General features: G+C 44.8%; 1 protein-coding gene across 2 annotated transcripts; it reads left to right on the plus strand.

The window, feature by feature from the left end:
- The first annotated feature begins 12,832 nt into the window (after positions 1-12,832).
- Positions 12,833-58,171, plus strand: zswim6 (zinc finger, SWIM-type containing 6). Of its 2 annotated transcripts, none has more exons than XM_014127243.2 (14): positions 12,833-13,699; positions 42,063-42,419; positions 42,856-43,004; positions 43,354-43,504; positions 48,542-48,712; positions 49,352-49,543; positions 49,620-49,832; positions 50,038-50,184; positions 52,124-52,384; positions 52,796-52,931; positions 53,551-53,708; positions 53,892-54,055; positions 54,146-54,227; positions 55,088-58,171. In XM_014127243.2, the coding sequence occupies exons 1-14, from the start codon at positions 13,273-13,275 to the stop codon at positions 55,948-55,950; spliced, it is 3,471 nt and encodes a 1,156-aa protein (XP_013982718.1). In that variant the 5' UTR covers positions 12,833-13,272; the 3' UTR covers positions 55,951-58,171. The 2 variants fall into 2 exon arrangements, with proteins under 2 accessions (XP_013982718.1, XP_013982725.1); XM_014127250.2 differs by having other exon boundaries at positions 12,834-13,699; positions 49,686-49,832.
- The last annotated feature ends 13,918 nt before the right edge of the window (positions 58,172-72,089 follow it).

Raw genomic sequence — 72,089 nt, forward strand, 5'->3', positions numbered from 1 at the left:
ATATATTATATAATACATTTCTAATGTCCCTCTCAGACCTGCCTCTCTCCCTACCATCTTATATTAGTTTGCCAGCTAGGGCCTCGCCTCGCCGCCTCAAACACTCTGACGTAAATATTTAACCAGCGGAAAAACTCATATCACGTCCCTTTTTTTGGGGGGGTGCAAACAGCATAATTCACACCGTGAAACTTAGGGACGAACAGGAGGAGGAGGAGGAAGGGGAGGAAATGAAATATTTAGAGATGCACAATCCTTTCAATTATGTTCCTGATGCTTTAATGAAAAAAAAAACAGAACAACAATGAAATGAGCAGCAGCATTTTGAAGTAGCGTAGCTGAGGAGTTTCTAACAGCAATACAATATAACGCTGTCAATTATTCACACTACACCCCAGTTTCCCCTAGTCAGATGCATTATACATTTATGTTTCAATATATTCTGGGAATTTAAATACAATCTTTTTGCATGTCATTTGTTTTCCCCTTGCAATTAAAGAGTTCAAAAAAGTTTACAGAAACATTTCAAAAGGAGGAAAAAAGTTAAATAGGATTGTGCAGATCAGTTATTGCCCATTTTGGAGCAGTGCCCAGTGCAAGAGGAGTTTTCACACACACATACACACACACACACACAAACGCAAACACACCAAGCCTCCAGTTACTGTACCCTGGCTGGTTCTTGGGTGGTGAAACAGTGATGCAGGTCTTTGTAGCTCCCCCTCACAAGTGCACATCGTCTGCTTCCCCAGTAGATTGGTTATCATCAATGTTTAACAGACACTTAAAAGATGTTTCCTTACTCATCTGTAATTTAAGCAGCTTTCTGAAGCGCTGTATCCTATCCCTGTATCAGCCACCAACACAATCACCTGTTGTTGCTGCCTTTCGTCATGCTCTATTATTTAGTGAGAGAGCAAATAGAGAGCCCTCTCTCTCTTCTTCTCTGTCTCTTTATGCTCTTATTCTGTTCTTCTTGTTCTCTTTTATCTCTGGCTCCTTGGGTCTGCCGGTGTAACCAACAAAAGGGCTCGGTTTCACCACGGTAAATCCACCACGTCAGGTGAGGTGGATGTCTCTAGCTCTCTCTCCCTTTCTCTCTCTCTCCATCTCTCTCGCTCTCTCCCTCCCTCTCTCTCTCTCTCTCTTTCTCTCTTTATCGCTCTCTTTTTTTGTCTTTCTCTCTCTTTCGCTATCTTCTCTGGTGTCCAGTTGTCCCCCATGCTGAAGTTGTATGGACAGTGTGTGGCAGTGAATTTTTTGGTTTGGTGTGTGTCCATGGTGGGACTGGTTTGCCACCTACCTGTTATCAATCTAAAGATGGGGCCAGCAGGCAGGCCAGGTCACCATAGCAACCAACTCCTCAATCACTTATCACAGAGGGAAAGTGGGAAGAGAGTGAAAGAAGAGAGATAGCATAAGCCGGAGACAGCAAGAGAGAAATGAGAGAAGTTAAGAGAAAGACAAGAGAGAATGTGTAGGCATGGCTGCATGTGTTCCTATTGTGTGTAGTGTCTATGTTTCTGTCTGTGGGAGTGCAGGGGGTAAGGGGCAGGGGTAGGGGCAGGGGGGGGACGGGGGTAGAGGGGGAGTCAGAGGCAGGGAGGGGTGAAGGGATGGAAGGAAGAGGGGCTAGAGAAAAATATGTTTAAAACATAAACTGCATGCAGAATTGATGACAACGTGTGGATGTTGTGACAATGGCTTATGAGGCCATAGCAGGTCCAAACACACACACACACACACACACACTAGGCCTGGGGCCTTGCTCTTGGGCCCCTTTGCTGGAAAGGACAAACCTGCCCTCTGATTTATGGAAATGCAGATGTGGCTTTTATTATGCCCCAACCCCTCCCTTCATACACACACACACGCACACACACACACACACGCAATCACACACACTTCGATGCATTGGCAGATCTGCAGTGAGGAGAGAGAAGGACAAAGGAGGGTCAAATACTGTATAAAATGTGTCGACTCTGCAGGGGAAATGGTAATTAAGTTATGAAATGTGTGTGTGTGTGTGTGTGTGTGTGTGTGTCTGGGTGTCGTGGCCGATTGCAGAGAGAGAAAAAAAGAGTTGGTAATGCCTCTGTCTTGACGGACACATGCTGGAATTGTATAATGAGGCGTTAGCAACATACACATCATGAAGACAATGGTAACAAAGGGATTCCTTGTGTGTGTGTGTGTGTACAATGAGTAAGTATGTTTTTATGCATTGCTGGCTGCACTGCATATTTTGGCACAAATCTCAAAATGCAAATGTGTGAACGCATCCAACAAGACCAGAGTGGAAAATGAAATGAAAGATTCAGCCAAGTGAGCTCCTCGACGCAGATAAGAGCGGTGTGCGCGTGTGTGTGTGGATGTGTGTGTGTGTGAGGTGTGAGAATGATGAAATGTGTTCAGTATTAATATATATTTACATATTATGGTAAATCCTCAAGGTAGGAAAACGAATTCTCCTCAGAAGTCACAGTGAAACAGCTCATATCTGAACTGAAGTAAATCCTCTTTGCCAAGAAGACCCCCTCCCCTCTGCTTGTAAGTACAGAACGCCCTTTCATGAAAAAGTGTTTTCACAACACTCAAACACCAATATTCAGATTGTTTATCACCAATATTTTTTTCACCAACACAAATATTCAGATTGTTTTTTTTCTGATTGATTTCACAACACTCAAGCACCAAGTCAGATTGAGGGACCATTTAGGACGTTTCAGAGTACTTCATAACACGGGAGTGGAACTGCGTTAGAGCTGTTTGTCACAGATTATATCGTGGTGTTGCAGGGAAGACCAAAATGCAGCAGAGTTGTGGATACTCATTCTTTTAATTCACAAAAACAAGAGTAAAGCATCCACAGAAAAAACCAAAACAATAAACGATACTCACGACACCAACAGTTTTGCATGCTATACTAACGCAGTGCAAAAACAATTCCCCACAAACACACAGACAAACACACCCAACTAATATAGGACTTCCAATCAAAGGCAACACCACACAGCTGCCTTCAATTGGAAGTCCACCCCAATTAACTCTACATAGAAACACCCAACCTAGACAGAACATAGAAAACAACTTCTTCTGCCTCGCCCTGACCAAAACTATACACCTACTCCACCTGCTGGTCAGGACGTGACACTGTTAAATCCACAAGCGGCTCCTCGCGTTAGCTTATCGCGGACACTGCCATTGGATTCAACGAAACCCCCAGACTCTACGCTGACAAAACCCATGCAGCATTACAAGTTCAAACAGTGCGTGATGTTCTGTTGTCTACACCAGACTTAGACTGATACAGGCTAGAAATGCCACCGTCCAAATGAACAGGAAGACACACGTTAGCCTCCACTTCTCAACTTCTGACACAGTAGGGATAATGAGGAAGGGAGTGGTTTATCACGCACAAGAGCAGCCACTCACAGATATGTCAGCTTATAGCGCGTTTACACCTACAACATGCCAACACGTCCTCTGTGCAGATGTCTGCCAACGCCGGATCAAAGCTCGATCTGATTGAATCAAGGCCTAACATTGGGCTTACGTTCAAACCCCCCTCCAAAATACCAGATCTCAGCTTTTCATGGTTTCATTAGGAAATGGTGGTGTTTCGAGTCTCTATTTTACCCGGGCGGGACGGGGAAAGATAGCTTGAGGGAGAGAGAGGAGGAGAGCATGATAGAAGCATCCTGAGAGATTCACATCGTGTTCAGTAATCGAGGAAAAGAGAGGAGGGGGAGAAGAGGAGAGAGTATGCTGTATAAGCTATGGTTGAATGGAGTCTTTCTCTCAACTCGGCTGACTGGTCTCTGCTTCGGAGGCGCAAACACACACACACACACACACACACACACACACACACACACACACACACACACACACACACACACACACACACACACACACACAGTCCGCTGTTCCTGTGGCGACCACGCTGTCAGCCCCTAAACACACTTTGCTGCTTAACTGTAACTCTCAGCTCCCTCCTTTAATCTTCCTCCCCTTCTCATCCTCCTTCTCCTCCTCCTCCATAGCACTGGCCTGTCATTATTCTTCTATTACTCTCTCTCTTACCAAACTTCTTCTCCCTCCCTCCCTTCTTTCCATCTTCCCTCCCATCTTCCCATCTTCTCTCCCTTCTTCCCATCTTCCCTCCCTTCTTCCCATCTTCCCTCCCTTCTTCCCATCTTCCCTCCCTTCTTTCCATCCTCCCTCCCCTCTTTCCATCCTCCCTCCCTTCTTTCCATCCTCCCTCCCTTCTTCCCATCTCCCCTCCCTTCTTTCCATCTCCCCCTCTTTCCCATCATCCCATCTTCTCTCCCTTCTTTCCATCCTCCCTCCCTTCTTTCCATCCTCCCTCCCTTCTTTCCATCTTCCCTCCCTCCTTTCCATCTTCCCTCCCTTCTTTCCATATCTCTTTTCCTCTCCTTCCCTCTCCTCTCCAGAGAGCGTTCTATCCCCTATCCTCAGCATCCTCCCTTGCCTCCATCCTTCTATCTCTTTACCTCTCTCCCGCCCTCTACTGCTCCTCTGTTATCCCCCTCCCTCCCTCTCTCTCTCTCTCGCCCTTCTTCCTTGAGAGTAGCGTTTAGTGATTAATGTGAGTTTTAATTGTCATGCTCACTTTTATGCTCATTAGAGTGTATTATGCAGCAGTTAGGGTATTAAAGTTCAGCCACGAGATTTCATGCATACTGATGAGGATGCAAATGAGCCCGGCATGAAAGGAAGGATCTCTGGATGTGTGTGTGTAAGAGAGAGAGAAAAGTGTGTGTGTGTGATCCCTTGGAGCCAGCAGCAGTGTCATCTCAGCCGCTGCGTAAGAAAGGTCTGGCTATAGAAATCATGTAATAGTTTTTTTCAATCGCTTTGGTGCAATTTTCACAACTCTTAGTACAAAACTCAAAACCAATCATCAAATAGGCAGTTGCAGCAAAACAACACACAACATCATACAGTCACTTCTTCATCTAGAAATACATATTTTACATTGCAATACATAGTAATATGAAGTCATTGCCTTTCACAATGCAATGCTCACATTACTTTTGATATGATTTTCTTGCCATTTGTTCAAAGTACATTTTACCATTACTTAATCTGACTCCTCTAAATTGATCATCACTAAACCATTTGGTAAACCTATAGATTTTAAAGCCTCCGCCTTTTTCCTCCAAACATAATGATGGTCATTAAAGCCAAACAGTTCTATTTTTGTTTCATCAGACCAGAGGACATTTCTCCAAAAAGTACGATCTTTGTCCCCATGTGCAGTTGCAAACCGTAGTCTGGCTTTTTTATGGCGGTTTTGGAGCAGTGGCTTCTTCCTTGCTGACTGGCCTTTCAGGTTATGTCGATATAGGACTTGTTTTACTGTGGATATAAATAGTTTTGTACCTATTTCCTCCAGCATCTTCAAAAGGTCCTTTGCTGTTGTTCTGGGATTGATTTGCACTTTCGCACCAAAGTACGTTCATCTCTAGGAGACAGAACGCGTCTCCTGCCTGAGAGGTATGACGGCTGTGTGGTCCCATGGTGTTTATACTTGTGTACTATTGTTTGTACAGATGAACTTGGTACCTTCAGGCATTTGGAAATTGCTCCCAAGGATGAGCCAGACTTGTGGAGCTATGCAAAAAAAATTCAGAGGTCTTGGCTGATTTCTTTTGATTTTCCCATAATGTCAAGCAAAGAGGCACTGAGTTTGAAGGTAGGCCTTGAAATATATCCACAGGTACACCTCCAATTGACTGAAATGATGTCAGTTAGCCTATCAGAAGCTTCTAAAGCCATGATGGAATTTTCTGGAATTTTCCAAGCTGTTTAAAGGCACAGTCAACTTAGTGTAAGTAAACTTCTGACCAACTGGAATTGTGATACAGTAAATTATAAGTGAAATAATCTGTCTGTAAACAATTGTTGGAAAAATTACTTGTGTCATGCACAAAGTAGATGTCCTAACCGACTTGCCAAAACTATAGTTTGTTAACAAGACATTTGTGGAGTGGTTGAAAAATGAGTTTTAATGACTCCAACCTAAGTGTATGTAAACTTCTGACTTCAACTGTATGTAAAATAGAAACATATAAAGCATGACATATACTGTAATATATTATTAGGATGATGATTATTAGGATGTTACTTTACAGTAAGTTTTAAAAAATCAGATACTGACACGGTGTGACAATGTATCCCCTGTACAGTAAACATGTATCCAAAATGAAGTTGCTGGGGTGGGGTTCACACTACTTTACTAAAATGTTATTGGCCAATACAGTACTGCATTGGCCAATACAGTAAAATACAGTACTGTAATATTGTAATATATGCCATTTATGTAGCAGACACTTTTTATCCAAAATGACAACAGTGAGTCCATACATTTTCATATGCGACCCCAGTGGGAATCGAACACACAACTCTGGCATTGCTACTGCCATACAAATTGAGTCACATATAGGACCACTACAATACATAAGTACAATACAATACATGATGATTACAATACAGGTGGAAGATTTACGATCGCCATCCCCATGAGCATACCACCCTCCTTCAGGCCATGGATGAGACATGCAATGACATCAGTCCAGACCTGCAGTATGTCAGACTTGGATGCGCCATGCACAAAGTTTATTCCCCAGGTGCATGAACGATGAGGACATTTACTGTGATGTTGATGAGAACCTATGGCCAAATGCTCAAGACAGGCTTGATGCAAACTACTGTCTGCTGAACATTGTTTCTTTCATTAATTTCATTTGATTACAGTGCACCTATGTTGTAATTATATCTGAACAATACATTTCTTTTTTGCATCAATGATTGTGAAAGAGGTCAATAATCAAACCTTTGATCACAATGCCATAGAAATGATGGACATTCGATGTTCAGTCAATTTGAATGGGTAGTGCAAGTGTATTGCCTAATGTCAAAACCGTATAATGTATTGTAATTTACAGTACCGTAGCATATTACAGTCAAAGGGCAATTTTCAATCATCGAGCGCCTGGGACTATAAGGTTCTGTCTGAAATAATATGATTCTGAAATAATTGGCTTTAAAATTCCGAACCCTTATTGATTTGAATGGTGTCAGAATCTTTTTTTCCTTGTGTTCTTTTGAACTTAACATGAATTTGGATAATTTGGAGTATGTAGAGAACGTTGAACAGAACAGGGTTATGTCAATAACACAAAATATGCTGATAGAACCTTAGAGTCCCAAACTCTCGACATGTATCTTGTATTTTTTTGCGATTGGGTTAACTGGTTGTTAAAATAACTAAATTGAAAATATTTGGTGATTAAATCAATGATCTCATGACATTTCACTCTAAACTTATATTTTTAATCAATGGTTGTGTGGTGAAAATGTCTTCAAACTAAAGAAATGCACAATAAAACGCTTTGAATATGAGACTTGCTGCATTGGGGTTTTTGAAATTCACCAGATATTTGAGAGAATAGCACCAAAGTGATTGAAAAAATCTCTAATGTAGCTTTGAAAGGATCCTTGATGACTGAATAAGCTTAAAATACTGATATGCTTTTTGGAAAATACTGTATATATATAAGGGGCAACAGTGTCAGGTAGGAATAGGAATCTACCTATAATGAAGTCAGTCGAAGTCATAGGACTAGAACTAGAGCCAGTCAAATATTTGGACACACCTACTTGTTCAAGGCTTTTTCTTTATTTTTACTATTTTCTACATTGTAGAATAAGAGTGAAGACATCAAAGCTATGAAATAACACATATGGAATCATCTAGTAACCAAAAAAGTGTAAACAAATCAAAATATATTTTAGATTCTTCAAAGTAGCCACCCTTCGCTTTGATGACAGCATTCTCTCAACCAGCTTCACCTGGAATGATTTTCCAACAGTCTTGAAGGAGATCCCACATATAATGAGCACTTGTTGGCTGCTTTTCCTCCACTCTGCGGTCCAACTCATCCCAAACCATCTCATCCCAAACCATCTCAATTGAGGTCGGGTGATTGTGGAGGCCAGGTCATCTGATGCAGCACTCCATCACTCTCCTTCTTGGTCAAATAGCCCTTCCAGAGCCTGGAGGTGTGTTGGGTCATTGTCCTGTTGAAAAACAAATGATAGTCCCACTAAGCACAAACCAGATGGGATGGTGTATCGCTGCAGAATGTTGTAGTAGCCATGCTGGTTAAGTGTGCCTTGAATTCTAAATAAATCATAGATAGTGTCACCAGCAAAGCACCCAAACACCCTCACACCTCCTCCTCCATGTTTCACGGTGGGAACCACACATGCAGAGATCATCCGTTCACCTACTCTGCGTCTCACAAAGACACAGCGGATCAGACCAAAAGACAGATTTCCCCTTGTCTAATGTCCATTGCTCGTGTTTGTTGGTCCAAGCAAGTCTCTTCTTCTTATTGGTTTCCTTTAGTTGTGGTTTCTTTGCAGCAATTCTACCATGATTCACGCAGTCTACCACCTGATTCACGCAGTCTCCTCTGAACAATTGATGTTGAGATGTGTCTGTTACTTGAACTCAGTGAAGCATTTATTTGGGCTACAATCTGAGGTGCAGTTAACTCTAATGAACTTATCCTCTGCAGCAGAGGTAACTCTGGGTCTTCCTTTCCTGTGGCGGTCCTCATGAGAGCCAGTTTCATCATAGGGCTTGATGGTTTTTGCGACTGCACTTGAAGAAACTTTCAAAGGTCTTGAAATGTTCTGGATTGACTGACCTTCATGTCTTCAAGTAATGATGGACTGTCATTTCTCTTTGCTTATTTGAGCTGTTCTTGCCATAATATGAACTTGGTATTTTACCAAATAGGGCTATCTTCTGTATACCGCCCCTACCTTGTCACAACACAACTGATTGGCTCAAACGCATTAAGAAGGAAAGAAATTCCATAAATGAACTTTTAACTTTTAACGTTAATTTAAAAGCATTCCAGGTTGACTACCTCATGAAGCTGGTTGAGAGAATGCCAAGAGTGTGCAAAGCTGTCATTAAGGTAAAGGATGGCTACTTTGAAGAATCTCAAATATAAAATATATTTTGATTTCTTTAACACTTTTTTGGTTACTACATAATTCCATATGTGTTATTTCATAGTTTTGATGTCTTCACTATTATTCTACAATGTAGAAAATAGTAAAAATAAAGAAAAAGCCTTGAATGAGTAGGTGTCTCCAAAGTTTAGACTAGAACTTAATATATATATATTTCGATTTTATGCAGTATTTCCATATTCATGTCAGCCATGTTCTCATTGCATGTGAGATTCTTGGAGGGAGAAAGAGAGGACAGGGCATGGTTTATTCAATGGGATTTCAGCCTGATGAAAAGATACAGGGTGGAAAAAAAGATTGTAAGGACCACATTTCCATAATTAGTTATTAAAATTTAAATTGAGAGACTGTACAATGACATGAAAATACAGAATCATATTTAAGACATGAACAGCTGTATTTCTGAGAAAAGATGCCCGTAATATGTGTATTTGTGCATTTATTATAAGGTGTGTGTGTGTTTGCATGTGTCTGTGCGCACATGCATTTATCTGTGTGTGTGGATCACTGTATATTTCTCCCCAGCACCCCCACTGCTCCAACCCATGCTGAGAGAATAGGCTCAGTCATCCCAGAGCCTGCCTGGCTGTGTCTGCCTGTCACTGCAGGGTGAGATGAGACAATGGGAAAATATTCAGACACCAGGCTCATATCACTCACCCAGCATGGAGAAACTGCTGTGTGCAAGCATTGGCAGATGGTAATGTAACTCTGTAAGTGGATGTTAAGATATATGAGAGGAAAATCATTAGATGGAACATAAGAATTTTGAAGGGTTTTATTGTAGCCGATGGTAGACTTATGAGAAAAAAACTAAGCTGATAGAGGAGAAACATACAGAGGTATACCAGAGGTATGCCAACACCAACACAGCACAAGGCTAGCTCTGTGGGCATTGATGATGATAATAACTACTGTATAAACATCACTATGCACCATTTTGTGCCAGGTATACAAAATTATTTGAAGTAAGTACCAGCAGAGCTGAAATAAAACTGTAAAGTCAAAACAGAGAATCAAAATGGCCGATGACACAGAAAAGCCGGAGTAGGGACTGTAAACAAACATAGTCTAGTTAATGGCTGCCTGTCTCACAATGAAGAAATCAAACACACTAAGCTGATCAGAGGCATAGTTACGGGAAGTAGGGGTGCTGAGGGGTGCTGCAGCCCTCCCTGAAAAATCGGAATAAAAACCAAAAATGTATTAAATAACACAAAAGTAGTGCACCTTTCATTCAGAACCTAAATTGAACCTAACTTCAACGTCTGGAAAATAAGTATTTTAGACTTATTTTTTAAAGTCATTTTGCTTACTGGGACTATTTGCAGGGGCAGAATTTCATGGTCTGGCCTATGGCAGAAAAACGCCAAGGACGGCCCTGCCTGTCCATTTCTCTGTTATTGTCATTCTAATGGAATCCAGAAAGAACAAAACCCTGTCCTCAAACATTTAAAGATGCAAAGTTATGGGCTTAGTGTTAAATTAAATATTTTTCTTGATGAAATAACATGGAAAACCACCACTTTTTGTGCAGTAGTAATTTACCCGTCCTTAAAACAACACTTAATGAAAATGTGCATTACTGTATTGTACATAGGCTGGTCATCTAGGTTTGTACCTTTGTAGACTTTCCATCACCCTGAAGAAAAACAATGACCAATAAAGTCATTGAGTACATTGAGATATCAAGTGGTTTGTGATGATATGATGTGACTCAGTTGGTAGAGCACGGCGCTTGCAATGCCAGGGTTGTGGGTTCAATTCCCACAGGGGACCAGTATGAAAATGTATGCACTCCCTACTGTAAGTAGCTCTGGATAAGAGCATCTACTAAAATGGAAGAAGAATAGACTTTTCAGTTTTCACATAGAAATAAGTTACATTTTCAAAGTATTTCAAGAAACTGGAAAACATATCAAGCAAGTATTTATGTATTGTCAGATTAACCTTTTTTGTACAGATAATTATCAGACTCAAGTTACAAATACTGGTAAACACTCAAATATATTTAGTTTACAATTTTTCACAAAAATAGTGCACTATAGCCATTACTAGTCCTGTATTAGAAGACCAATATAGACGTCTTCATTGCGGACATAATTATTCCTCATTTTTTTTGCAGCACCCCCACCCCCAAACTACTTCCCGCGGCTATGATCAGAGGTATGCCAACACATCAGTGGCCAGCTCGGAGGACGTTCTCTGTTGCTTCATTTAAATGCTTTCAGGACTTGTCAGATCAGATGAGCTTGTTTTGGCTGGAAATACTCAGATCCTTTGATCAATTACCCTGATTAGGGCAGCAGTAACCCGCATGGTGGTGTTTATGAGGCCCGAGTTGGACCCAAGCACACACATGCACACACACACTTTTTTAAATATCCAAAACCACACACACATGCACGCGCTGTCCCCCTTGTTAAAATGTTTTTGCTGTATGGCTTTCACTTGGCTGACCCGTGTCACCAACACACAAACAATTCAGTACAACACAACTTTATTTCTCCCCTGGGGACAAAACAGAAGGACACTTCTGGGTTCCCCCTGGCTCTCTCCACACTCTATTGAGCCGTGAATCACACTGGGAGATGCCTTGGCATTTCTGCAGGTTAACCATGAGAAATGACCTCTTTTGCACCGTCGATTCCTGCCTGCCTTCAGAGGAGTAGAGAGGCAGGACAGGGCTGTCTGTTAAGGCCCAGTGACAGCAGCTGGGGGACTTGGTCTGTCTTGTTCCTGTGTAATTACTCATCTCAGTAAGGGGAGAAATGGTAACATGGGGATCTGTCCTTGTGTAACATTGCTGTCGATTGGAATAATACTATTAAAATAACATAACATTTGAAAATAAACCATAGAGAATGAAATAAGATCTAAGATAGAGGGAGAAAGAGCTGAATTCTCCTGTCTTGATATGCACATTGGTCAATATTCATTGTGAAACATACAGTAAATAACCTACAGATAACCTTAAATAAACCTGAAAAATAGACTTGTCTGAATCTGATGCACCGAATGACATTGCATTGATTGTCCAAAGATTTCAACACTCCCTATTTCAGTTGCAATTAGTTACATCACATTTTCTAATCAATTAAGCCTGGCTCCTGGTTGCAGGGTTTTACTGAACACCACTGAGACTCACTCCCACACCAGATTAGATTAACCCCGCTCTGCATCTCTCTCTCACTCTACCCTTCCCTCTTTTCATGCTTCTTTCTCTCTCTCTCTACCTTTACATCTTTCCATGTCCCCTCCCTCTGCACACTCATTCTCCCTTTCCCTCTTTTTAATTTCTCTCACTTTCCCTCTCTCCCCCTCTTCACCTTTCCCTTTTCTTAATTTCCATACACTGATAACAGGCCAAAAACATGTTCCAGAATGAATGTGTGATATATTGTAGCCTAGGCAAAAGGCTAGGACTACTTTACAGGGTAATTATATAGGTGCCTCCACTAATAATTAGGCTGTTATAAATCTTGTCAAGAGGCCAAGATCCAGTCTTTTCCCCAGAAACATGCGTTATGGTTAAAGGAGAGAGAGACCCCATCAGCTGTGCCATGATCCAAATACACAGCTTTTGTTTCCCAACAAGGAACGTCTCCTTTCCAGCCTTCAGGCCTGATAACCACATTCCTTTGGAACTGTAGCCTACGTCACAGAGGGCGTCTCTTGTGCGTCTCTCAGCACGCCCGCCCCCTCTCCACGAGGCCTGGCCAACTGACAGTTACAATCACCGTCTTCACCCAACAGATTCACCCGCTTTAAACCCCCCCTCCCCTTCACCTCCGTTTTGTCGTGTTTTGCGGCCACGAATGCCTTCTCCTTCCGTCAATCAAGAGGGAAATATCCATGGACGCCAACCAATTTCACTACACCGCCTTTAAATCCTGAACGAAAAACCAACGTTTTCCCGGCCCCTCTTCGAGCCGTCCGCCTCACAAAGGATTTGCCGACGTTCGGGAATTCCGCGTTTCATTCCTTTTTTTAGAACAGGATAGGCCCGCCCCTTTCTACATTTGTCAACACAAAGAGGATTTGACAACACTGTTCAAGGACCGCCCATCATGCCCAAATAAGGTTCATTTGCCCATACACGGCAAACAATCGATTCGAGTGTAACATTTTCCCTTCCTTATCCCGTTTATATGGTAGGTTCACTTCCGCCGTTGATGTTAAAGCAGTGCTATCATGGCGGAGCGCGTTCAGCAGCCCCCAGCCAAACGGCTCTGCTGTAGACCGGGTTATAATACGAATTGTAGACAGGGACAACGGGCCGGGGGTACGTTATGTGGCGGTTCGGGTACGGCCCAAGGTGGGTCGAGCAAAACCCTGAGTCCGGAGTCTCTGTTGGATATCTCGGCCCGGAAAGTGGCCGAGAAGTGGCCGTTTCAACGGGTAGAGGAGCGCTTTGAACGGATCCCGGAGCCTGTACAGAGAAGGATCGTTTACTGGTCGTTCCCCAGGAGTGAACGGGAGATCTGCATGTATTCTTCGTTCAATACGGGGGGGGAGGAGAGTGGAACTAGCGGGGAAAATAGCGATGAGACGCGGCTGCCTTTCAGACGAGGTATCGCTCTGTTGGAGAGCGGCTGTGTGGACAACGTATTGCAAGTCGGTGAGTGGATGGACCCAAGCGTATGAAAAATAACGTTATTTTATTTATTGAGTTTATGGCAAACAACCAGAGTTTGAAATATTTTACAAAAGCACCAAGAAATGAAAAAGGAAGTGTGTTGAATTAGGTTTCAACAAAGGATTGAATGAGGCGACAAAGGGGGCTTTTACATCGCGGAGACGTTGGCGAGGCTCCTTTTTTTTACTAAAACCAAAATGTATTCCTCTAACAATAGAAATAGCTATTATTAGCTTATGCACAGTTGTCTATGTTCTATGCCGATACATTTATCCCAAATGTCTATGTAGCATAATACATGTGTTTGCTTATGCATGACGGGATTTTTTGTTGTTGTTGCTTGGGTGAAAAAGAACCATTACGGAAGTGAACGGTGGGATTTAATAAATGTGCCCATATACTTGGCTCGCATTCGAACATTTGGTTCATATATGCATTTAGCCAGCCTCAAATAGTATTTTTATATGTTTTCAACTGAAAGGGGCGATGCTTTTCTGGGCACTGTGTGTCGAGAAGACTTTCAGGGCTGAGCCTTGTCGACTTGTGTTTATTTTCCGAAGTGAAAGGCATGGGGGAGGTTTTCTGGCTCAGCCAGCTAGAACATAGAGCTCTCAGCTGAATTGACAGTTCTTTCTACATATATGCCAACCTATTTCCTAACTAGAAATATGTTTGGTAAAACAATAACACGGCAGTCTGTCGTGCATTCAAAGCATTTTCTATTTGAGTAGCTGCGAAATAGCGGTATTTCATGTCTTCGTAACACAGCCTTGACTGAGTGTCGTATTTACCCAGTGCGCATATCAAACAGCCGTGAGGCATTCCGAATGAAAGCCTTGGTACTTTGTTCCCATTTTCATGTTCATTTGTGTCTTTTCAGCTCCCTGTCACCCTCCAAAGGGAAGGCAAACAACAAAAGCGCCTTTTAATTTATTTTCATTGCTTGTTAAAAATAAAATATTTGGGAAAAGGGTGGGAGGAATGGCGATTTAAAGCCACATAGACTATTTTTAAATGGACTTTGATATGCACACATTTGCAGCTAATTGGGTCAAGTGTGTTTCTTTCTTTCACTGTTGTTTTACTAAATGTTCTGACGCCAGGAAATCACTGACACACGTAATTGTAATAATCACCAGCAGGCCCTACCTACCAAAACGTAGCCTATATACTCAAATGAACGAATGGTCATGTATTTTACTCCCTGCCTGACGGTGAGCTACCTGCTGGGCTCCCTCTGTATTCCAACTCATATGCCACCTTAGTTAGTTCATTAGGGCTCTCCGTCCCCGCCCTGGGAAAGCGTTCAGCATTCTAATCCCATTACTCTACGTGGTTAATCTGAATTGTAATGCAATCTGCAAACGTAATTTTCTGCATGGCCATCCATCCCTCCCTGTCCCCCCCTCCCTCTGAACGTGTCGCAGTGGCTTGGCTGGGCTTTGTGCCCTAGCCACAGTGCCAACAGGGCGCCAGGCTGCTGACTATATAACACATACTATAGGCCCAGGCAGGCCTGTGTCTTTGTCTAGTGTATATACGCTAAATAAAATACAAATGAATAAATAGGCAAAACACAACTACAGTATGTACTCTAGTCTCTCTACTCTCTATTGGGGAAGAAAGAATAAGGGGTATATATACACAATAGAATGCAGTATGTCATTTACTTTCATCCAAAACCACATTCAGGAATATGATTTTGACTGTCAATAATGTAATAATAATTTGGTGGTTAAGCAGGCAGTTAACCTAAACATATTCTGTGTGTGAGCGTGCACAATATGGCACACAGTGCTCAATCTGCATGCTAGCAATGGAGAATGACACCAGAAATTGTGCCAAGAAGTGATAAATAAAAGATGCAATCTTCCCTCGCGGGCTGCAGCTAGGGAAGGAGAGAAGCGAGGGAAGGAGAGAAGAAAATACTGGGTTGCTGTGATCAGACCTGGGAGAGAAGATCAGTTACACATCTGTTTGGCACACATCCATATGTACAGTATAATATACAGTACACAACCTCTCTACACAGGAAACACACACACACACACAGTATATGTGTAGGTTAACTGCCTGCTTAACAACCTTATTATTATTATTATTACATTATTGACAGACAGAATCATATTCCTTAACATGGTTTTGGATGAAAAAAGGACATACTGCATTCTATGGTATATATGACTCCGCTAAACACCCTGACGGTCGCTGTCAGGTGTCCCAGGCAGTATGGTTCATCCCAAGGCCATAGGAGAGGCTCTACCTATCTAGCCTGCTCAGGTCCTGCTGATTGGAAAGCTGCTTATCTGATAGCCAACCCATAGTAAACATGTCATGAACATGATTGCCTAGACGCGCGCACACACACACCCGACAGGATATGGCTGCCCAGCGCTTCTCTCTCTCTCAGAGATCTATCACTGCTGTTAGCAGTCTATGAACACCGACACGTTGCAGTCTGTGTGAATGAATACACGTGTGTCTGTGTGTTCGCTATGCAAGCACGTGCAGGCCAACCAGAGGCCATTTCCATATAGGCATGTGACACACAGTACAGTGATAAGACGGATCTAGAATAGAAAAGGAAAGTGGACGGAAAAGAATGAATATGAAGAGAGAACTATTAGCCTATTGATAACCGATGAATTCATACAGGCCTACAAGGTTATTATTATGCATTATCTTGTCATCCTCCAATAATGGGTTATAAATATTATAAACGTGTAATACACCAATGTCTTTCTATTCACAAATACATTATTAAACATTATTAATGTCTGTGGTGTATATCATTTATCATACATTTATAACCTCGTTATTAGACGTTAATATTCATTATCCCCTTTTTATAAATACATTATCCTGGCCTCCTCTCTCAGCGTATGTCTCGTCAACATTTATCCAGCTTGTAAAGCAGCTCTTACGCCCCTCCCGCAAGTTAAACCCCTCCCCCTCTCCTTTACCTCGATTACCCCGTCTTGCTCTCTGTCTCCCGCACTCTCTCTCTCTCTCTGTCTGTTTCCATCTGTTCTAGGAGGCCAGGGTTTGTCAACACTGATCCTATTAGCTGTGAGTGTCTGTCTTATTGATGGGAAATATGGCCTCTAGCTCCTCCCCCACTCCTTACTCATCTACTGCTGAGTCAGAACATTGGGGGATTTGAGTGAGATGTTATGGCGTGTGTTTGGGGGTTGTCGTCTTCTGGTTATGATTATCACATTCTAGAGAGGTTTTAGAGAGAAGTTTTACTCTACTTAGCAAAGTCGGTGTGAATTTGGGTTGACAGATTGTAGGCAAGCGGGAAGTGCGTGTACCTGTGTCTCGCTCTCAGTTCTTCATTGATCAGTATCTATAGTGTTGATGGGACAGTTTGGACATTTAACATGACCTGACATTACAGAGGAATATGTTGCTAGATAAAGACACAAGCACTACATGACGACGTGCGTGCGACAACGTTGCCTCTGACGATGTGACACTGCCAGGAAGGGGAACGTTGTGGTTGCAACTTCATCCAGAAATGATTGGCATTAAGACTGTCTGACATAAGATATGCCAGTGATGTAGACCCAGCCTATCAACAGACAGTGAGCTGGGCCTGTTTTTTTGGTTTTTTTGGTGTGTGTCTTTTTGTGTAAACTCCAGCAGCATTTACACTTTGCTCCGTCAGTGGGCTGAGCTCATTATAACCACGCAGGCCCTACGCACCGCTAGTCATGCATGGCAGCATAGCACACTGCCATTTTAAGACCCAGAGATGCCAGAATCCACATATCAGGGCCAAGGTCTACAGGCCTGAACTTAACTGCCTGGCTGTTTCTCTGTCCTCGGAAGTGACTTCATTTCTGTCTCCCGCCCTTCTTCTGTACTGATCTGAGAGAGATGAGCCGGTGAAAGGCATGATGGGCCCCCTCTGTGCTGCTTTGACCCGTCAACTCTTTTCAGGTCCGTACAGTTGGAGAGGACGCAAAGGGTGTGTGTGTGAGATAAATGAGTCAGCTGTGCCGCTCCTACTGTCCTTCCCTGCTTCACCAAGCTAAGAATAGTGCGTTTGCGTCTTGTGTGTTTCTGTTAGATACTTCTTTATTTAGAGCTTCTATTCTGTACATCTCATTTATTCAGGCCTACGGCTACTTTCTGTTCTGTTCACCCCAGGCTAACTTCATAAAAACATCACTGAGATTACTGAGGTTATCATCACTCATTCAATATTATATTACTGCGCTTCACTGTGAGGAAGACGTGGCTTCATTTAAAAGGAGTGTGTGTGTGTGTGTGTGCCGTCTCTACCCTGACTCTACCCCGACTAACCCAGTGCATTACCCCTCCAGAAGGCCCAGGATAGGCATGCGTGGACATTTCTGACATTTCGTACACAGAAGTGCAGAATTTAATACTTGGCACTTAAATCTGGCATGGGCCTGTTGCTGTAGATGCTGTAGGGGCACTGGGCTGAGGGGAGGAGAGGACAGGCAAGGTATGAAGGGCATACTTAGGGGGAACTCGGTATCAAAGCCGGAGCTGTTATAGCTGGTAGTCCTCTGACGTTTCGTAGACATGGGAAAGAGGAAGGCACACTGGTGCGGATATAGATAGACCTAGCCTTCCTCATTCTTCCTTCTCATCCTGACATGTGAGGCTTCAGTGCATCCTGTTGGTCAGTGGTTAGAGCTGGGAGCTGTGGTCTGGTCCTGGCGTGGGGATGGCAGAGTGTCACCCCACAGTCAAATCTCACCTCGCGTCTTCAGACCACAGACTCTCACACAGGGCATCGATGTCCCCCCGCTACATCTAACTACAACCAGACTACAGCGCGGTACACTCGTACTCATTTAGATTGGAGCTCCTACAGCTACCTTCCTTATTCCTCTCCAAAGTACCTCTGACGACTCCTTCTGGACCTAAGACTTGTAGCCTGCCCTAAAGGATGCCTTTTTTTGGAATGTGTGGTGATCTGATTTGTGCACAGATCAGCCTTTATCCCATGCATTTATTTAGAATGCCATTTTGCTACTGGCACACAGAACCCTATGTTCATTATAGTGTGCCAGAAGGCCAATGTTCAGTGTGCCAGAAGGCTAACGTTTTGATCCAGACAAGGATAGTAGCAAAGGAAGACCAGGATGGCAGAACAGGCTTGATATGATCTCTAGCTACCAGACCAGTGTTCAGAGTAATAATGCTATAACGGTAGAACAATGTCACATTGTTTAATAATGACACGTTCATGTCCTCCATTGTGTCTCAGTCAGACCAGTGTTGACCTTTCCCTTCCTATCATTATGGCTGCTCCTGTTCACACTCATTAGCAGCTAAGTACCTCAGTTAGAGGTCTGCACACACACACACGCTCCCTGACCCACAACCCAAGTGCTCCCTGACCCCCAACCCAAAGTGCTTTGAAGTGTGGCATGGCAAAGTGTCATATGGAATCTATATAACACACATCTGTACATATGGCAGAGTTCTATACAGCCGGTTATGGCTCACACACCAGACAATGCCTTATGGGGATATGTACGGTATGAGTGGGGGAGGCTGGCTAGGCTTTTGTAGTGTGTGTCTGATTGTTATGTGAGAGATGTGGCCCAGCCTGTTGGTGAATTCCACTGTGGTAGAGGGGGAGTTTGATTTTGAAATGATGGCGTTGAACACACAATAGAATACACTGAATAGAATGTACATAACAGAATGGAGACTAGAGAATAGTGTACACTGAATAGAATGGAGACTAGAGAATAGTGTACACTGAATAGAATGGAGACTAGAGAATAGTGTACACTGAATAGAATGGAGACTAGAGAATAGTGTACACTGAATAGAATGGAGACTAGAGAATAGTGTACACTGAATAGAATGGAGACTAGAGAATAGTGTACACTGAATAGAATGGAGACTAGAGAATAGTGTACACTGAATAGAATGGAGAATAGTGTACACTGAATAGAATGGAGATTAGAGAATAGTGTACACTGAATAGAATGGAGACTAGAGAATAGTGTACACTGAATAGAATGGAGATAGGATAATGCAGATCGTCTAGACAGACTTGTTTACTGAGGCTATTGTTTGTATTCGGTTTCAGAAGACCAGAATGGTAGTAGTGATATACACACATTTCCCCTCTCTCTCTCTCTCTCTCACACACACACACACCTACATTCACACACTGCAGTGCACGTGAACCCCGATGCCCTACCAGATACAGTATATGCACCGATTTAATGCTGGCTATAATTATCTGCCCAATCAATGTTCTGGAGCACATCCCGAACACACAGACACACACACACACACATAGACAGAGAGCAAATGGAGACTCTTTGTTTGTGCCTCATATGATCAATTTGTATTGAAGCTGCAGTAGGAATAGGCAGTGAACCGAGGCATAAATACACCACACATAAAGGGCATCACTCACATTATAGCAGAAAAGTATACATCTGGACAACCTACATAAATATGAAGCATTTTCGAGACCTCCAAGTTAGTCTGAAATACATTACCAACAGGCAGAGGTGGAGATGTAGACCTATTTAGGCTTCTCTTAGATAGGTAAATATTTCATAAGATTGTGGCAAAGAAAATACTACATGTGCTAGGATTGTAGTGGTTCTACAGTAGTGCTAGTTCAAGTGGGAGGATGAAAGAGAGAGAGAGAGGCCAATGAAAGGGAGGGATTACAGTAAAAGCGAGTGGGAAAAGAGGTATATAGAAAGGAGAGGGGGAGGAAGAGAGGTTGCCGTGATAGATTTTTATTTAGTCACATGCACAGAGCTGTAGTTGCAGTGTACAGTGAAATCTGAGCTCCAACAGTGTAGGTGTGAATTAAACATAAACAAAAAATGATAATAATAGTAGATACATGTTTACAACTGTGACAATGATACATGTAAATGTCCATTGGGGTATGGGCATGTGGTTTGACCATTTCAGCTCCTCAGAGACGCGTCTACCTGGCGGACCCGTTGATGAGGATGGTTACTAGCCTGGTACCTCCTGAACACCCCACAATCAACTCCTTTTGTTTTGCTGATGTTGAAAGGGAGGTCGTTTACCCGGCACCACACCGTCAGAGTGCCTACCTCCTCCCCGTTGGCCGTCTCGTCGTAGTTGGTAATCAGGCCTACTACTGTCTTGTCGTCAGCAAACTTGATGATGGAGTTGGAAGAGACCAAACAGTCAAGGGTATACAGGAAGTACAGGTGAGCGAATTGGAGAGGGTCGAGTGTGTTGAGGAGGAAGGAAGTGATGTGGTCTTTGACTGGCCTCTCGAAGCACTTCATGATGACAGAAGTGAGTGCTACGGGGCGGTAGTCATTCAGTTCAGTTACTTTCCCTTTCTTGGGCACTGGGATGATAGTGGAGCAGGTCGGGATAACGACCTGAGCTAGAGAGAGATTGAAAATGTCCAAAAACACAACAGCTACCCGGCCTGCACATGCTCAGAGGGCGCGGCCAGGGGTGCCGTCTGGGCCAGCTGCCTTGCGAGGCTTAACACGTTTGAATGACTTACATACGTCCTTCGTGGAGAACGTAAGCCTCGTTGTCTTCAGGGGCTTTCCTCGGCAGCTCAGTCGTTTTGCTTGAAGCGGGATTAAAAAGGTGTTTAGCTTGTTCGGTAGGGTGGCGTTGGTGTCCGGCGTGACTGGCTTTCTTTTTGTAATCTGTGATTGTTAGAAGCCCCTGCCACATATGCCTCGTATCCATCCCTCTGAATTGCTCGTCCCCTTTGTCCCTATACTTGTGTCTCGCCATCTTGATCGATCTGCGTAGGTCGTATTTGTACTGTTTAACCATACAATTGTCCCTGGTCAGCTTGCTGTGTTTATAAGCAGCATCTCTCTCCTTCAGTTTCCTGACAAGGTTGCCATCAATCCACGGTTTTTGATTCAGGTATCTTTTGAAAGACACTGTCGGTATCACGTCATCTATGCATTTTATTTAATGAATCCGGTAACTGGGTTGGTGTATTCATTGATGTTATCCCCAGAGGTGACCTGGAACATATTCTAGCCCACGTGATCAAAACAGGCTTGGAGCATGGATTCTAATTGGTCAGACCAGCGTTGTACAGACCTGACCACCGGAACTTCCCTCCTTGAGTCTTTTGTTTATCGTCGGGGAGGAGCAAAATTGAGTCATGGTCAGATTTGCTGAAAGGAGGACGGGAGATGGCGTTTATAACCGTGTCGAAAAGGCGTGTGGCAGTTGTACGGTGTAGAATCTCCACGAGTTGGACAGTCAATGCGTTGATGGTAATTCTGTGGCAAGGTTCTCAAATGACTTTTGTTAAAGTCCCCCGCGACAGTTTGTTCAGGGTCCAATGAAGATCTTGGAGCGGGATGTACACAGCCATGGAGATAATCCCTGAGAACTCTCTCGGAAGGCAAAAAGGGCGACATTTGATGACCAAGTATTCCAAGTCGGGAGAGCAGAAGCTTGCAGGTTCCTGAACGTTTCCACCGTCGCCCCACTTGTTATTGGTCATAAAGCAGAGCCCTCCGCCATTATTCTGGACAGAGAGAACCCTCTTCCTATCATCTCGATGAACTGTAAAACCCGCTAGTTGTATGTAATCCGTTTGGATGCCGGAGGAAAGCCACGTTTCAGAAAAACAGTGTGTTGCAGATTTCTATGTCCCTCTGGAAGTACGTCAAGTTTATTCACTGATGATTGAACATCTGCGAGTAGTGTGCTCGGTAATGGAGGACGGGTCGCCCGGCGTTTCAACCTCACTAAAACTCCCCCCCCGTCGCAGTCTTCGTTTCCTTATCCAGTAGGACCACCAGGCATCCCTGCGCCCCACCAAAGCAGCTAGACCATTGTTCCCGTCGTCTCTGGGAAGGTCGGGTAGACTGTAGCACCCAGTGACGCATATTCCAATAGTTCTACCTGGGTGTATGAAGTAATGCACAAAAACAAACTGAGTAAGAACATGTAGATCAACACTAGAAAAAGTAGAAACCTGCAATGTTTTGTAGGAGCCGGAGGTGAGGCGCCATCTTATTTTGTTGAATAGAGGTAGAGGTGAAATCTTTCCTCTGGTATTGTGTCCCGTGTCTAGTTTTCCTGTTGTTTCGTTCTGAGTTTTGGAGTTCTGCCTAGGTATTTTCCATCTCCGTGTCAGACTCTGCATGGAATGTGGCTGAAATTCCCAAACAACACAATTTACACCCTGCGTCCTGGATTCAGGAGGAAAAGTACAGATGAGAGTGAAAGCAAACACACACACACACTGCATAATGGTAGGTTAATGTTTGTCTCTGCAGTCAGCAGGTGTGTGTATGTGTGTTTTAGCTGTGTGTGTGTGGTAGGGGTTTTTCTCTTTTGTTAGGCTACTATTTGATTAATCCCATAGACCTGAAGGTTTGTTTTCCTCTCTATCTCTCCATCCCTCTCATCCTGATCTGTATTCCTCCACCATATCTCTGTCCATCATTAACCTTCATCAGAGGGGAGGATGGGAGAAGGGAAAGCAGATGTACCCCAGTCTAGACTTTATCTCTCTCTTCTTATCAGATGTACAGACCCCATCTATTACCCCATTATTACACACACACACACACACACACACACACACACACACACACACACACACACACGGGTGCTGCTACTGACAACTAGTAAACACACTGTCAGCCAGTGGCCTCCCTTAAAGGGAATGTGTGTCTGTAGAGGATTATTTGTTCCCAACAGAGCGCTGAGCAAGTCAAAGCCTGCCGCTCCTAAAGCATCATGGGAATACTGGGCCCCATGGAATGGTCTCCAAAGAACAACAAACGCAACACCCAACCAACTCTGGCAGCATGGAACTCTGGGACTCTGGAACTAGAACCCTGATCTGGGCCAACAACTACCTGCCTGCCTGCAACATTCCAAGCACACCATGCATGATGCTATTCCAGAACAGGGTTTCCAAAAGTTTTTCATCGGCCCCCCCCCCCCCTTTCCAGCATTGGGGAACATCCCACGTGTATTTTTATGGGCACAAGCACTGTTCACACATGACACAAACTGTTCACACCCCCCTTGTTGGTGGAGAGAATGTTACATTCTATACATTTTGCCACGTCTGTGTATTCGTGCGATATTTGAGTGACAAAAAAATTACAACAGTATCTATGGGCTAAAAAACCTAAATAAATAAAAAATATTAGCTGATATGGGCTAGTTGATCTGGACATTTCTGAACAAGTTATAAATAGCTCTCTAAGGTACAGTGGTGAGAAAAAGTATGTGAACCCTTTGGAAATACCTGGATTTCTGCATAAATTGGTCATACAATTGTATCTGATCTTCATCTAGGTCACAACAACAGACAAACACAGTCTGCTTAAACTAATAACACACAAACAATTATACGTTTTCATGTCTTTATTGAACACACCGTGTAAACATTCACAGTGCAGGGTGGAAAAAGTATGTGAACCCTTGGATTTAATAACTGGTTGACCCTCCTTTGGCAGCACTAACCTCAACCAAAAGTTTTCTGTAGGTGCGGATCAGACCAGCACAACGGTCAGGAGGAATTTTGGACCATTCCTCTTTACAATACTGTTTCAGTTCAGCAATATTCTTGGGTTGTCTGGTGTGAGCTGCTCTCTTGAGGTCATGCCACAGCATCTCAATTGGGTTGAGGTCAGGACTATGACTGGGCCACTCCAGAAGGTGTATTTTATTCTGTTGAAGCCATTCTGTTGTTGATTTGCTTCTGTGTTTTAGGTCTTTGTTCCTGTTACATCACCCAACTTCAGTTGAGCTTCAATTGGCGGACAGATTGGCCTAACATTCCCCTGCAAAATGTCTTGATAAACATGGGAATTCATTTTTCCGTTGATGATAGCAAGCTGTCCAGGCCCTGGGGCAGCAAAAAAGCCCCAAACCATGATGCTCCCTCCACCATACTTTACAGTTGGGATGAGGTTTTGATGTTGGTGTGCTGTGCCTTTCTCCACACATAGTGTTGTGTGTTCCTTCCAAACAACTCAACTGTAGTTTCAGCTGTCCACAGAATATTTTGCCAGTAGCGCTGTAGAACATCCAGGTGCTCTTTTGCAAACTTCAGACGTGCAACAATGTTTCTTTTGGACAGCAGTGGCTTCTTCTGAGGTGTCCTCCCATGAACACCCTTCTTGTTTAGTGTTTTACGTATCGTAGACTCGTCAACAGAGATGTTAGCATGTTCCAGAGATTTCTGTAAGTCTTCTTAACCTCATTGAGCATTCTGCGTTGTTCTCTTGCAGTCATCTTTGCAGGACGGCCACTCCTACGGAGAGTAGCAACAGTGCTGAACTTTATCAATTTGTAGACAATTTGTTTTACCGTGGACTGATAAACATCAAGGCTTTTAGAGATACTTTTGTAATCCTTTCCAGCTTTATGCAAGTCAACAATTCTTAATCTTAGGTCTTCTGAGATCTCTTTTGTTCTAGGCATGGTTCACATCAGGCAATGCTTCTTGGGAATACCAGACTCAAATTTTGTGAGTGTTTTTATAGGGTGAGGCAGCTCTAACCAACATCTCCAATCTCATCTCATTGATTGGACTCTAGGTTAGCTGACTCCTGACTCCAATTAGCTTTTGGAGAAGAATCTACACTGTGAATGTTTAAATGATGTATTCAATATAGACAAGAAAAATAACCTATAATGATGAATAATGAAAACCTATAATTGTTTGTGTGTTATTAGTTTAAGCAGACTGTGTTTGTCTATTGTTGTGACTTAGATGAAGATCAGATCAAATTTGATGACCAATTTATGCAGAAATCCAGGTAATTCCAAAGGGTTCACATACTTTTTCTTTCCACTGTATGTAATGACTAACGTGACAAGAGGAACTGATGACGCACTACCTCATTTCCAAATTGCACCTCGTACATGCTACTATTACAACGTTCAAGAGTTAGTTTGAAGCCGGACTGAGTCCCTTACCCCTCACCCCACAGTTTGGGATGCAATACCTTCTATACCTATGCAGATGAGATATTCTATGAGCAATACTTACCTTTTTAATGAGATGTGTTGCATGCACTCTCTCTCTCTCTCTCTCTTTCTCTTTCTCTCTCTCTTTCTCTCTCTCTCTCTCTCTCTTTTCTCTCTCTCTCTCTCTCTCTCTGATTGTTAATCAGAAGGTGCTTATGAGCAATACTTACCTGTTAATGGGAGCTTAGCAGAGTGATCCATCACAGACATGTTACCGCTGCTGCTCTTCCTAATGAAGACTGATGGCCTTATCACTACTGCAGAGAGGGAGGGGGAGAGAGGGGTGCGTGTCGAGGAGGGAGCGGAATGAGTAAATACCACCCTCAAAGAACTACTCCCTCTTTCCGTCCCCCTCTCCTCTCACCTCTATCCACCCAACACCTATTTTAGAATGTCACCCTGCCTTTCCCATCCCCTCGTTTCGCACACATCCCTTGCTCTCCTCTCCTCTCTCGGAATAGAAACAGTGCTGGCATGTTTAGGTGCCAGAGCTCTACCTCACTCTGTCCCTTCTCTGTATGATTGTGTGTGTGTGTGGGACACTTTGTGCGTCACACACGTCAGGATGTCAGTCGTATGACCGGTGTGTTTAGCCAGCATCCTGGGGAAGGGACAGGGGATGGCCATAGAGGATGGTTGGTACTAGGTAGGTGCCTAGGGTGATACCCTGTGTTTGGACAGTACTTTGACTCTGGTGTTGGCTGTGTAGGACTCCGTCTGTTCCTGCCCTTTATTTATAGAACACTTCTACTGAGCCTATGGAGAGACCTGATGGCTGACTTTACCTAGTCAAACACACCAGTGTGTGTGTGTGCTCACTGACCTCCTGAACCCCCCAGTTACCTATTAGCAGTCATATCCTGCTTTAACGCATCACTTCCGTCTGGGACCCCTCTCTGGATTGGGTTACATTCTCTCTCTCTCTGTCTGTCTTTGTCTCTCTCTGTCTCTCTCTCTCGGTGTCTGACTAATGACGGATAAATTAGAGATTAGGAGCGCGCACACACACACCCTTAGCATGAATGCATACCGTCAACTGAACGCAGGAATCAAAGAACCAGAGCAGTCCGAAGCGAAACTGAGTAAAGCAGAAAGGAGAGGAAGTGCTGAGCTGGTGATATGGTTTAGGGGTTAGTACAATTGAGAAACCATGTGACCCACTTCAATTGTGACAGATTGTACCCCCCCACCTGTGTATTTGTGGGGGTGGGCATGATGAGGGTTTAGGAAAGTGTTATCTCTGGGTGTGTCATTGAATGTTCTGATGTCACACACACACACACACACACACAGTTGAACCGGTTATTCTTAGTCATACTCAAAAGCCATAGTGTTTCCACGCCTGCTTTCTGTTACATTATAATGGCATCTGACTGACTGGCAGTTATTGTTCCACTGAACACTACTGTAAAAACTGTCTGAGTTATCACTTACGAATACACACACACACCCACGCTCGCACTCTTACAACATACACGCACGCACGCACCCACGCTCGCACTCTTACAACATACACGCACGCACGCACACGGCAGTCAGAATATCTGAGTCACGGAATGACACGACAAAGACACAGAGGAAGTGTTAGGGTGTTGTCATCACGTGTGGCTTATCGTCTCTCTCTGTTTTCTCTCTGTCGCGTACCGTACGGTTCTGGCCCTCCCTTATCGGCTCTCTCTGTTTTCTCTCTGTCGCGTACCGTACGGTTCTGGCCCTCCCTTATCGGCTCTCTCTTTTTTCTCTCTGTCGCGTACCGTACGGTTCTGGCCCTCCCTTATCGGCTCTCTCTGTTTTCTCTCTGTCGCGTACCGTACGGTTCTGGCCCTCCCTTATCGTCTCTCTCTGTTTTCTCTCTGTCGCGTACCGTACGGTTCTGGCCCTCCCTTATCGGCTCTCTCTGTTTTCTCTCTGTCGCGTACCGTACGGTTCTGGCCCTCCCTTATCGGCTCTCTCTGTTTTCTCTCTGTCGCGTACCGTACGGTTCTGGCCCTCCCTTATCGGCTCTCTCTGTTTTCTCTCTGTCGCGTACCGTACGGTTCTGGCCCTCCCTTATCGTCTCTCTCTGTTTTCTCTCTGTCGCGTGCACGTACGGTTCTGGCCCTCCCCTTATCGGCTCTCTCTGTTTTCTCTCTGTCGCGTACCGTACGGTTCTGGCCCTCCCTTATCGTCTCTCTCTGTTTTCTCTCTGTCGCGTACCGTACGGTTCTGGCCCTCCCTTATCGTCTCTCTCTGTTTTCTCTCTGTCGCGTACCGTACGGTTCTGGCCCTCCCTTATCGGCTCTCTCTGTTTTCTCTCTGTCGCGTACCGTACGGTTCTGGCCCTCCCTTATCGGCTCTCTCTGTTTTCTCTCTGTCGCGTACCGTACGGTTCTGGCCCTCCCTTGTGTGCGTTTGCATTAGATCAACAAAAGCTGATATGCATGTGGGTAGGGGTTTGTCATTGCCATAAAAATAAGTTACTCATTCATTTCCTGCTTGTTGAGACATGAGACGGTTTAGTTAGGGGTTTCTGCTACAGCAGGATACCAGCGGTAAGTACCAGGATGTTGGTGTAATGTTAGACAAGTAGGAGGAAGAGGCTTTGTAACAACGGTAAATGTAATAGCTTTTCTATTTATTCAGGTTTTATCTCATAAACCCGCTGAATGTAATAACCTGCCGGTAAATGCAATCTAATGTTGAACGGTAAACGTAGTACGTTCTTCTGACCAAACGTAAGGACTTCAACCAATCATGTAATAGCATACAAAAATCGATGTTTTCATGCACATACCACCCGCCACCCACTGCCAATTACAACACAACCAAACGCATGCACATCATACAGAAATACTCATTTAGGCACTCACATGCACACATTGAAATGTGCACACTCATATATATATATACATACATACATACATACATACATACATACATACATACATACATACATACATACACAACAATTGCCTTGATTATTATTAATCAACTTATTATGTTATCTGGTGGTTATCAGGTTAGTAGCAACTTCCTTTATAAAGAACAACCGATGATGTAATAACCAAAATCTCTGCACTGTTGTGTTACTTCCCTTATTTGGATGGACATGGAATAGTCCCAAAAGTGCAAATGCCATCAGTCTGGCACTTCGGGCAGGCTCAAGCAAACGCATGACTAGACACAACATCCAGGTGCCCACGAACGTCCTAAAAATGTCCCCGGGGATGTCCCCAGTACCAACCGTGAACTAACTAGTCATTATTGTTTGCAGGGAAGTGTTGCGGATGACATGTTTTAATACTAGGGCACTACAGATTCATTCAGGTGTTTTTTTTGTGTGTGTGTGTGTGTGTGTGTGTGTGTGTGTGTGTGTGTGTGACTGCATATCAATGTGTGCTTGTGATTGTCTAGATTATGTGCATCAGTTTTTTTGCGTTGTAATTGGCAGGGGGGTGTGTATGTTCATCAAATTGAGCGAAGTAATACATAAAAAAATATTGATTTATTTTATTGCATGATTTGTTGCCATTATTACATTATTCATGAAAAAGTTGTTACTCACCAGTTAATATAATAACCACTGGTTAATGTAACAACTTGTTACATTTAGCAGAGAAAGTTATTACTCTTACCGGTGTTATTACATATACTGGGTTTATTACATAAAAAATCTAGAAGTTATTTCAGTATGAAAAGTTATTACTCTTACCGGTGTTATTACATTTACTGGGTTTATTACATAAAAAATCTAGAAGTTATTTCAGTATGAAAAGTTATTACTCTTACCGGTGTTATTACATTTACTGGGTTTATTACATAAAAAATCTAGAAGTTATTTCAGTATGAAAAGTTATTACTTTTACTGGTGTTATTACATTTACTGGGTTTATTACATAAAAAATCTAGAAGTTATTTCAGTATGAAAAGTTATTACTTTTACTGGTGTTATTACATTTACTGGGTTTATTACATAAAAAATCTAGAAGTTATTTCAGTATGAAAAGTTATTACTTTTACCGGTGTTATTACATTTGCCGTTGTTACGGCTAGACCCTACCACTGAAGGATGCATGTGGAAGCTTGCATGGTGGCAGGAACAAACAGGGGGGAAGGGAAATGAAGTGACACCGGTGCTCTGTGTCAACTGACTGGTGGGATTGTGGTATCGTGGAAAGAGGCCACAGGTGCCACCCTCGTCACACACACAGACCAACACATGCACACACACCCCTCCACTGGGATGGATTCTCCATTATCTGTTTATGAGCACCTGTTGAAGTTAAAGGTTACATTTAATGTGGGCGACCCCCCCCCCCCCCCCAAATGCAGTGCAGCAGATGTGTGTGCGCGTGTGTGTTTGGTGTGGTGTGTGTGTTCCTCACTTTTCTCAACTTTAGGACAGAACCTGAGGTTATGGACAGTAACGTATGCACACTCAGACACACATTGACCCCTCTCTGCAGTTGGCCATTATAACAGCTGACCAAACTTGGCTCCATGGGAGGCTGCTCTGCTGTGCTCTGAGAGGCTGTGGGAGCTCCATGTCCCAGAGCTCAACACTGGAGTGGTTTAGCAAACACATCTCTGTTATAGAGCCCAGACCTGCAGCCTTTTCCCAGCTCTCTCTTTCTATTTCTCTCTCACTCTCTCAATTCAATTCAAGGGCTGTTTTGGCATGGGAAACGTATGTTTACATTGCCAAAGCAAGGGAAATGGATAATAAACAAAAGTGAAATAAACAATCAAAAAATGAACAGTAAACATTGCACTCACAAAAGTTTCAAAGGAATAGAGACATTTCAAATGTCATATTATGGCTATGAACTGTGTTGTAACAGTGTGCCAATAGTCTCTCTCCCTACCCTCTCTCTCTCTCCCTACACCCCTCTCTCTACCCTCTCCCTACTCTCTCTCTCTCTCTCCCTACCTACCCTCTCTCTCTCTACACCCCTCTCTCTACCCTCTCCCTACTCTCTCTCTCTCTCTCTCTCCCTACCATCTCTCTCTCCCTACCCTCTCTCTCTCCCTACCATCTCTCTCTCCCTACCCTCTCTCTCTCCCTACACCCCTCTCTCTACCCTCTCCCTACTCTCTCTCTCTCTCTCCCTACCCTCTCTCTCTCCCTACACCCCTCTCTCTACCCTCTCCCTACTCTCTCTCTCTCTCCCTACCTACCCTCTCTCTCCCTACCCTCTCTCTCTCCCTACACCCCTCCCTCTCCCTACTCTCTCTCTCTCCCTACCCTCTCTCTCTCCCTACCCTACCCTCTCTCTCTCCCTACACCCCTCCCTCTCCCTACTCTCTCTCTCTCCCTACCTACCCTCTCTCTCTCCCTACCCCCTCTCTCTACCCTCTCCCTACTCTCTCTCTCTCTCCCTACTCTCTCTCTCTCTCTCCCTACCTACCCTCTCTCTCCCCCATCTCTCTCTCCCTACCCTCTCTCTCTCTCTCTCTCTCTCCCTACCATCTCTCTCTCCCTACCCCCCTCTCTCTACCCTCTCCCTACCCTCTCTCTCTCCCTACCCTCTCTCTCTCCCTACCCTCTCTCTCTCCCTACCCCCTCTCTCTACTCTCTCCCTACCCCTCTCTCTACTCTCTCCCTACCCTCCTCTCTCTCCCTACCCTCTCTCTACCCTCTCCCTACTCTCTCTCTCTCCCTACCCTCTCTCTCCCTACCCCCTCTCTCTACCCTCTCCCTACTCTCTCTCTCCCTACCCTCTCTCTCTCCCTACCCCCTCTCTCTACCCTCTCCCTACTCTCTCTCGCTCCCTACTCTCTCTCCCTACCCCCTCTCTCTACCCTCTCCCTACTCTCTCTCTCCCTACCCCCCCCTCTCTACCCTCTCCCTACTCTCTCTCTCCCTACCCTCTGTTTCTCCCTATCCTCTCTCTCTCCCTACCCCCTCTCCCTACCCTCTCTCTCTCCCTACCCTCTCTTTACCCTCTCTCTCCCTACCCCCCTCTCTCTCCCTACCCCCCTCTCTCTCCCTACCCCCCTCTCTCTCCCTACCCCCTCTCTCTCCCTACCCCCCTCTCTCTACCCTCTCCCTACTCTTTCTCTCTCCCTACCCTCTCTCTCTACACACTCCCTACTCTCTCTCTCTCTCCCTACCCTCTCTCTCTACACACTCCCTACCCTCTCTCTCTCCCTACCCTCTCTCTCTCCCTACCCTCTCTCTCTCTCTACCCTCTCTCTCTCTCCCTACTCTCTCTCTCTCTCTCTCTCTCTCTCTCTCTCTCCCTACTCTCTCTCTCTCTCTCCCTACTCTCTCTCTCTCTCTCCCTACTCTCTCTCTCTCCCTACCCTCTCTCTCTACCCTCTCTCTCCCTACCCTCTCTCTCTACCCTCTCTCTCCCTACCCTCTCTCTCTACCCTCTCTCTCTCTACCCTCTTCCTACTCTCTCCCTCTCTACCTCTCTCTCCCTATCCTCTCTCTACTCTCTCTCTCCACCCTCTCCCTACTCTCTCTCTCCCTACCCTCTCTCTCTCCCTACCCTCTCTCTCTCCCTACCCTCTCTCTCTCCCTACCCTCTCTCTCTCCCTACCCTCTCTCTCCCTACCCTCTCTCTCTCCCTACCCTCTCTCTCTCCCTACCCTCTCTCTCCCTACCCTCTCTCTCTCACCTACCCTCTCTCCCTCTATCTCTCCCTACCCTCTCTCCCTCTCTACCCTCTCTACCCTCTATCTCTCCCTATCCTCTCTCTCTCTCTCTCTCTATCTTCTCTCTCTCCTCTCTCCCTATCCCAACTTTCTCTCTCCCTACACTCTCTCTCTACCTTCTCTCTCTTGCTCATGCTCTATTTATTTCTGTACTCTCATTCTCGTGCTCTCTCTTTCTGTCACACCTTCGTGTAATTAATTCAGATTCCGGAATATAATATGTTTCCCAGCCTCATTAAAAACCTCTTGGCTGCGTAGTTACTGTTTGGTCACTGTGTGGTTCTGTAGTGCCATTCATCTGTTGTTGTGTCAAAATGCTGTAGCTAGTTTAGATTCTTTAACATGCTCCCCCTGCCAACACCACCAGAAAGGATCTATTGACAGTTATTTTTTAGGTGAGTGGTGGGAATGAGACATTTGTGCTCCCTGCACAGTGTGTGTGTGTTGCCTTGCCCGGTGGAGGTCCTCGAAGGCTGAACAAATGACTTGGACAGCGTAGGTCAGGGAACGGAGGCGGTACTGAATAAAAAGAGAAGGAAAAATGAATGGTGGCCTTTTTTGTTCCCCTCTTCCACCTGATCCACTGACAGTTGAATGTTTCAGCAGTTGGTTGTTTCCAGGAATTGGACTGGTAATCAGTGCAGTCCGTGTGTATATGTGTGACAGATCTGATTTACATATTGTTGTGCTGTTCTTATGTGAGGGAGAGTGTTAGTTAGCCGACGCGCTCCTTCATCCATTCTTCATCTGTCCCTCCTTCCCCTCCCTGTCATTTTCTGTCTGTTTTCCTTGATTCCCTTTTCCTCTGTCGCTCTCTATCCTGGCTGCTTTCTGTCCCGCTAGCGGTCTGTTGAGATGCAGTCTTGAGTGTCTGTTTTCCTCGGCTCTTCAGGACCATTGTCCTTGTCTAGTGAAACTTGGAGAGAGAAGTGTGTGTGTGTGTGTGTGTGTGTGTGTGTGTGTGTGTGTGTGTGTGTGTGTGTGTGTGTGTGTGTGTGTGTGTGTGTGTGTGTGTGTGTGTGTGTGTGTGTGTGTGTGTGTGTGTGTGTGTGTCAGTCAGGGTTGGGCAACAGTCCGAGTGGGACGTGGGAAGCACTGTTTAAGTGAGCTGTGTGTGTGTGTGACCGAGACCTGGCAGGGTTCACTAGAGCCCCAATGGCCTCTCTCAATTAGACACAAAATGTCACCCGAGGTCCCTTTTTTGGCCAGTGAAATGGACGCCATAAAAACACAGCTACAATTGTGTCCATTCTGAGCTGCCAAACGCTTTATACCTCCTCCACCTTTGTTGAGGACCTTTCTCTCCTTTTTTCCAAGGTATCTCTCCTTTTCTGAGGTAGTTTGAAACCAGTGCTGTGTGGGTTTGAGTCCAGCTTGTTGAATAGTGTGTCTCTCTTCCTTTTTCCTGAGGTCATTTTCAGGTGTCTATCTCCCCTTTTTCCTGTTTTTGTTTCTGAGGTTGTTTTCAGATGGAGCTGCAGGATTTCTGTCTGGTTGGTTGTAAAGAATCTCTTCTTCTCTGAGGTCTATCAAACAGTGGGGTTGCAGACCAGTCCGCTCGCGACTAGCAGTGTGAAGGAAAACAAATGACTCAAATGCTCGGTGGAGTGGTTGAATTTGACACACGTAGCGACTGCAGAAGCTCTGTCAGATATGACTCTGTTAATTGGTGTGTGTGTGTGTTGATTGGTTGGCACAGTGAGGAGCACCAGGAGATGTCTTCAGGGAGACACGGATTGGCCTACTCTACTCCGATCCTTATTGACCCAATTTGAAGCTTGGCGGAGCATCCCCCACCTCCAAACACACACACACACCCTGTTTCCCGCTAGTGCACTCCCACACACACCCGCCCCTGTCCTCCACACACCTCTCAATGTTTCTGTCTACAGAGCACGCTCTATTCCTACTGGCTGTGTGGCAGAGGTAAGGAATGGAAGGGTAGCTGGCCATTGTCTAATAAATACACAGTTAAAGGCGGTCTTTGTTACAATGCTGTGAGAACCAGAATGACTCTAGCCAGCCGTCTCGACGGGCAACCAACTGGACAACCTCTGGCATGACACGGTCCTTACAGACCGCCCCATAGGGTGCCACTGACTTCTCACAGGCCATGGGATGACCCTTATTATGCCAGAATAAAAACCCCTTCTCAGTTTTCCATTTACTGGAGCTATAGTTAACCATCCGTTGGCTGCACTGTGTGTGGAGTTATAGTGTTGATGATTCCCCAGTCATAACTAAATGATTCAGATATAACATCGTAAACTGAACAAAAATATAAACACAACATGTAAAGAGTTGGTCCCATGTTTCGTGAGCTGAAATAAGATCCCAGAAATGTTCCACACGCACAAAAAGCTTATTTCTCTCAAATGTTGTGCACAAATTTGTTTACATCCCTGTTAGTGAGCATTTCTCCTTTTGCCAAGATAATCCATCCAGCTGACAGGTGTGGCATATCAAGAAGCTGATTAAAGGGCATGGTCATTACACAGGTGCACCTTGTGCAGGGGACAATAAAAGGCCATCTCTAAAATGTGCAGTTTTGTCACACAACACAATGCTTCAGATGTCTCAAGTTTTTAGGGAGTCTGCAATTGGCATGCTGACTGCAGGAATGTCCACCAGAGCTGTTGCCAGAGAATTTAATGTACATTTTTCTACCATAAGCCACCTCCAATGTTGTTTTAGACGTCCAACCGGCCTCACCGCAGACCACGTGTATGGCATCGTGTGGGCGAGGTGTTTGCTAATGTCAACGTTGTGAACAGAGTGTCCCATGGTGGCGGTGGGGTTATGGTATGGACAGGCATAAGCTACGGACTACGAACACAATCGCATTTCATCCATGGCAATTTGAATGCACAGAGATACCGTGACGAGATCCTGAGGCCCATTGTCGTGCCATTCATCCGCCGCCATCACCTCATGTTTCAGCATGATAATGCACAGCCCCATTTCGCAAAGGATCTGTACATAATTCCCATGGCCTGCATACTCACCAGATGCTCTGGATCAATGTTTACGACAGCGAGTTCCAGTTCTCCGCCAATATCCAGCAACTTCGCACAGCCATTGAAGAAGAGGGGAACAACTTTCCACAGGCCACAATCAACAGCCTGATTAACTCTATGCAAAGGAGATCTGTCACACCAGATACTGACTGGTTTTCTGATCCATCCCCCTACTTAAAAAAAAAAAAGTATCTGTGGTAGGCAGTTAAGGGTTAATGCAGTGCTAGATAGTATGTGTATACTCTAGTGGTAGTTGAGGGTTAAGTCTGGTTTCCGTGCAGCACTAGGCAGAATTATGGTCTGTAGTGGTAGCTAAGGGTTACGTCTGGTTGTGGTGCAGCACTAGGCAGTATTATGGTCTGTAGTGGTAGCTAAGGGTTACGTCTGGTTGTGTTGCAGCACTAGGCAGTATTATGGTCTGTAGTGGTAGCTAAGGGTTAAGTCTGGTTTCCGTGGTAGGTAGCTAAGGGTTAAGTCTGGTTGCTGTGCAGTGTTAGCTACCACTACAGACCATAATACTGCCTAACACTGCACAGCAACCAGACTTAACCCTTAGCTACCTACCACGGAAACCAGACTTAACCCTTAGGCAGTATTATGGTCTGTAGTGGTAGCTAAGGGTTAAGTCTGGTTTCCGTGGTAGGTAGTTAAGGGTTAAGTCTGGTTGGCAGTATTATGCAAGCTGCAGAGAGAGAGAGGAAGAGTGGAAGTGCATTACAGAATGCTGAGCTCAGGGCTCTGGCACTCCGCCAGGCCTCTCCACACACACACACACACACACACACACACACACACACACACTCAGCTGAGGGCTTCCCACCAGCCCAGCGGTCTCCTCCCCTGTTTAGGAATTATCTCTGCCTCTCCCTTCCTCTTTCTCTCTCTTTCTCCCTCCTACATCTCTCCCTCCCTATGTCTTTCCCTTCCTCTTCTCTCTCTGATGTCAGTAGTTCAGCTGTGGGCCATGTAGGACTCGGGTCTACAGTACAGGGGACTACTGTGTGTGTGTGTGTGTGTGTGTGCGCACGCACAAACTGTTACATTGTGGAGCAACTGCCAACCGGGGATGTACAGTATGTGCCTGTGTGCGAGTGTGGGTGTGTGTTACACAAGCAGATGTGATGTGGTGTAGTGTGTGAGAGAGCGTGTGGATTTGTTTGTGTGCGAAATGTGATCCCCTGTGGTGTTGTGTCAGCTGACTGGTAGGCAGGAAATGGAGGAGTAAAAGAAGGCGGGTTCTCTTTCGCTCTAAACCTCTCTCTGGCTGCAGTCCAAACTCAAAGTAGACAGCCCTCGACCCTCAGCCCTCGAATGACGTTTTACATCGTCACATCCGAGTGTACCTTAAATGTCCCTTGCCTAAGCGAGGGAGAGTGATGATCAGAGAGGCAACATCCTTGGTGGAAGTCTTGAAGTTGAACTTAAAAACAACCAACCTAAAGCTATTAATGTACCTAGCAAGCTAACGTAGCTAGCTAGCACTCCTGTCAGGTAGCTAGCTAGCTACAGTTATGCATAGCTGGCTAGCTAGTTTTATAGTTTGGTAATTTATTCCAATACATTTCAGAATTCCAAAAATATATTTATGAAGCTAGCTATGTTTTATAAGCTCCTCACAACAAAACGAAGCTAATTTGCCAATGCTAAAATCAATGTCATATATATATATATGACATTGATTTTAGCATATATATAGCAAGCTAGCGTAATAATTTAGTCGGAAATGCCGAAAATGCAGCCGTGTTGATAAAATTTGACACTTCGTGGCCACCGCAGTTTGACACGTGACTACAGTTTGCATTGAATTGTAGGTCATATCAACCCCACAAGTGATCACCTAAGATGGCAATCAAACTGCATCCGCTTTCGACGGGGATTCCCCCAAGGGAAAGGGGCTAGTGTGAGTGGGTAAAGAATAACATGTTTGGACTGCATCCGCTGTCTCTCTTTGCTCTTTGTCACTGTCACATGATTTTCTATCTCTCTCTTTCTCCCCCCCCGTCTTCTGTTAGTCAGTTCTTCCAGTTTGTCAGTGTGAGTTTCCAGCATTCTGATTGAGCAAAAGCCTGTTGAGAGAACCGAAACCTGTGTGTGTGTGTGTGTGTGTGTGTGTGTGTGTGTGTGTTGTTGTTTTCTTCTGCGTATGTATTTTCATTGCACGCACATGTGTGTTTGTAGTGTATGTATGTGTGTGTGCTGTCTCCCAGACCTCCCTTGAAACCGTTACTAAATTCTTGTAAAATCTCACTCGCTCAATCTATCTCAGACCATTAGGACTATTTGTTTCCCCTTGGGCTGTAGTTGAAGTATCTGGCTAACCATCTTAACATTGCTCCAGGCTCAAGTCCCCTCCTTAAGCACTGATTTAGGATCAGCTTAGCCAGATCAAGGCCTAACCTGAACCCTTAAGAGATTTAAGGCAAAGCTGACCTTAGATCCACGCTGTAGGACCATCTGAGTCTTTTCACACTAAGCTATGGACGGTCGGTCGTATAGAGATACCATTTCGGCAATATGAGGCTCATCAAGGATTCTTGGTAGAGAGTCATGAAAGTAGCAATGTGATACTGTAGCATTATAGACTGCCACAATATCATAGGGGGCCAGGGAAGCCCCACTACACAGAAGAACCTGAGATAGACCCTCTAGTACTGGGAAGCAGACCCGCTCTCCTCCTAGTGTACAGTATGTGTGTGTACTTTGAGAAAGCCCAAAATAAAACAAAATACTTATTTCGGTGTTCTCCTTTCTCTTCTTCACCTCAGGGAATAATGGTGTTGGAAGGAATAGCAACCGTTTTACGGTCTCCTGACTAATTGTGCTATTTTGTGGTTTTTTTTGGTGCTGATCTTAACTTTTTTTTGTACATAATGTTTCCGCCATCATTTCCTATGACTGAAAAGAGCTTCTGGACATCAGAACAGAATCATTGGTCAGAACAGAATCATTGGTCACTAACATCAATTTGGATGAGGATTTTTACTTCAGTGAGTCAGAGGCGAATGACATACTGCTCATCCCGGCCCAGGCCCGAATCCCTGACACTCGAAGATGGAAGAGGCGCCGTTATTGAGGTCGGCGGGGCAGGATACCTGACGAGACTACATCAACCGCCTCTACCCTCTCTTCTATTGGCGAACATGCAATCACTGGAGAATAAACTGGAGACCGGCCTATCAACTTGATCTGAAGAACTGTAATATCCTATGTTTCTCCGAGTCGTGGCTGAACAAGGACAAATCTAGCATTTTTTTCCCTATACTTCGGCAGGACAGAATGGCAGCGTTGGGTGAACTCGGGGGGGTTTACAACAGCTGGTGTGCGATCTCTAATATTAAGTAAGTATCGAGGTTCTGCTCACCTGAGTTACAATACCTCATGATAAGCTGGCCGCATCGTGGACTATGGAAAACGGAGGGCCGAGCACGCACCCATTCACATCGATGGAGCTGTAGTTGAGTGGGTGGCAAGCGGTACCGGAGCGCCAAGTCTGGGACCAAAAAGCTCCTGAACAGCTTCTACCCACAAGCCGTAAAACTGCTGAACAGTTAATCATTGATCCCCTTATTATTTGCACTGACACTCATGCACCAACTCTATGCACGCTCACTGGACTCCACCCACATACTGCACTGACACTCCAAAACACACACTACATATGCTTACACATACAAAACACACACTACATATGCTTATACACACAAAACACACACTACATATGCTTACACACACAAAACACACACTACATATGCTTATACACACAAAACACACACTACATATGCTTACACGCACAAAACACTCACAAACACGTTTTATTTTTTACTCTGCATTGTTGGTTAGGGGCTCGTAAATAAGCATTTCACGGTAAAGTCTACACCTGTTATATTCGGCGCATGTGACCAATAAAAATGTATTTGAAACCTGAATACAGTGGCGGGAAAACACATGGATTGGTACAATATATGGATTGGTTGTTTTACTGTTGGGTCGTGTGTGTGTGTGTGTGTGTGTGTGTGTGTGTGTGTGTGTGTGTGTGTGTGTGTGTGTGTGTGTGTGTGTGTGTGTGTGTGTGTGTGTGTGTGTGTGTGAGATGTGACATAGTAAGCAATTTTCGGGTACCGCTCGTGAGGGCTACTTTCAGAACTACTGGCTAAAAGGTATACAAAAGTACCAGAAAATGTCTTTAAATCCTCTATATCTATCTAGAGCCTATTGGTCTCCTGTCCTCTCTACATTTTACATTTGTCATTTAGTAGATGCTCTTATCCAGAGCGACTTACAGTTAGTGCATTCATCTTAAGATTGCTAGGTAGGACAACCACATATCACATTCATAGTAAGTACATTTTTCCTCAATAAAGTAGCTATTAGCAAAATCCGAGCAAGTGGTGGGGGGGGGGAAATCAAGTGCGAGTGTTAGCATGGCTATCTAGAGCAGGGATTGGCAACTGGCGGCCAGCGGGCCACTTTGGTAGGCCCGCAGACCAGTTTTTCTGGGGGGGATGTCAAGGTTGTGTGTAGAGACAGACCAAGGCGCAGCGTGCTCTGAGTTCCACATATTTATTTAATGAAACTCACAAAACAAAAAAAGGAACAAACAACAAACCGTAACGACTGAGATGCTACATGCACTTACTCAAAATAAGATCCCACAAAACACAGTGGGGAAATGGCTGCCTAAATATGATTCCCAATCAGAGACAACGATAAACAGCTGCCTCTGATGGGGACCATACCAGGCCAACATAGACATAAAACAACCTAGATTACCCAAAGGTGCGGACTCCGGCAGCAAAATCAGACTCTATAGGGGAGGGTCCGGGTGGGCATCTAGCGTCGGTGGCGGCTCCGGTGCGGGGCGAAGTACCCACTCCACTCGTGGATCCGCCACCATCGGACTTTGGCCCCGCCCAGACCACGGGTCTGGCCATGGAGCTGAGTTGGCTGCCGTGCCTGGACTGGGCATCGGCGCAGAGGAAGGCTCTGGCCTTGGAGCAGGACTGGACACTGTGCCTGGACTGGGCATCGGCGCAGAGGAGGGCTCTGGCCTGCGGACCGTCTCAGGAGGCTCCGGCCTGCGGACCGTCTCAGGAGGCTCCGGCCTGCGGACCGTCTCAGGAGGCTCCGGCCTGCGGACCGTCTCAGGAGGCTCCGGCCTGCGGACCGTCTCAGGAGGCTCCGGCCTGCGGACCGTCTCAGGAGGCTCCGGCCTGCGGACCGTCTCAGGAGGCTCCGGCCTGCGGACCGTCTCAGGAGGCTCCGGCCTGCGGACCGTCGCAGGAGGCTCCGGCCTGCGGACCGTCTCAGGAGGCTCCGGCCTGCGGACCGTCTCAGGAGGCTCCGGCCTGCGGACCGTCTCAGGAGGCTCCGGACTGCGGACCGTCTCAGGAGGCTCCGGACTGCGGACCGTCTCAGGAGGCTCCGGCCTGCGGACCGTCTCAGGAGGCTCCGGCCTGCGGACCGTCTCAGGAGGCTCCGGCCTGCGGACCGTCTCAGGAGGCTCCGGCCTGCGGACCGTCTCAGGAGGCTCCGGCCTGCGGACCGTCTCAGGAGGCTCCGGCCTGCGGACCGTCTCAGGAGGCTCCGGCCTGCGGACCGTCGCAGGAGGCTCCGGCCTGCGGACCGCCGCAGGAGGCTCCGGCCTGCGGACCGCCGCAGGAGGCTCCGGACTGCGGACCGCCGCAGGAGGCTCTGGACGGGGAAGGCGCACTGGAGGCCTAATGCATGGGGCCGGTACAGGTGGCAGCAGACTGGTGACACGCACCTCAGGGCGAGTGCGGGGAGGAGGCACAGGACGTAGCGGACTGGGGAGGCGCGCTGGAGGCCTGGTGCGTGGGGCCGGTACAGGTGGCACCGGACTGGTGACACGCACTTCAGGGCGAGTGCGGGGAGGAGGCACAGGACGTACTGGGCTGTGAAGACGGACTGGAGGCCTGGTGCGTGGAGGCTGTCGAGTCTGCCAATAAGAATGTGGTGATTGACAGAGTCGAAAGCCTTGGCCAGGTCGATGAATACGGCTGCACAGTAATGTCTCTTATCGATGGCGGTTATGAAGTCGTTTAGGACCTTGAGCGTGGCTGAGGTGCACCCATAACCAGATTGCATAGCGGAGAAGGTACGGTGGGATTCGAAATGGTCGGTAATCTGTTCGGTCCCGTGTGGCTCAGTTGGTAGAGCATGGTGTTTGCAACACCAGGGTTGTGAGTTCGATTCCCACGGGGGGGGCAGTACGGGAAAAAAATTATGAAATGTATGCATTCACTACTGTAAGTCGCTCTGGATAAGAGCGTCTGCTAAATGACTAAAATGTAAATGTTTGTTAACTTGGCTTTCGAAGACCTTAGAAAGACAGGGTAGCGACAACACTGCCTCCACGGCTGCGGAATTATGTTACCCGCGTCTCAATTTTCAGGTAGTCAAAAAAGTACATCAAATGCTGGAGCGTATTACAGGGAGCCGCTCCTTTTCTAACGAAAATCAAAATTGCAAAACAGAATCTTGCGTCTGCAAAGAGCTTATAGTAAGCTATAGGCTAGTGAGCCACACACTCACAGAGTTATGACAAGAACATTAATGCCATTGTACTGTTCAAATATTTCGAACGTAAGCTTCTGTCAAGTACTTTTGTGTAAAACTGTTAGGCTACATGAATACAATTTGATTGATTGTCTAAAGGTTCTTGTTTTTTCTCCTTGCAGGGTTCCACCTCAGCGGAACGGTAACAGAACCGGCCACAGCGTCGGAACCCGAGCTCGTCTGCAGTGTGAGCGTCAGCTTCGACCGCTGCAAGATCACCGCGGTAACGTGCGGCTGCGGCAACAAGGACATCTTCTACTGCGCCCACGTTGTAGCGCTGGCCCTGTACCGTGTACGGAAGCCCGAGCAGGTCAAACTACACCTGCCCATCTCAGAGACTCTGTTCCAGATGAATAGAGACCAGCTGCAGAAGTTTGTCCAGTACCTGATAACAGTTCACCACACCGAAGTGTTGCCCACTGCTCAGAAACTAGCTGATGAGATTCTGTCTACCAACTCTGAGATCAACCAGGTCCACGGTGAGTGGGGTGGATGATGTGTAGACGAGAGAAAGATGGTGTGAGGAAGAAAAAGTGTGTGTTTGTGTGTGTGTGTTTTTGCGCGAGTGTGTGTGTCTGGAAATGATTTCCCCCTGTCTGGCTCCAGTAAAGCAGAACACTGGAGAGGGAAACACTTTGATCAAGCCACGTCCGTGTGAGAGCTCAACAGTAATGTAGTAATGTGGGGAAGAGTGTGTGATAGTACTTTAGACCCACTTTATTTAAGCCGGTATCATTTTGTTCATCTTGTTCTGTTTTTGTTTGTGTTTGTGACATAGAGCCCAGTGCTTTCATTGAATCATTTTCTATTTCTCAACTTAAATGATAAGCACTGTGTCTCTCAACTAACGTGTGTGTGTGTGTGTGTGTGTGTGTGTGCGTGTGTGTGCGCGTGTGTGCGCGTGTGCGCGCGCAGGGGCCCCGGACCCCACGGCAGGGGCCAGTGTAGATGATGAGAACTGTTGGCACCTGGATGAGGAGCAGGTTCAGGAGCAGGTGAAACTCTTCCTCTCACAGGGAGGATACCACGGCTCTGGGAAACAACTCAACCTTCTCTTCAGCAAGGTAACACATACTCACACCAGGGTTGGGGTCAATTCAAATTGAAGTGAGTCAATTCAGGAAGTAAAGTAAACTGACATTCCAATTCGATAATTGAAAAAAGGGATTTTTTTTCCAATGACTTCTTAATACATTGAAAAGTAGATGTATGTATTTCAAAATGTGTTTAATTTTTTGTATTTTAAATTCAAATCCCTTCCTGAATTGACTGCCTTCAATTTGAATTGATCCCTACCCTGTCTCACACACACACACACACACACACACACACACACACACACACACACACACACACACACACACACACACACACACACACACCTTTGATGACCTCTCTCTCTTTCTCCTCTAGGTGAGAGAGATGTTGAAGATGCGTGACTCCAACGGTGCCAGGATGTTAACGCTGATCACAGAGCAGTTTATGGGCGACCCTCGTCTGGCTCTGTGGAGACAACAGGGAACCACCATGACTGACAAATACAGACAGCTGTGGGATGAGCTAGGTAAGAGACAACACACACAAAGTCACACAAACGTGCGCACAAGGACAGACGCCACTTGGACGGACTAGCCGTTCAAGAGAGAGTAAACACACACACATTTGATGGTCGCACAAGTGCTGCTATGATGACTGTTTGATTTGTGTGTTGGTCAGTTGTGTAAGACCTGTATCTCCCTATGCTTTCTGATATGATGGCTGCTTGTATGCCGATGTGTGTGTATGTATCAGAAGTGTATTGTATAGTCAGTCTGTTATGTATTGGCCGTTATCTGTAGGGTGTGAGCTGGATGGTTTGTGAAATATATGCTTTTTACAGCCTAAAATGGATTCGGAGATTGTGAGCTGGGTATTTCTCTCTCTCTCTCAGAACAGATGAGATGTGGACTGAAGGCTCAGAGTAGGCCCATCAAAGGAAATAAAGGGTGAAGGGAGGGATCGTGTGTGTGTGTGTGTGTGTGTGTGTGTGTGTGTGTGTGTGTGTGTGTGTGTGTGTGAGTGTGAGGAGCTAAATCCATCTTGATGAGCCCAATATTGTTTTAATGAATGTGTGTGTTTGATCCTTTGTAGTCTGAGACAGCGGTTCCCATCTGGCTTAGGTTGGAGAGGAGGGGGAGATATATAGGCCGCTCTTTCTCACTGCTGACGGGTGTATGCGTGCACGTGTGTAAGCTCACAAGGCCAATATTTTTCTCACTCACACACATGCCCATTCATTTATACTGACTTTTCACACCCACTCACATACAAGATGCTGCTACTCTGTTTATCCTGTTGGGGCTAGGGGGTAGCAATGAACCCTGAGACGGGATTGCTAGCAAGGCTGGAAATTCAAAACATCAAAAATCTAATAATTTCAATTTCTCAAACAATCAACTATTTTACACAATTTAAAAGATAAACATCTCCTTAATCTAACCACAATGTTCGATTTTCAAAGAGGCTTTACGGCAAAAACATAAAGTTAGATTATGTTAGGACAGTACATAGCCACAAAAGTACAAACATCCATTTTCAATTCAAGGTCAGGCGTCACCAAAAGCAGAAACCAGCTAAAATTATGCACTAACCTTTGACAATCTCCGTCAGATGACACTCCTAGGACATTATGTTATACAATACATGCATTTTTTGTTCCATCAAGTTCATATTTATATCCAAAAACAGCATTTTACAGTAGCGGTGAAATTCAGATTTTTTTCTTCTCTGAAATGCTTCCGGTGAACAACGTTACAATTTACAAAATTACTATTCGAAAACATTGGTAAATTATAATATTGTCATTCAAAGATTTATAGTTTAACATTTCGTAAATGCTACTGTATTGCCAGATTTCAAAATAACTTTACTGGGAAATCACAAGTTGCAATAAACCGGGTGCTGTGCTAAGAACAATAGGCTAGGCTATATAGGTTAGCATCATCTTGTAACCATGTAATATCAATAATACTATTGTCAATAATCCCTTACCTTTGATTATCTTCATCCATTGGCACTTCCAGGAATCCCAGGTCCAGAACAAATGTGGTTTCTTTTGACAAAGTTCATAATTGATGTCCAAATAACTCCAAGTTGTTAGGCTTCGGTGGCTACTAAAAAGTAGCGCGGGGGTCACGCAAAAAGTTAAAAAAATAAATCTATTTACGTTCGTTCAAACATGTCAAACGTTGTTTAGCATCAATCTTTAGAGCCATTTTTAACGTGAAACATCAGTAATGTTTCAACCCGACCTCTCCTGTGTCTAGAAAAACGTTTTTGAAAAAATGTCTCGCGTCACATGATTGCGCAGGTGCAGGCAATAATGGAAGTGACGACATCCCAGGGAGGTCAACTTCCCTGCATTCTAATTCGATCTCTGTTCATCATAGACGCTTCAAACAACTTTATAAAGATCGCTGACATCTAGTGGAAGCCGTAGGAGTTGCGAAATGAATCCTTTCTCACTGTGTTATCTATTAAACAATGACTCAAAAAAAATAGTACAGCCACAAAATTATTTTTTTCTCTCAGGTTTTCTCAGGTTTTTGCCTGCCATATGAGTTTTGTTATACTTACAGACACCATTCAAACAGTTTTAGAAAATTCAGAGTGTTTTCTATCCAAATCTGGTAATAATATGCATATCCTAGCTTCTGAGTTGGTGTAGGTGGCAGTTAAAAATGGGCACATATTTTTTTCAAAATTCTCAATACTGCCCCCTAGCCCCAACAGGTTATCTTACATGCTGTTGCCTAGTCCCCTTACCCCTATACACATCTACCTCCATCACTCCATTATCCCTGTCCCCTTACCCCTATACACATCTACCTCCATCACTCCATTATCCCTGTCCCCTTACCCCTATACACGTCTACCTCCATTATCCCTGTCCCCTTACCCCTATACACATCTACCTCCATCACTCCATTATCCCTGTCCCCTTACCCCTATAGACATTTACCTCCATCACTCCATTATCCCTGTCCCCTTACCCCTATACACATCTACCTCCGTCACTCCATTATCCCTGTCCTCTTACCCCTATAGACATCTACCTCCATCACTCCATTATCCCTGTCCCCTTACCCCATACACATCTACCTCCATCACTCCATTATCCCTGTCCCCTTACCCCTATACACGTCTACCTCCATCACTCCATTATCCCTGTCCCCTTACCCCTATACACGTCTACCTCCATCACTCCATTATCCCTGTCCCCTTACCCCTATACACATCTACCTCCATCACTCCATTATCCCTGTCCCCTTACCCCCTATACACATCTACCTCCATCACTCCATTATCCCTGTCCCCTTACCCCCTATACACATCTACCTCCATCACTCCATTATCCCTGTCCCCTTACCCCTATACACATCTACCTCCATCACTCCATTATCCCTGTCCCCTTACCCCTATACACGTCTACCTCCATTATCCCTGTCCCCTTACCCCTATACACATCTACCTCCATCACTCCATTATCCCTGTCCCCTTACCCCTATAGACATCTACCTCCATCACTCCATTATCCCTGTCCCCTTACCCCTATACACATCTACCTCCGTCACTCCATTATCCCTGTCCTCTTACCCCTATAGACATCTACCTCCATCACTCCATTATCCCTGTCCCCTTACCCCATACACATCTACCTCCATCACTCCATTATCCCTGTCCCCTTACCCCTATACACGTCTACCTCCATCACTCCATTATCCCTGTCCCCTTACCCCTATACACGTCTACCTCCATCACTCCATTATCCCTGTCCCCTTACCCCTATACACATCTACCTCCATCACTCCATTATCCCTGTCCCCTTACCCCCTATACACATCTACCTCCATCACTCCATTATCCCTGTCCCCTTACCCCCTATACACATCTACCTCCATCACTCCATTATCCCTGTCCCCTTACCCCTATAGACATCTACCTCCGTCACTCCATTATCCCTGTCCCCTTACCCCTATACACATCTACCTCCGTCACTCCATTATCCCTGTCCCCTTACCCCATACACATCTACCTCCATCACTCCATTATCCCTGTCCCCTTACCCCATACACATCTACCTCCATCACTCCATTATCCCTGTCCCCTTACCCCTATACACATCTACCTCCATCACTCCATTATCCCTGTCCCCTTACCCCTATACACATCTACCTCCATCACTCCATTATCCCTGCACATTTTAAACACTGTATTGGAACTGACCCTGTATATTGTATGCTTGCTTACTTACTTACTTACTTATCACATTTCTTATTTCTCGTCAGTTTTTTTTTTCGCGTATTACATTGTTATTGATTATTGCATTGTTGGGTTTTGAGTTTGCAAGACATTAAAATTTGAAACTTCCATCTTGAAACTGTGTCAGCCAGCTGGCAAGTGAAGACCACTGGATGAACAGTAGAACATGCTTGTTGTTGATTTGTGTTGAATGTGTTTGTTCTGTGTTCCCTGTCCTCTCCTCCTTTCCTTGGCTTATCTTTATCCTGTCATAATTGAACCACCACTGTGTGTGTGTGTGTGTGTGAACACTGAACAGTACACTGTCCATATTCAGGATAAGCAGGAAAGCGAAACGGCAGCTTTAGGGATTATTCCATGTTATTGTGTAATTGGGGGAGACTCTAGACCCTAGCCTAGTAACCATATCCCATAGAACTCAACCCCAGCCTAGCAACAACATCCAATAGTAACCTACCCTAGCAACAAAATCCCATAACCACAACCCTGTTGTCATGGTAGTTGATTGTTGGAACTGTATTATATATCCCCCCCAGTCTCTTTGTTTTGGTGGTTGTTTCTCGCTCTTTCTGTTTTAAGGGAAGTCCATCTCTTATTTCTGTATTTTTTGAATGCATTTTCATGTTTTGAATGTTTTCCACATTTCCCCTGCTTGCTGGATGCACCTTCTCCTCTCCTTTCTAAAATCTCCCCTTCTTTATTATTTCTCTTTATTATCTTTACTCCCCCCGTTCTCTTCCCATCTCATCCCGTCGGTTGCTCCCTTCTCCTCTCTCTTCCCTCTCTTCTCTCGTCCCTCTTTTGTCCTTGAGGCTGTCCAAACAAAGACAGAGGATAAAACGACTCCTTTCCCCACCCCCGTCTTCCTTCCCTCCTCCACATCTCCTCCTCCTGTTCTCTCGCTTCACCTCTCTCTGCCTCCTCCTGTCTCATTCTGTCATCTGTCCCCCTTTTCTGTTCTGTGTTCATTTTCCATCATTTTTCTCTTTACCCCTGTTTCTCGCGGCATATTTCTTTTTAATGCCTTCCGTCCCCCACTCGCCATCTCTCGCTCTCCTTCCCTCACTCCCTTCATCCATACCCAATTTCCCTTTCAGCTCAGGCTTCAGGTAATCACAGTGTGTCACTAGAGTATCTGTGAGTGTGAGTGCGGCAGGCATGTGTTTATTGAATAGATAACAGTCACAAAGACTGTTGATGCTCCGGAACATTTTAATGGCATCTATTTTTCCCTTTTTACAGAATCAAATTATATGATTCAAGGATGAACAACAATAACAGAAACATTGTGTGTGTGTAGGTGCCCTGTGGATGTGTATTGTGCTCAACCCCCACTGTAAGTCGGAGCAGAAGTGTGTGTGGCTGAGACAGCTGAGACGGTGGAACAGTGTTGACGTGTGTCCCTGGGAGGACGGAAACCACGGCAACGAACTGCCCAACCTCACACACGCACTGCCGCACGGCAACCCAGGTGAGAAAACACAGACACACACACACACACACACCTGACCAACACAGTGCCTCAGGGCCAACCCAAGTGAGAAAACACAGACACACACACACACACACCTGACCAACACAGTGCCTCAGGGCCAACCCAAGTGAGAAAACACAGACACACACACACCCTGACCAACACAGCGCCTCAGGGCCAACCCAAGTGGGACCACCACACTAAGTTTGTGCGAGAAAAGCCACTTTCTTTTCATCAACTACGTCTCTATTTTCTCTCTGTTGATCTCTTTTTCTGTTTCTCCATCTGTCTACATGCCTTTTAATCAACTTTCTCTCGCTCCATGTCTCTGCCCTGCGAGCTGTTCTTATTAGTTTCTGTGTGACTGATGGAATAAGCCCAATAACCCAGGAGGGTTCCTCCAGCTACGGCTGCCCTCTGCTCCCCTCGTCCGTGCCTGAGCTAAATTAGAAAATACAAGCCCTTAGACATTTTTTATCAGGCTTCTGAATAGGAACAGTGCAGTGAATGAGCATTTCATCCAGGTAGCTTTAGGTGGCCCATCACAGAAATGTTTTCAACTGAACATTGTCCTCTTCTTTCCCTCCCTCCCTCACCACCTCCCCTCCGTAATCCCTCTTTCTCCCTCTCTCCCAGACTTGTCGTCTCGTCCTCACAGGACAGTGTTTACGAGGGCCATCGAGGCCTGCGACCTGCACTGGCAGGACACGCACCTGCAGCGCATCATCACACATGACCTCTACACGCACTCACACGCACACTGTCACCACGACAACCATGGCAGTGCAGGGGCACTGTTCGACGCCCGTGGCTGGCCCCTCTGGCACGGTGAGTGTGTGTATTTGTGTTGGCAGTGACGAATGCAAAGGAGGGCTAGATTTCTAAGACCGGTTTTTTTATGAAGGCGAAACAAGATTTAGTCGGAGTAGCTTTGGAAGTAACAGCCTCCCACCCCGCCTCCCTCTCGCAGAGCACATCCCTACAGCGTGTGCGAGGGTGGATGCGCTGCGGTCACATGGTTATCCCAGGGAAGCCTTGCTGTTGGCCATCGCTATCGTCAACACCCTGATACGGCAGCAACAGAAACATCTTGAGCTCTTCCGCAGCCACAAAAAAGGTCTGTTGGAATTTGTTTCCGTCTTAACTGTGTATTAAGTGTGTAAACGCAGAGTCATACCAGTGTGTAAACGCAGAGTCATACCAGTGTGTAAACGCAGAGTCATACCAGTGTGTAAACGCAGAGTCATACCAGTGTGTAAACGCAGAGTCATACCAGTGTGTAAACGCAGAGTCATACCAGTGTGTTGTTTTGTCCTCTCCAGAGCTGCTCCATAAAGGCATGACATCTGTCACCAACATGGAGGGCTGGGTGGGACACCCCCTGGACCCTATAGGCACTCTGTTCAGCACCCTACTGGACACGGGACGGGGAGACGAGGAGGGGCGCAACGCCTTCCTGGACTTCTCAGGTAAATGCACGCACACTCTCGCTTTCTCTCGCTCTGTCTCCCTTTTCTGCATATTTTATGCATTTTAATTGGAACGTTTTTTTCTGCGCCATCTTTTATTCATGAGCTGTGATTGGAGGATGGCTGAGGAACAATTAGTGATGTCATCAGTGATGATTGGGTGTGATTGGTTCTGTCAGATAGATACCATGGCCTTGGAAACTGCTCGTCTAGACGTGTGTGTGTGTGTGTGTGTGTGTGTGTGTGTGTGTGTGGAAGTGATAATCCTCCTGGGGTCATGTCTGTGGGCCCATAGAGACATCATTAAGCTATTAGAATAAATGATGACCTCTCCCTGGAGAACACACACACACAGAGAGACCGCAGAGAGACGGAACACGCTAATAGATCAACACATACGTCAATAAAGGAAATAGCGCATCCATACATTGATTGTGAAGCCTTAAGATACACTATATGACCAAAATAATTTATCCCCCTTTGCTGCTATAACAGCCTCCGCCCTTCTGGGAAGGCTTTCTACTAGATGTTGGGAAATTGCTGCGGGAGACTTGCTTCCACTCAGCCACAAGAGCATTTAGTGAGGTCGGGCACTAATGTTGGGCGATTAGGCCTGGCTCGCAGTCGCCGTTCCAATCCATCCCAAAGGTGTTCTATGGGGTTGAGGTCAGGGCTCTGTGCAGGCCATTCAAGTTCTTCCACACCGATCTCGACAAACCATTTCTGTTTGGACCTCGCTTTGTGCACGGAGGCATTGCTTTGCTGAAACAGGAAAGGGCCTTCCACAAACTGTTGCCACAAAGTTGGAAGCACAGAATCGTCTGGAATGTCATTATATGCTGTAGCTTTAAGATTTCCCTTCAATGGAACTAAGGGGACTAGCCCGAACCCTGAAAAACAGCCCCAGACCATTATTCCTCCTCCACCAAACTTTACAGTTGGAACTATGCATTGAGGGAGGTAGCGTTCTCCTGGCATCCGCCAAACCCTGATTCGTCTGTCGGATTGCCAGATGGTGAAACGTGATTCATCATTCCAGAGAACTAATTTCCACTGCTCCAGAGTCCAATGGCGCCAAGCTTTACACCACTCCAGCCGACGCTTGGCATTGAGCATGGTGATCTTAGGCTTCTGTGCGGCTGCTCAACCATGGAAACCCATTTCATGAAGCTCCTGTAGAACAGTTCTTGTGCTGATGCTTCCAGAGGCAGTTTGGAACTCGGTTAGTGAGTGTTGCAACCGAGGACAGGCGATTCTTATGCGCTTTAGCACTCGGCGGTCCCGTTCTGTGAGCTTGTGTAGCCTACCACTTCGCGGCTGAGCCATTGTTGCTCCTAGACGTTTCCACTTCACAATAACAGCACTTACAGTTGACTGGGGCAGCACTAGCAGGGCATACATTTTATGAACTTGTTAGAAAGGTGGCATCCTATGACTGTGCCACGTTGAAAGTCACTGTGCTCTTCAGTACGGGCCATTCTACTGCCAATGTTTGTCTATGGAGATTGCATGGCTGTGTTCTAGATTTTATACACCTGTCAGCAATGGGTGTGGCTGAAATGGCAAAATCCACTAATTTGAAGGGGGGTCCACTTACTTTTGTATATATAGCCTACTTTGAAGGCCTTGGTTGAAATAGCAGTAATTTTAGTGCTGGGGTGGAACTAACGCCTGGGCACACAGTAGCTCATGCATGACTGAATTGAATGCTGTAGTTTTCTGGGGCAGCACCGAGCTATTGTCATGATAATGTGGGTTGAGTGACCGTATTGGTTCTGACACAGATTGAGCCACAGCCTTGCTGTTTCACTCGCTATTAGATTTGGTGACAACATTTCAAAGACATGCTGTTTTTAATGTGATCTCTCTTATTTTCTTCCTCTCGCTCTCGCTCGCTCTCTCTCTTTCCCCATCTCTCTCTTTCCCCATCACTCTCCAGGCTCTGTGAGTTCAGCCAAAAGGTCGGAGCCCCACCTCTTTCCAGCACAACGCTTACTGGACGATGGCCAATCGTTCGTAGCACTGGCCGTAGAGACGGCTCTGATCGGCTTAGGGCAACAGAGGGTGATGCCCGACGGCTTATATGCCCAGGAGAAGGTGTGTCGCAACGAAGAGCAGCTATTGGCCAAGCTCCAGGAAGTGGAACTGGACGACGCACTGGTCAAGATCTTCCGCAAGCAAGCAATCTTCCTGCTAGAGGGTGAGGGGTAGATGCACACACACACACAGTCTTGTTTAACTAACTTTGTGGGGACACATAATTGATTCCCATTCAAAGTCCTATTTTCCCTAACGCTTACGCTAATCTTAACCCTAACCGTAACCCCAAAACCTAACCCTAACTCCTAAACCTAACCTTGAACCCTAATTCTAACCTTAACCCTAAACCCCTTAGAAATAGCCTTTTTCCCTGTTGGTCTAATTACTATTTACTAATGATTTAGAGATATAATGTTTTAATTCCAGTATATTCTGGTCCCCACAAGTATAGTTAAACATGTCTATACACACAGCCATCACTCTCTCTCGTCTAATCTCTATCTTTCTAATCTCTCTTTAATCTAATCTATCTATCTAATATATCTAAGACTGTATTCTCTGTCTCCTGTAGCTGGTCCATACAGTGGTCTAGGAGAGTTGCTCTACAGAGAGAGTGTTCCCATGCATACCTTTGCCAAGTATCTCTTCACCTCCCTACTACCTCACGACACTGAACTGGCGTACAAAATTGCACTGAGAGCCATGAGGTAAGTACACACACAAACATATCTCACATAACTTATTTTTTTGTTGCACTTCAGTAAATAGTTTATGCCCAGAAAGAACATCAGGTAAGTTCAGTTAAAAAGGGAGGTCATCCTCCTTTTGAGTCTCAAATGATGTATGTGTGTGTGAGGCTTGGAGACGTGAAGCTATCCTGGGTGCTGTTTAATCATAACGCTGCCTTTTGCTGGAATCCTTGTTAAATAATTCAACAGCATTGAAAATTAGTTTTGGAGAGTGTTTGAATAATAAATATACAGTAATACATATATAAATATATATTTTATGACGTTGGGTCTCTTTCTGACTGCTGAGAGGCTTATGAAACCTTTGGAACTTCATTTCATTCTGCCCAAATTAAACTCTTTAGATTTTTAATATATTGAAATCTTTATTTATTTTTTTAAAACTCAGTCTTCAACCAGCCTCATATATATACTGGCATTACAACGTTCTATTCTAAATCGTTTTTACTCATCTCCGCTTTAACAGAAGCACTGAACATTTCCATAAGCCTTAGAAGACATCTTAAAGGCTCATACATCCTTATCAAAGTAATAAATAAAGGGTAAATATCAGTATATTAAATATGTGTGTCTTTAGGTTACCGGTCCTGGAATCCATGGCTCCGTCAGGTGATCTGTCCAGACCTCACCATATAGTGTCAATGGTCCCTAACCGTTACCCTCGCTGGTTCACTCTGTCTCATATAGAGTCACAACAATGTGAACTGGCTTCCACCATGCTCACCGCAGCCAAAGGTAAACACACACACACACACACACACACACACACACACACACACATACTGTATGTACGAGCACACGCACTACAAACGCACACTCACATACACACACATGCTCAAACAATAATGTTTCTGATATTTTTTTGCAAATAGGTTGTTTTAAATGGGGGGGTTTTAAATGGGGTTTTTGTCTTCTCAGGTGACGGACGTAAGTTAGAAACAGTGTTAGAGTCCATCCAGAAGAACATCCACTCCTCGTCTCACATCTTCAAACTGGCTCAGGACGCCTTCAAGATCGCTACTCTGATGGACAGTTTACCAGACATCACACTGCTCAAGGTCTCACTGGAGCTGGGTCTTCAGGTAACACACACATCCACAGTAAACACGCACACACACACACACACACACACACACCTCCCTAACCTGTACCTGCTCCTCTCTCCCCTGAAGGTGATGAGAATGACTCTGTCCACGTTGAACTGGAGGAGGAGAGAGATGGTACGGTGGCTGGTCACCTGTGCCACAGAAGTTGGTGAGTTACTCCTCTAAGGATGTTTTGCATAATGTGTGTGTGGGGGGGTGTATGAGTGATGTTCTGCATGTGTGTGGGGGGGGGTGTATGAGTGATGTTCTGCATGTGGGGGTGTATGAGTGATGTTCTGCATGTGTGTGTGGGGGGGTGTATGAGTGATGTTCTGCATGTGGGGGTGTATGAGTGATGTTCTGCATGTGTGTGTGGGGGGGTGTATGAGTGATGTTCTGCATGTGTGTGTGGGGGGGTGTATGAGTGATGTTCTGCATGTGGGGGTGTATGAGTGATGTTCTGCATGTGTGTGTGGGGGGGTGTATGAGTGATGTTCTGCATGTGTGTGTGGGGGGGTGTATGAGTGATGTTCTGCATGTGTGTGTGGGGGGGTGTATGAGTGATGTTCTGCATGTGGGGGTGTATGAGTGATGTTCTGCATGTGTGTGTGTGGGGGTGTATGAGTGATGTTCTGCATGTGTGTGTGTGGGGGTGTATGAGTGATGTTCTGCATGTGTGTGTGGGGGGGTGTATGAGTGATGTTCTGCATGTGTGTGGGGGGGGTTTATGAGTGATGTTCTGCGTGGGGGGGTGTATGAGTGATGTTCTGCATGTGTGTGTGGGGGGGTGTATGAGTGATGTTCTGCATGTGTGTGTGGGGGGTGTATGAGTGATGTTCTGCGTGTGTGTGTGTGGGGGTGTATGAGTGATGTTCTGCGTGTGTGTGGGGGGGTGTATGAGTGATGTTCTGCATGTGGGGGTGTATGAGTGATGTTCTGCATGTGTGTGTGTGTGTGGGGGTGTATGAGTGATGTTCTGCATAATGTGTGTGTCAAATATATATATTTCCACCCTCTCCCCTGCTGTAGGTGTGTATGCGTTGGACAGCATCATGCAGAGTTGGTTCACCCTGTTCACCCCGACCGAGGCCACCAGCATCGTGGCCACCACCGTCATGTCCAACACCACCATCGTCCGCCTGCACCTGGACTGTCACCAGCAGGAGAACCTGGCCTCCTCCGCCCGTACCCTGGCCCTGCAGTGTACCATGAAGGACCCCCAGAACTGTGCCCTCTCCGCCCTCACGCTCTGCGAGAAGGACCACATCGCCTTCGAGACGGCCTACCAGATCGTCCTGGACGCGGCCGTCACGGGGATGAGCTACACACAGCTGTTCACGATAGCCAGGTACATGGAGCACAGAGGATATCCCATGAGGGCGTACAAGCTGGCCACGCTAGCCATGGCCCACCTTAACCTCAGCTACAACCAGGACACTCACCCTGCTATCAACGACGTGCTGTGGGCCTGCGCTCTGAGCCACTCTCTGGGGAAGAACGAGCTGACTGCCGTCATCCCCCTGGTGGTGAAGAGCGTGAAGTGCGCCACTGTGCTGTCAGACATTTTGAGACGGTGCACGTTGACCACGCCGGGCATGGTGGCGCTGCACAGCCGCAGGAACTCTGGGAAGCTGATGTCGCTGGACAAGGCTCCACTCAGGCAACTGCTGGACGCCACCATCGGGGCCTACATCAACACCACGCACTCTCGCCTCACGCACATCAGCCCGCGCCACTACAGCGAGTTCATCGAGTTCCTCAGTAAGGCCAGAGAGACGTTCCTCATGGCCCAGGACGGACACATCCAGTTTACCCAGTTCATAGACAACCTCAAACAGATCTACAAGGGCAAGAAGAAACTCATGATGCTCGTACGGGAGAGGTTCGGTTGACGAAAGACGAAACGTAAAAAAAACTATTGTGATTGGTCGACGGATCTATTGAGATGGAAATTGAGAGCGATCACGCCCCCTTTTACTTGATCCTGCCTTTGTATCCTTTTGTAACTTAAAAAGTGACGGAAAAAAACGGAAAACGGAAAGAAAAAACAGAAAACAAGAAAAACGAAACGACTAAAAACAAACAATAAAAAGGCCACATCGGTATTAATGTGTATATAGACCCTATTTAGTTCACAAACAAACAAAAAAAGAACATTTGTTGTGGAAGTGTGTGTGTGTGTGTGTGTGTGTGTGTGTGTGTGTGTCCCTTTATATGTATGAAGGAGAGTGTGAGAGAGAAAGAGAGAACTAAAAATACAATCTTTTGGTTTACACTGAGTATATGTTGTCCAGTGGCGAGATGCCCTCATAGCACTCCTGTTCCCCTTCTGTTAAACGCTCACAGAGACAAACACGGCTTAAACCAAACGGAGCAACTCCATCAGACGTGACAAGTACCTCGTACGGACCCAGCTTTACTCCCCCCCTTGTCCTCACCCCTCCCTCCCCACTCAGTGTAGTCAACGTGTGCAAACAGCAGAAGTAAGAGAACAACACAAACAAACAGTTCAGCTCACATTTCTTGTTTTTCCTTTTATTTACTGTTCTTGTTTCTTGAGTAACAGTGATCACCAACTCCAGTCTGACTGTCTGCCATGGCTTTGCAGTGTTGTTCACCCTGATGCTTCACACACACACTAAACAAGCAAATAAACACAGAAAAACACACCCACACTCAGAAACTCACGCAGTTGCAGGAACACTGTAAACACACCCTCGCAGAAAACACACACTTATACTGTCATAGTGCTTGCGCTTGTGGAAACTTAGCAACTGTCAACATACATTCTCAGGGATTTCTCTATAAAAAAAAAGGAAAGTGAAAAAAGAAAGAGTGAGAGCATTTTATTGTACTGTGTATATATAATAGTATATGTCTGAATAGTGAAACAAAATGTATACGTTAACTAATTTATAAATAATATTCTATGTAATGCAAAATACTTGAAGCTGCAGTACCTTGGTTTTTATAGCAAAAACATATCAGAAGGACAATTAAAATGTGTCGCCTTGCGTTGCATCATCAGGGGCCAGGACAAAGGTCAGGGGTCACTTCAGTAGGACTGTTAGCTGGGTGACCCCGCAGAGACAGACAGACTGACACCCACTGGACTGCTTGACAGGAACTGGCTGTTTGCAAAACAGGACATGGATCTTGTATTTTGTATGGACCAGCAAAATATATGTATCCTCCAGTTGTAGACACAGTTTCATTGGGCACCGCAGAAGAAGAGGAAAGAGGGAGACTTTCCAGGAGCCAGATCAGTGAGCCTTAGCATTACAGATGTAGAACAAGGGCCCAGTGCCTATGAAGCCGTCAAATGTAGATCTGACAAAAACCCCTGACTCTTTACTAATAATCAGCGTAGAAATTTGGCCTGACCACGCCTCGTGTCTCCTTCCGCAGTGATCAAGTTACAAAAAAGAAGCTCCATTATATGCACAACAACCAACCAACAACATGTACATGCCTCCACAACCAACCAACATGTACAACATGCCTCTTCTGCTGACTCCCTGACTTTGTGCAGGACAGAAAGTTGCAATGTAGGTCTTGACTGTTCCAACTTTTTTTTACGCTTTTTTTTTTATGTTTCTCTCTTTTTGAATTTTTAAATTTTCTCTCTAGAATTCCTCAACGAGAACAGCCTTCTTTCTTGCCTTGTCTTAATGCTTTAAAACAACCAAACGGGAGTTCTAACTACCAAACTTCGTTCATTAAATTTAAAAAGCCAACCAACTTTGGTTACAACTTTTAGTGTCTTTAATTTTTAGCTGAATGGTTTTGTGTTCAGTGCTTTGAGAATCCCTTCACCTCTGTTTGTTTTTGGGTGCAGAAACGTTGTCTAGTGTCTCTTGTCTCCTCCTCCCCTAAAGGTTTGTCCGTAGTTCCTTTGTCCAGAGGCAGAAATATAATTCATATTCCATTTTATTTATTTATTATGATAGGTAAACGATTGTACTTCTTCAACAGTGTCAGCATTGCTCATGAAGTTGAAATTCAGATTTGATACACCGATATCAATTTATTTATGTAACTAAATCACTGTTTTATAAACTTGTTAATGATTCAACTTTTTTTGTTTTAATTAAAATTAGTTTTTTGAGAGGAGACCTTGTGTGGTGTTTGTTTTTTCTAGTTCTGCTATTTTACGCTGCGTCATCAGTTGAGAAACATTATGGCTGGGTTTTACTTTCTTTTATCCAAGAATGTAAACCCTGGAATGCGTCTGGACAATAATGAATCCACTGAGAGTAGTAGTAAAAAGGAAGTCAAGGTTTTTTTCCCTGCTCGTCTGTTTCCCAGAAACAGTCTTATAGTCGATGTGTTTGGTGTATTTAGGCGGTATTCCAAGTGTTCATCATTCCTGGTATTCCGAGATGTTTATAATACTCAGAGTCGATATTCAGGCCATACGAAGGAATTCCCCTCGACCACACCCACAAATTCGGGGAAAACAAACATCATTTTTCATTGACCCCAATTGTAAAAGAGCCAACTTCATCATCAATGTTTAGTTATACAAAAATATGCCAAAAAGCTGTGGTGTTGTTCAATCTACATGTAACCAGGTCCTGTGGCTTCAGGCTATTCGGTGTGGGACGTGGGGACCCGGTGTCCAAGTAGGTACAAGTAGCTATGTGTGTGGAAAACATTTCATCTCAGGTAATGCATTTTACTTGTGTTAGTGTAGTCCGTTTGTAACTCCACTCACTACCTTCAGCTGTATAGTCCGTTTGTGTTGTTGGTCTTGGCTAGCTTAATGTTCCGGTCAATAGCTAGCTAGCACTCACTCATTCATGTGGCTGCTAGCACCGTCATGAAAAGTGGCATGAGGGAAGCCCCACAATATTTTGTTTTTCAAACTATTGAGAATGCTCAGGAACAGGCAGTGTTTAAAAGTAATCTTTAAACATGTACTTTTCTTAAATGTAGTTTTGTATTCCACAGCATCATCTGGACTGTAACGTTTACATCCCTCTACAGTCCTGGTCGGTTTTAGGAGTCCTGGTTACCCAATTGGCTCACAGCAACAACTTTAACTTTTTCAAACACAATTTTCTTGTTGTCTGCTTGCTTCATTAAATTACAAAAGCAGTATATCCCCTAGATCGTTTTTACAGGCGGACCAAAGTCCCCCTTTTAGTTTCCTTGGTTAGATGACTATAGAAAGTGGGGTATTCCTTCCTCTTCCTATCTCTTATCGTCAACGGCAACCAGGGTGACTGTAGACTGGACAGGAAATTCAAGTTGGAACCACAGAAGGAGGGGGGTGGAGGAACAAGAACAGCCCCAGATGCTTCCAAACATTACTGTTGAAAATGTTTTGACCCCCCCTCGCCCCTGACAGCCGTTCCATAACAAGTCAATCAGCACTGTTTGAATTTACTACATGTGAAGTGTTTTTAACAGAAGTGACCGCAGTAAATCCCCAAGCTAACAATGAACCATATCAAACAGGAACCAGATAAAATGGTCGGAGTTAAGGGGTTGAGATTAAGCCTGTATATCTCTGCCTTCGTTTGTATTTGGGAAGCAAGATAAGACTCCCTAACATGCAATATTATATAGATTTATTCCAAGAGATAGTGTTCCCTGAAGTCTATTTGGGGTTGTTACTTGTACACTGCATGATCGCCCCAACACTCAGCTTCTAGAAGAATGTTAGAGAAACTGAGACTGGATGTTCTCATGCCAACATCTGAACATTGCCTTCACACACACTCTCTCTCCTCTCATGTACACACATACACACCTTGAATGGTACAGTATCTCCTGTATAAATAGCCTGGCAGTGGGGAGTTTCTGTAACCCCATCGGTGTACCTGGCTCCAAAGATAAACTGGATCACACAGCTGGGACACACACACACACACACACACACAAACACATCCTGGCTGAACCAGACCACTATCCCGTTCTCGTTCCCAGATTCCCAGTCCATCTGGGAACGGGAATGTTCTCTCTACTTCGCTCTCTTCTCCAGTCTGTCTGTCTTTCTTTATCTCTCTCCCTCTCTCTTTCTCTCTCCTATTTTTCTTTCTCTCCCCTTTTTTCTCTCTTCTTGTTTTTCTCTCTAGATTTCTGTTCTCTCATTACCTCTGGAAGAACAAACTGTTACAGCCTCGACCAGAGAGAAGTCTTGTGTTTTACAGCTGAGGTAATATCACCACCCACCTCCTCAGTACTGAGAACTAATCTGTTTCTCAATCTATTTCTGGGGGATCCTGAGGGAGCCCACATTTTGTTCCAGCCCAGCACTAACTCATCTCATCCAATTGGTTAATATCCTGTGTTTGCCGTCACACCCATCAATCACTCCCCATCCTGTCTCTCATAGTGACGCGTCTCCTTCCTGCTCCAGGAACAGCTGGTCAGAGAGATCAGTCTGTCAAGGGACAACTTTACACTACACCTTTACCACACCACAGAGACTGTCCAGACGCCAGAGGAAAGAGACTCGGTATCCATTTCAGTCTAACGGCCACAGCACTGGTGGATGTCTGCATTCCACTTCCTATCTTGTAAAAGTCCTGTGTGGATAGACATCTCTTGTTTTTGTTGCACGGTGGTAGACTTTGATCCTTTATCAGGAGACAGGCACCAGGCCCTTAAACACACAACATTCTAGAAGGAGGTCGAAGAGCATATTAGCAAAGGTGAAATGGAGCCTCTACTGCTAGACTGGTACCTCCATTACTGGAGCTGTGCTGCTTGTTCAGACTGTTGTTTGTTTTAACTGTTTCTATCGATTTGTACAACGTGGCTGTTGGTATGTTACCTTCTTTCAATAATCCCTCCCAACAAAGGCATTATCTGACCTTGACCGTTCTTATAGGATACTGCTGGTAGAGAAGAGAAGCTGTTCTAATCTTGCATATACCACTAGGAGCTTAGAGCAATTTTACATGCCAGCAAAAAAACAAACATTAAAAGCAGCATATTCGATGATCGTTCAAAAGTGTGATCTTTTGTCATTTAATATGGATTTTTATATATATATATATATATATATGGGCTTAGTTTGCTTGACCCAAATGCTTTGATTCTGCCTATGTTATTCCCATAATTCTCACCTCCATATTCTAAAGCGGTATTGTCCGATCGATGCACTCGCTTTAGAGCGTGGCTACTGCTTGTGATTCCTGTGTGTGTGTATAAAAGGATCTGCATTGCGTTGGATTTTAGTGAACATAAACAAATCTTGTGAACTCTTCACATTCGTGAATGCTTGGGTAGAGCTCCTTCTCTGCTCCTGTAGTTTAACCTTCATAGTTATCCTGGTACAACAACAACACGACTTACTCTCTAATCAATTTCTCGCTCCTTCTAAGGATGGATTTGAGCTTCCTTTATTCGTTCATTTCTAAGAGTGTTCTTGTCATGGTACAGAAGAATGGTCACAAGGTCAATCAATTGCTGGTTCGGTGTGGAAGACCTGTGTCCTGGATGTCAAATGTTCCCACTTAGTTACACAAAAGTTTGAAGTAGTTTAGTTTTGGTACATAACTGAGGTTAGGATTCAACCCTGAAAAAAGTACTTAAACCCACAAACCCCTGAAGTAATAAGTTGAGTTGTACTTCCCTTCCTCCCATCCCTCTCCCAGAAGGGAGGGAAGAAATATGGCGCTGGACAAAGCACCTTGGTGGAGATTAGACTGCACCAACCATCCATCACGCTCCGGGCCGGTCCTTGGAATATATTATGTCCTGATAATCTGATTGTGCATGTCAATGAACGATGCTGTAGAATTCCCCTCCTGTCCTTAGTACCACCAGTATTTGTAGGGTGGCTCAAGATTGACATTGGCCTTAACCGCAGATCTAGGATCAGATTCCCTTACCCACAACCCTAACCTTAACCATTAGGTAGATGGGAAAAACATCTGACCCTGTATCAGTGGTGAGAGGCAGAGTCTACATACTGCTGTTTAGTGTGTATGTGTTGAATAGAGAGACATAATGTTTCAGCAGCCTTCCTTATAATCTGTGTCAGAGCCGGGAGCAACGCCATCCTATTCACAATCCCATTGGCTTAATGCACCGTGTCCGTCATGCTAATTTATGCCATTAGATGTGGCGGTACTAGGCTGTGTTAAGTCTTCACACACACACACACACACACACACACACACACACACACACACAGCTCACTGGTCACCATAGCAGCACCCACTCGTAGCACACGCTCCAGCAGGTATATCTCACTGGTCACCCCCAAAGCCAATTCCTCCTTTGGTCGTCTTTCCTTCCAGTTCTCTGCTGCTAATGACTGGAACGAACTGCAAAAATCTCTGAAGCTGGAGACTCATATCTCCCTCACTAGCTTTAAGCACCAGCTGTCAGAGCAGCTCACAGCACCTGTACATAGCCCATCTGTAAACAGCCCATCTAACTACCTACCTCATCCACATACTGTATTTATTTATTTCTTGCTCCTTTGCACCCCAGTATCTCTACTTGCACATTCATCTTCTGCACATCTACCATTCCAGTGTTTAATTGCTATATTGTAATTACTTCGCCACCATGGCCTATTTATTGCCTTAACTTCCCTCATTTGCACTCACTGTATATAGACTTTTTGTTTTCTTTTGTTCTACTGTATTATTGACTGTATGTTTTGTTTATTCCATGTGTAACTCTGTTGTTGTATGTGTCGAATTGCTATGCTTTATCTTGGCCAGGTCGCAGTTGCAAATGAGAACTTGTCCTCAACTAGCCTACCTGGTTAAATAAAGGACTTGTTCTCAACCAGCCTACCTGGTTAAATAAAGGTGAAATAAAACACACACACCTCACCATCAGACACAGTATGTAAACAAAGAACCAGTGAGAGAACATGAGAGGATTGGTTTATTCGGATCCCTATTCGCGTTTGCAGAAGGAGCAGCTATTCTTCCTGGGGTCCACAAAAAACATGACAAGTAACAAAATACTGGTATTTTATTAGGATCCCCATTAGCTGTTGCAAAAGCAGCAGCTACTCTTCCTGGGGTCCACAAAAAACCTGAAACATAATAGAGAATGACATAATACAGAACAACGGGGAGCGGCGTTGTGCCATGAGGTGTTGCTTTATCTGTTTGTTGCAACCAGGTTTGCTGTTTATTTCAGCAATATGAGATGGAAGGAAGTTCCATGCATTAAGGGCTCTATATAATACTGTAAGCTTTCTTGAATTTGTTCTGGATTTGGGGACTGTGGAAAGACCCCTGGTGGCATGTTTGGTGGGATAAGTGTGGGTCAGAGCTGTGTGTAAGTTGACTATGTAAACAATTTGTGATTTTCAACACATTAATGTTTCTTATAAACAGAAGAAGTGATGCAGTCAGTCTCTTCTCAACTCTTAACCAAGAGAGACTGGCAGGCATAGTATTTATATCAGCCCTCTGATTACAATTAAGAGCAAAACGTGCCGCTCTGTTCTGGGCCAGCTGCAGCTTAACTAGGTCTTTCCTTGCATCACTGGACCACACGACTGGACAATAATCAAGATTAGACAAAACTAGAGCCCGCAGAACTTGCTTTTTGGAGTGTGGTGTCAAAAAAGCAGAGCATCTCTTTATTATGGCCAGACCTCTCCCCATCTTTACAACCATTGAATCTATATGTTTTAACCATGACAGTTTACAATCTAAGGTAACACCAAGTAATTTAGCCTCAATTTGTTCAACAGCCTCACCATTCATTACCAGATTCAGCTGAGGTCTAGAACTTAGGGAATAATTTGTACCAAATACATTGCTCTTAGTGTTAGAGATGTTCAGGACCAGTTTATTTCTGGCCACCCATTCCAAAACAGACTGCAACTCTTTGTTAAGGGTTTCAGTGATGTCATTAGCTGGTGTTGCTGATGGTTGAATCATCAGCATACATGGACACACATGCTTTGTTTAATGCCAGTGGCAGGTCATTTTTTTAAATAGAAAAGAGTAGAGGGCCTACTGGTACACCCCACTTTACATGTTTGACATTAGAGAAGCTTCCATTAAAGAAAACTCTCCGTTCTTTTAGATAGATAGATAGATCTGAATCCACGATATGGCAGAGGTTGAAAAGCCATAATACGTATGTTTTTTTTCAACAGCAAGGACAGTCAATTTCAAATACAACTATATACAAACAATCAAATAAATAAATAGTACATACAATACAAAAACAAAATAGTGTTAGGCAAAGCAGTTCATCTCTCGTCAACCCTCAACCAGGAAAGACTGGCATGCACCTTGTTGATGTTAGTTAGTTTGGCTAAGTCTGCAATTGACAAGACCAGAGCCTGAACAACTAGTACGGTTGATATTTGTGTCAAAAACACGCAACATCGCAACAACTTTGTCAATATGACTTGGCCGTGATAATTGACCATCCAATGTTTTACCTAGGAGTTTAGCTTCCTCAACTTGCTCAACGGTCACACCCTTTATACACAACTCCAGCTGAGGTTTAGGTCTTAGAGAATGTTTTTAACCCAATACAATGCTTTCATTTTAGATGAACTTAAGACCAGATACTGACTGTAACTCCTTATCAGTGAGCTCACTGGCTTTGGGTGCTGACGTGAAGTGTGAAATCATCCGCAGTACATAGTCATTCTAGCTTTGTGTCAGACCAGTGGCAAATCATTAGTAAAAATAGAGAAGAGGAACTTCTCAAAGCAACTGCTCTGAGGGACACCACACTGTACATATCTGATGTTAGAGAAGCTTCCATTGAAGAACACTCTCTGGGTTCTATTGGATAAACACCTATCCAACCCTGTGGTGATGTAAAGCCATAGCAAGTGAGTTTCTTCAATTTATAATCAGTAACATCAAAGGCGGCCCTGAAATCTAACAATACAGCTCACACTATCATCTTATTGGTGTTATTGTTTAACCAATCATCTGTCTGAGTCAGTGCAGTAACCAATCATCTGAGTGAGTGGCCTTCTCTAAATGCATGCTGAAAGTCAGCAGTTAACTTGTTCTCTGAAAAATAGCATTGTATTTGGTCAAACACAATTCTCTCCATCAGTTTACTAAGAACAAGCAGCAAATTAATTGGGTGGCTGTTAGAGCCAGCAAAGGGTGCTTTACTATTTTTAGGTATTGGAATTACTTTAGCTTCCTTCCAAGCCTGTGGACACACACTCCTTTAGGCTTTGGTTAAAGATCTAGCAAATAGGGGTAGAAATACAGTCTGCTACCATTCTCAATAGTTTCTCATCAAGGTGGTCTATACCTGGTAGCTGATCATTATTGATGAATGACAGTAGTTTTTCCACCTCTCCCACACAAACTTGACCAAATTCAAAACAGCAATCCTTCTCTTTCATTATTAGATCTTTAATACAAAAATATGATGGTTCACTGTTCAATGTTGTATTTTCACTTGAGATTTTCCACTTTACTAGTAAAATAGTCAGAGGTGCAACTTTGGTTTTAGAAGTGGGGGGGATATAACCTGGCGGGGGTTAATATTACCTTTTTAGTTTCATTTTGGGGTCACTTTTATTGTAAATAAAAATAGAATATGTTTCTAAACACTTCTACATTAATGTGGACGCTACCATGCTTACGGATAATCCTGAATGAATCGTGAATAATGATGAGCGAGAAAGTTATAGATGCACAAATATCATACCCCCACAAAAATGCTAACCTCCCCTGCCATTGTAATGTTGAGAGGTCAGCACGTCTTGGGGGTATGATATTTGTGCATCTAACTTTCTCACTCATCATTATTCACAATTTATTCAGGATTATCCATAATCCATTTCAAGACCATGATTGTAATTTTGTCAAATCAACACCATAATAAGAGTTTAAAATGTCCAGTATTTCTGTGTTCATGTTTCAGAACAACATATAGATTCTTTAGACGTTCACGACTACTAACCCAAACAGTGGGGAACAATGAGGGCCTACTACGCCTTCAAAGGGCTAAGGATTTATGAAATAGTTATTACATTTACATTTAAGTCATTTAGCAGACGCTCTTATCCAGAGCGACTTACAAATTGGTGCATTCACCTTATGATATTCTGATTTCATCTTTTCAGTTTTTGTTGGAAAGGAAAGGGTTTACACTGAAGGAAAAAAAGATCCAGTCAGGATTTTTCTTTACTGGTCTCTGGGAAGATAAATCTAGCTAGCTAAGTCAGCCATTGGCTAGACCATCAGAAGCTAGATAAAGACATCTGCAATTCAACTGTATTAGGGCAAAATCTTGGAGTGACAATGGAATCAGCCAATCAAATTTTGACTTAATGGGTGGGACCGTTTTTACAAAAACATTTGGAAAATTCTGCCTTAAAGGCATTGGTGGTTCTAAACCATTTCAACTGGGGTGGTCAAGCTGGGGCCAGTTGTACTGTTAGAGGGGCCAGTTACATTAGACGTTATTGTTGTCATATTGTTTTCTTCACTGCATTAGCAGGCAAAAGACCATGTTCATAATCATTAGTGTTCCGTGTTGCAACTGTCTAATAACGGATATAAAAAAAGAACGATAGCAAAAATTTGTTATGTAAAAATGATTTCATACTCCACATATAGAGGGGCCACAAGGGGGTCCAAAATTGTTGTCACAGGGGCACTGCCCCCCCCCCCCAGAACCGCCCCTGCTTAAAGGCCAACTGGGTCACTGCGCAATAGCGAGTAGTAGTTTTCCCAGGTCTAGCTAGCTAGTTTTGGTTGTCGGTTAGTTTGCAGCAGCTGCAGCAGGTGTTATCAAAGAGGATGTTGTTGCTAATTTGTTAGCTTCTCCCTTTTCAAGAATAACTTTTAAAAAGAAGTCAAGTTTCAAATGATCATCATCTGGTGAGTAGAACTGTTTTTTTATTGCAGCGCGCTTGCTGTTGTTAGCCATCTTTTTGAAAATAACTTGTGTGTGAAACATTGTTGCATTTAAAGTGGAACTGACAGCATTTTAGAAACATGCAATTTTATTAAAATCTGTTCATATACACCCCCAGGAAGAATATGACATTAAAAAAAAACTATCTGACAAGCGACCACTTAGATAGATATGGTCATTTTCACATTTTCATAAATTCTTAGAATGTTTGGGAATTACACATACTAAGGCATTTGTTCCTAGGCCGTCATTGTAAATAAGAATTTGTTCTTAACTGACTTGCCTAGTTAAATAAAGGTTAAATAAATCAAAATACAAATTTGTGAAAATTCTTTAGCAATATAGAGCGGGAAAGCGGCCGTGCATTTTGGACAATTAGACACTGCAATAAATAAAACCGAATAAAAACATCTGTCTTGTCCAGGAACGGAGTCTGTAACAGACTGGTGCGCAATAGCCAATCAGAGCTACAAGTATTTGCCACATGATCCTGCCATCATTCTCCTTGAACTGCACTGTATGTTTACAGGCAGTTGCAACAGAGCGACTTTAAATTATTAGAACGCATTCGCCAAAGCCACAAAATACAACTGAATGGATTTCTGCAAATATGAATGGATTTCTGCAAACACCATGGAAGTCCTCTTACATTTTGAGAACTTTACAGTTCTTTTGATCAAACAACCATGAAAAGGTAGGCTCCCTCTCCCTCAGTTATGCACATCAACAAGATCAACAACTAATGCTAGCCAGAGCAAGATGAGCTAAAATCTAACGAAGGAACATTAGATAAACTCCCAAACTTTTTCAGCTAGTTGGTCGTCAAAATTGCACTGATAAACGACTGGGATTTGTAGCCTCCTCTGCAGCTTGCCTGCCAATGCATGCTTGTCCCAACCAAGCACCCAAGCTAACTGGCTAAAGTTGGCTCAGTTGCTAGCTAGCTATTTCCAGATACAAATGAGAACACACCACTGACCATTTTACTCGCTGTAGCAGAGCTGGTTAGGCTGTTTACATGTTATCTAGAGTTTTCTTGACTAACTATAAAATGTTTTTTGCCTATGTTTACTAACACCTGTCATATTCAGCGGGTGTTGCGCATTCATAAATTCATCAGTTGTTCTGCGCTCTGGCACACAGAGTGTGCTCTGAAATCGGAGTAGATAGCCAGAGTGAATTTGTGAACGCAAGAGGTATGCTAACTGGATAACAGTAGTTTAAGTTCTTGCTAGCTAACCAAGTGACACCTGCATCTGTAGCTGTGTATAGCCACCAAAATACAACATGAGGTGAAAAAAGTCAGTCACTTACCCACTCCTCCAATGGCAAGACATGAAATCCTCCTAGAAACTAGCTAGATAGCTATCTAGCTAATGTTAGGCTCTGTGTTTTTAGCTTGCTACATAAATAGATACGCTAGCCTATTAGCCACGTTATGACTGACTTGTGATCATTGCCCTTGCTAGTTCGATTGTATTGACATTCCCAGCTTTAGTTACAGTACATTCGTCCGTTTTTGTCCAGAATATTGAGTCATAGAAACTGAAACAGTGCATCCCGAATGGAGGCAGCCAACAATGTACCAGGCCAACTGTGATTTACAACCTGATAGCAATATTTTTTGGAATACCAAGAAATGTGTTGGTGAGTTATATTAATCATGCATTGAACTGCATCCATTTATTCTGCCAACAATGCCTTAGTGTACGCCATGGAATGTTGAGTCAAATAATATAACCTATTTTTAAAACCTCTTATAAAGTTGGTTTTGTAGCATAAACTTGGAATTAGATATGTTTGACTGATATTATGATTGTCTGTTTGTTTCATATCTGCAAAGTAGTTGAAGCGCCGTCAGTTCCACAAACTTTACGCCCCTGGTTGCTTTGTGTGCTAAACATGAAATGTTTTTTTTGCAATGGTGAAGTAATAGATGGACATTTCGTTGGGAAATTCTTCATGGTTGTGTTTTTGTATTCTTATGATTGTGACCTACTGGCTTATTATGCCCAAGTTTATGGACTGCTTATCCTTTAACATTAGCTGTGTGTGACTGCTGTCTTTCCATCGGCCCTACGCAAGTGTGTAGTGGTGGCTGGAGAAGTGGGTATACTCGAGTTTTGCCAAAAAGTTTCCAAACTGCCTGCCCAGCGAAGGAAAGGCAGCCTGCATGAAAAATCCTATATTTCCTATGGTTTTTAATGTTTTTCTATATATTTGTCAGATTTTTCACTCTCAAAATCACCTTTTTTTATAGAAAAATAGAAAAATGTGATGGTCTAAGTAACAATGCTTAACCACATCAATTTGATTGGGTGGACCTGTCAGGGTCTGGCTCCCCAGTGGGTGGGCCTGTGTCCATCCAGGCCCATCCATGTCTACGCCCCTGATACAAACAGTGCAGGATGACAACTGAGCATCACAAACAGCCTACTAACCAACACTTCGGACTAAACTTTTTCAGTACCTGGTTTGCATACCCATTGTTGCCTTAGTCAGCGTTTACTGGTAGATATCAGAAATTGAAACGTCTGTCCTTCCCTACCTGCTAGCGATGTCATTTTTCTGTGAGCTGCTCCATGTCAAAGCCAGTTGAGAACTACAGACTCTTGCTGCCTGCAGATGATATTCTACTGAAACTGTGTGCGCGCACATGTGAATATATTTCACGTGCTTTGAGATTGTGTAGGCTGCTTTGTGCATGATTTCTCTATTGCACTAACATTACATAATTGATAAATCGTATACCTCCACTACACCACTGTTACGTTCCCCAGTTTCTGTGTTGTGGTTTGTGTATTATCATGTATGTATTTCAGGAAATGGATTCCTGAAATTCTCTATGAGCAGCTGATTGGTCAATCAACATTGATGATTGGAGAGCTGACCCCGCCCCCTCGTCAGGACGCAGCTGTCTCCAATTACTAACTTCTTCTGAAGCTAGATAAGCCCCAGTTCTGTTGCTCAGAAAGAGAGAGAGATGATTGCAGAGAGATATTTGCTGGGAGACCCAGAGATAATGGCTGAGAGTTATAGCATGTTGGTTGTTGCTAAGACATTTGGTATGTACTGTGTAGTTGTTGCTGTGAGAGCTGATTGTAATTTTCTGTGTTAGTTTGTTGCTCAGAGAGAGCTTATTTAATGTCCTGAGTTAGTGGTTTTTCTCAGTTTGTTGTAAAGACATTTGGAATATTCTGATTCATTTGTTCCCAGGGGGGAAGGGGAAGGCACCTAGGGAGTGCTTAGGCAAGAGGCCCGCGGGCATACATATACCCGTAGTAATTTATTGTCTATGCACACTAGGAAAGACCTGGGCGGATCATCCCCTGTATTTTGGTTAGTGCACCAGGTGGTGCTAGTTAGGTAAGTAGTGGGTAGGCAGGTAAGGTAGGAGAGGGGGCTTTGATATTTACTTTCTTTGCTTTGGTTCCGTCCAGCCCCTTTTCCCCAAACTTACCGTGTGAAGGAATAAATTCCCAGTAAACAGTGTTCTCTGCCTTTTTGTCATCCTTGCTCACACCTACACTTCCATACCTTTTTCACACCACAGAGTTAAGTTGTAGCAGGGTGTTGCGTTCCCTCTTTCTAGAGGTGTGCATAACAACCACTTTAATAAGCATCAATAGGGATAAAGAAGTGAGTATAATCAATGCCCACTGAAAAATAAGTGGGTATAAGGCTTATACTTGCTTACAGCCTCCACTACACCACTGGCCCTTCTGTTTTACAAAAAGTGCACTCTCCTATATGAGTGCGCTGGTTTTATGGTTGCTGTCCTTTTTAGAATCACAAATCTGTCACACACTGAAGGCCTATTGGTTCGCCACTGCGCAAACATGTCTATAGTAGACATAATGGCTGTTAAGAGATTGTAGTGACCCGCACAGACAGCTGTGTATTATGTGTTATGCTATTAGTTGGTTGTGTTGTACTTACCAGTACCCAGTGTTTGTGGGGTCCGACATGCCAATCAACCTGCTATCTGCCAATCGTGGGAATGCCTGGAATGTTCTGAGGCCGGGCGTCCTGGTGGGGGGGGGGCAGTAGCCTGTGTTAATAAACCATACATTCGTGAACTCACCTCTGTCTGGAGAATTGTTCCTTTATGATCTAGCCAGGTCATTACATTGGTGTCAGAAGTAGAAATGTAGATAAAGGTTAGCTAGCTGACTACCGTGGCTAGCTAACGTACGTGAGAAAAGGGGTTGAAAATGCTTAGAGGGAATCCGAAAGTGAAGTTGGAGGTAGGGGATGATTATGGCCAATGAGGTGCATATGCATGTACGTCGGAGGATCTGGCTGAGGAGATCGCCAGGGCTTCGGAGCACAGAGGCCACTTGAGGGAGACCGCTAGAATAATGGCGACTGAAGCGGGCATGAGTGCTTCGTCGAATATGCTTCGCGCGGATTCTGGTGGGCGGACCGAAGGGGTGACGTCGACGCTGCGGATCGAGGAATCTGGGGCTCAGGATGTAAACAAACATGGTAGTGCCCAGTTCCCAATTGCATCTGTATCTGTTAAGATCCCGAGGTACACCGGTAAGGCGGATTGGGAAGCTTTTCATGCTCAGTTTGAACTGTTAGCTCATTTTGGGGGGTGGTCGAATGAAGATAGGGCACTGCAGCTGGCTTTGTGCTTCACGGATGATGCTCTGTCCTGTTTGATATTGATTAGCCCCGAGGACAGATGTGATTATGGGACTTTAGTGGGAGCACTGAAGAGGCGCTTTGGACAGTGTGTACAGCCCGGGCTGCTGCGCTCCGAACTGAGTAATAGACGCTGGAAGCCTGGAGAGCCACTACAGGTGCTTGCTAATGACATTGAGAGCCTCTCTCGGGGGGCATATGCTCACATGCCCCCCTCTGTGCAGAGCGAGCTAGCACGGGCCCAGTTCATACAGGCGCTCTCTCCAACGGAGCTGTGCATACAGACCCAGCTGGCTCATCCTGAGTCATTGCAGATAGCTTTGGAGAGGGAGCTCGTGTGGGCTGGGGCTTCGGTGGGGGTGCAGGGAGACAGACCCACTGTGCGGGCTGGGGGGCAGAGCAGCGGCAGAGCAGCCCAGAGCCAGAAAGCCTGCATGGGTGGCTGAAATGACTGAACTCATTCGTGCTGTGTCGCTACAGGCGACACGAAACACACGCCCTGGTCCCAGGGTCTGCTGGGGGTGTGGCCAGCCAGGCC

Source organism: Salmo salar, chromosome ssa01, assembly GCF_905237065.1.
Source record: "Salmo salar chromosome ssa01, Ssal_v3.1, whole genome shotgun sequence".
Taxonomy (NCBI): Eukaryota; Metazoa; Chordata; class Actinopteri; order Salmoniformes; family Salmonidae; genus Salmo; species Salmo salar.

Coding starts and splice junctions, on each gene's coding strand:
- zswim6 (XM_014127243.2), top strand. CDS start 13,273: ATGGCGGAGCGCGTTCAGCAGCCCCCAGCCAAACGGCTCTGCTGTAGA. Junction 43,005..43,353: donor TCAACCTTCTCTTCAGCAAG/GTAACACATACT, acceptor TTTCTCCTCTAG/GTGAGAGAGATGTTGAAGAT. Junction 50,185..52,123: donor CGCCTTCCTGGACTTCTCAG/GTAAATGCACGC, acceptor ATCACTCTCCAG/GCTCTGTGAGTTCAGCCAAA.